Genomic DNA, 57,442 nt, shown 5'->3' on the forward strand with positions numbered 1-57,442 from the left:
GTGTCGGCCGCTTTGTTTTCCGCCCGAGGTATATGATGAAACTCACACCCTTCGAAGTGACCTCTAATCTTCTGAACATGAAAACGGTATAGCGCCATATTGGCATCCAATTCATTCCAAATGCCAGAAGCTTGCTGGACTACTAAGTCGGAATCGCCAAAGCATTGAATCCGGCGAACACCAATCTCTTTTGCCATCTTCAGTCCGTGCACAAGTGCCTCATACTCGGCGACATTGTTGGATGCTGCAAAATGAATTTGCAACACATATTTAAGTTGGTCGCGCTCAGGCGAAGTTAGAACTATGCCGGCACCAAGCCCACTTTTCATTTTGGAGCCGTCAAAATGCATCTTCCAGTAGCTAGTTCCAGGTGGCGGTGGTCCATATTCCAATCTCGGCCCAATCCACTAGGAAATCCGCCAGAGCCTGAGACTTTACGGCGTCTCGTCTGTCGTACTGCAGCGTGTAGGGTGCTAACTCAATAGCCCATTTTGCTATCTGGCCGCTTGCATCTTTATTGCTCATGATTTCCGAGATGGGCGCTTCGCATATAACCTGGATATGATGTGCGTCAAAATAATGCTTCAGCTTCTTTGCCGCCATATACACGCCGTATGCCATCTTCTGGTAGTGAGGATAACTCTGTTTAGACGACGATAACACCTCGCTCAGGTAATATACCGGCCTTTGTACCGACTTGCCATCTTCATCTCTTTCCACTACTATGACGGCCCTGACGACTCGAGTTGTTGCTGCTATGTATAACAACATCGGCACTTTCTCCATCGGCGAGGCTAAGATCGGCGCCGTAGCAATCATCTTCTTCAGCTCTTGAAAGGCCACTTCTGCCTGTTGCGTCCACACAAATTTGTCGGTTTTCTTCATCAGCTGGTATAAGGGTATTGCCTTTTCACCCAGCCGACTAACGAAACGACTTAACGATGCTAAGCATCCAGTGAATTTTTGCACATCTTTGAGATATTTCGGCAGTTTCATTCTCTCTATGGCGGCGATTTTTACATGGTTCGTTTCTATGCCTCGCCTCGATACAAGGAACCCGAGTAGCTTTCCTGCCGGCACGCCGAATGTGCATTTGACCGGGTTTAACTTCATTCGGAATCTCCTCAGATTTGCAAATGTTTCCCAGATATCATCCAGCAGTGTGGCGCTTTCTCTGGTTTTTATGACGACATCGTCGACATATACCTGCACATTTTTACCGAGTTGGTTGTGCAAGCATTTCTGCATGCATCTTTGATAAGTAGCGCCTGCATTTCTCAAACCAAACGGCATAGTGCGATAGCAATAAGCCTCGAACGGGGTGATAAATGATGTCTTTATTTGACCATTAGGGTTCAGCGGTATCTGGTGAAAACCAGAGTACGCGTCTACAAAAGACAGCAACTCACACCCGGCAGTGGAATCGATCACTTAATCAATCCGAGGTAATGGAAAAAGATCTTTGGGACATGCCTTGTTCAGGCTGGTGTAGTCAATACACATGCGCCACACCTTGGCAGCAGTCGGGTCGTCTTTCTTCTTCTCGACCATGACCGGGTTTGCCAGCCAGTTAGGATGCAACACTTCCATGATAAAGCCGGCAGCTAAAAGCCGGGATATCTCTTCCGATATGATTTTCCTTCTGTCATCGGCAAAGCGTCGAACAGGCTGCTTCATAGGTCTTGCGTCTGGCCTGACATGTAATGAGTGATCAGCCAACTCCCTCGGCACACCCGGCAGGTCTTGATTTGACCATGCAAAGATGTCCCGATTCTCACGGAGAAAGCTGGTGAGCTCTCCTTCCTATTTCGCATTCAGGCCGACACCAATGATGACGGTGCGGTCCGGGAACTCACTGTCAACCTGGATCTTCTTCGTCTCCTTGGCTGCCTGAAATGCCACACTTCCATGGGGATTGGTCATAGCCGGCAAGTCAATCTGTGCCGACTGAGCCAACACAACAGCTTCTTGCAACTTCTTCTTTCACCAGCGATAACTAGTGACTCGGCCAAAGCAGACCATGCCGCCGCGCACTCCATCGAAAGCTTGTAGTTGCCGGTAATGGTTATGGTACCGTTCGGTCAAGGCATCTTCATCTTCAGATAGCCAATGTGGGTTGTCGCCATTAATTTGGCCAATGCCGGTCTGCCAAGCAGCGCATGGTACGAACTGCTGAGGTCCACCACTTCGAACACCAAGTTCTCGGTTCAACAGTTCTCCCTGGTGCCGAATAAGACGTCAACTCGGATCTTTCCTACCGGGGCACAAGACACTCCCGGCACAATACCATGAAAGGTAGTTCGGCTAGGCTCAAGCATGTTATCAGTGATGCCGAGCTTGAGCATCGTGTCCCGGTACATGATGTTTATGCTGCTCCCATTGTCAATAAGAACCCGAGTGAATTTGACGTTAATGTCAGGCCCGATGAGTGTCGGGTCAACCACCAGAGCATATCCACCAGGATTTGGCATGACCTTGGGATGATCTGCCCGGTTCCAGTTGAGCTCCTGTTCCAACCAGTACATAAATTTCGGAACTGCCGGCATCACAGCATTGACTTCCATCTCTCGCCTGCGCTGACTCTGCTTGTCAGTCGACTACTTGATGAAGATCATGTAGCTCTGGTGATGCTCCTTCTACTCATTTCTTTGAGCATATTCCGGGATATCTTGGTCTTCCACCTGGTTGACAACATTGTTTGCCGGAGGGGGTCCCTGGATCTGGGCGTTAGTGTCTGTGAGCGGTGGAGGAGCGGGCAGCCGACTTGCCTCACCCTTCTCGGCCCGCTGCATCCAGCTGCATTGCCGGGTTGTGTGATTTGCCGGTTTGCTGGGATTAGAAAACGACAAGGCTGATCCAGCATCATCTCGAATGTGTACTTTTGCTTATCTTGCCAGGGCTTCTTTTGCTCCCCCTTCTTGGCCCACTGCTGATTTCCAGTCTTCTGATGCTGGCTAAAGCCGACGTCAGGTTGATCCTGAATAGCGGCGACATGGGCTGGCCCATACCGGTAATCCGGCCTGTCGTCCCTTCTCTTGTTGCGGTGATCTTGATGATCGTTCCTCCGGAATGCCCCGGCAGGAATGTATGTCGGTTGGTCCCTTTACGGTTATGCCGGCATCAGCGATGGCTGAGTCGGATCACCGAGCGCATACATGTCCGCGATCTTGATCATCTGAGACAGGGTGGCTGACATTTCTCTTTGCAGCTTTTGCCACAACATGCTGCCATGCCGGCATCCTTGTGCAAACCACGCTATGGCTTGCGACTCCACTATTCCTTCACAGGAATTGCGGAGGTTGTTCCATCTTGTGAGGTAATCCCGGTCAGTCTCGTTGTCCCTTTGCTTGCACATGGACAGCCGCTGAGGGCAATTAGGCCTCTTGTAAGTGCGGGTGAAATTGCTGACAAAAGCTTCTTCAAAGTCTATCCAGCAATTGATGATGCCTTCCAGCAAATTGTTCAACCATATCCGTGCTGGCCCTACCAGAATCTGGGGTACATAACGTACCGCCCATCTGCAATTGCCGTCTGCCACATGCACCGCAGTGACATAGTCTTCCAGCCAATCTTCCAGCTTAGTTATATGTTCTCGTACCACTGGGCAGCTGGAAACCCTGGGCTAGTGTCTCCCTCATGATCCAGTGTGCGAAACAACGCAGTCCCGGAGGGCCTTGTTCTCCTAGAAGTTCCGACAGATAAATTATGTCGAGCCGATGTCGGGCATCCAGCGGCGATACTTGCCTGTTCCCAACTCAGGCTCCGAGCGGGCCGAGATTATCACGTTCTCGCCTGAGATAGCCCTCATCACCCATGGCCAAGTACCAGTCATCGTAACGGTCTTGCCGGCGATCTTCACCTCGATACAGGGGGTTGCGCCCGACACCATGCTGACCTGCAGCAGTATTGGGTGCTGGACCCCGAGGTTGGTGTCCATGACTGACCGAGTGACGCTCTTGCTGGTCTCGGTGATTGTTGCCGAGACGCATACCACTTTGGCTGTCATCGACTCTCCTGACCATTTGCTTCTCGGCCAGAGCCGGATCAAAACGCTCTAGTCGCTTATCTCTGCCTGAGTTGACACTCTTGTCTCGTTTGCCACCAGGCGAAGACGCTTGCTTGTCAACCCGGCCATCAGCGCCCCGCGGCCGAGTGAATGACTTGAGATGCACCGGGCTTGCCGTGCAACCTCATGTATGCCTCATTCTGCTCGTTAGCTGTGCGGAGCAACTCCTTCACGCGCAACTGCTGCAGCCGGAGCGCCTCTCCCGTGAGATTCGGCACCTCTTCGGCCGCAGCCTCGGCGGCCCTGAGGTTCTTAACAGGGGTGTTGTACTTCGACTTCAGTGGCGAGGCAAATCTTGCCGACACTGCGGGTATCGCCCTGCCATCTCTAGGTATCTCGGCGTTCAGGTTCCTGCCACGATTACGCACTTCCCCAACTCGGCTAGGGTTAGTCAATGCGGCAGAATTGAGACCATGAGCTTTGTTATACTCACGGAGCGAAATATCAAGTTCTTGCCGAGCACGAGCCACATCAATAGCTTCTTGCAGCAGTTTCCGGCGCTCCAACTCCAACTCAGCCTACAGCTAGGCCGGGTTAGCGTTTGACGCCACCGGTGCGGTCAGCCGTTCGATGGCAGCCTGGAGCTGAGGGGGCTTTGGCGTCAGAGCTGACGTGCCGGCTTGAGCAGCGATATTCTCCGGCTTCTCCATGGGGAACTTCGCCATTCTGCTGGATTTGCTTGGGACCGCGCCACTCTCTGCAGCGCCCTTGCCAGCATCGATGCCGTGAGCCGTCACCATGACCTCCGCATGGTCAGCGGGGCAGTCGACATGCCGGCCGCGAACCGTGCAGATGGTGGGGGGATCTTCGGCCACCACCACCTGCTCGGGGTACCTGCAAGGACTATCAGTGGCGACATAAACCTCATGCATGCCGAAGTTGATGAAGCGGCCGACGCAGGGAAACGGTGCGTTGTTGAAGCAGCCTTGTTGATGAAGCCCAGAGAGCTGAATCTCTGGACCAAACCGGAGACCACGCGCTCTCCGGTGACGAGGAAACTTCCTGTCCGGATGAAAACTCCAGCCAGCGCCGCTGCTGGCCCCATGGTGGGCGCCAACTGTCGTGGCGGTGTTATGGTAGATGCCATAGGATGGCTTATGTTGGAGCCGATGGATGAAGGAGGAATCGGAGAAGGGAGGGCGTGATGAGAAACACGCACAAACACAAGAACACACACAGATTTACCCAGGTTCGGAGCCTTCTTGTCGAGGTAAGACTCCTACTCCTGCTTTGTAGTATAAGCCGATATACCAAGATCTACAATGGTGCTCTTCGAGCAGTTTTCTTGAGTAAGAAGAAGAAGAAGGGGAAATCCTAGATGTCTAAGTGAAGTCTTTCTGTCTAGGGAAAGATAGTGCTCCTATTTATGAACCGCCCATGTCACACTGACATGTGGACCAAAGGCTAACGTTATCTTCTACGGGTCCTGCCGGGCACGCGCCTCGGTTCCCTCCGGGGCATACGGCAGGAGACAAGACAGCTTTACTTTTCCTGGCGTCTCGCAACACGTACTGTAGCCACGCGCCGGCATCCGTCATCGATGCTCTTTCGGTGCTTCTTTGCGCAGTCGCTTGGCACCGGGACGTAAGCAAAGACTGCTTTCCCGTGATAAAGAGGACGTTGTTTTACTTTGCGCCATGTGATAAGAATATGACCGTTGGCACATCTCGGCGCTGGCCGAGATCGGAGTACTTGTGCTTATCCTGCAATCACATAAGACAAGATAGACATGCCGACATACACGTGATATGTCGGCCTTATATTAGTTTGGCTTAAAGATGCCGGCGCACATGCCTGTGCCGGTTTTGCCTTCGTCATCTCGGCTAATGTGTGTCGTCTTGACCCTACCCGAAGTCATCCCCCGACACTACTTGAGCCTTGCATAGATTCTAATGTACCCCTTTCTATTAATCAATAAACTACTTGGCAGCTAAAGTCAAAATTTTACCATTGTACATCTCACGTTTAACGCTAACAAATTATTTGCATCTAATTTAAAGACACAAATCATTGTATGCATTATTTTATCCTTGACTCTACCATTGTTGCTACTCTTGCAAAGTCTTGTATGTGGGCCAGTTCGGTGATTTATTACTTTGTTCACAAATATATTTTTTATGCATCATCGATTAAAGAGTTAGCAAGTAGGCCAATTACAACGCCGCATAATGGATACAACGCCACGAAGTGGCTAGCAACTCCTTGTAAGCCACCATTTAAAAATCCACTGACCGGAATTCTGAATCGCTTTTTGAGAGGTTCTTTTCATTCTTTTTGTGCAAAAGAAAAACTTACCTATTCATGCGCAAAGAAAATTGGGGACCGGATATTGATTTAGGGGCGAACAGTAATTCTGCGAAGGCCTCCTCCCGTCGCATATAATCGCCAGGTGGGGCAACCCGCGGGCCGCGGCTCCCGACGACCCGACCGTTCGCGCTGCTCCGTGCCCAGTCCCTTCCCCGCTTCGTCGCCACGCCGAGATGGGGTTCGTCTCCTTCGCCGGGAGGGTCCTGTTTGCCGCCGCATTCCTCCTCTCTGCCTACCAAGAGTACGTCGTGCTTGGCTCCCCCACCTCATTCCCTCTCCCTCCTCACGCCCCAGTGTCGCTAGATCTGGTGCGCAGGTGCGGGGCTAATGTCCCTCCTGGCCATTCAAGGGCTGGGGGTCCTTGGGGAGGTCAGAGGCGTTTGAATCTCACATTCTGCGCCTGAGTCGTATAAGGCGTTTGGATCTGAGAACATGGTTATGCGCGCAATCAGGAGGGGAAAATTGATTCCTTCCCGAGAATTGCTAAACTATGGCCGCCGGTGAATGAAATTTCTATTTGTTCGATGATTTAGTGTTTTGAGATACTGTTCGATGCCTTTTATTCTCTTAGTTAAAAAAAGGAAACTCAAGTAGTTTTGGTTCAATTTGGGCGTGCAAGTACTCCCTCCGATCCTAAATTGTCGTCGGAATATTACATGTATTAGACGCATTTTAAGAATATATACATCCATACTTGGGCAAATTGGAGTCAATAATTTAGGATCAGAGGGAGTATTTGGAATTGGATACATGTATATTGCAAAAGTTCTCATGCATTACTCCTGATTTGTTGCCACATGAAATAAGTAAATAATTTAGGATCAGAGGGAGTATTTGGAATTGGATACATGTATATTGCAAAAGTTCTCATGTATTACTCCTGATTTGTTGCCACATGAAATAAGTACTCCATCCGTCCCATATTAAGTGACTCAAATTTGCTCCAATATGGATGTATCTATGCCTAAAGAGCGTCTAGATACATGTAATAGAAAGTCACTTAATATGGGACGGGGCGAGTACTAAAATTTTAGGTGTAATGACCATTTTACCCTCAATTATCCTCACACCATGCAATTTTTCTCGTTCATGATAACTCCACATCATACATCAAATATTATCACTTCATTAGTGAGTTTGTAGGGTTGGTAGAGTGGCATTGCTTTTCATGCGTAGAGTCGATATCTGAGGTGAGAACTGGGTGGAGCATAAAGGGTCAAGGATGGGCTGTCAGGTTTTATGACTTAATTCGAATTAGGTGGGAGTAGAACATAGGCCGGTCAGGTTGTATGACTTAATTCGAGTTAGGTGGGAGTAGAATTGAGTACTGGATCTTATTTCCGTATGTTTTATTAAACCATGAATTTAGCAATAGAAAAAAAATTAAGTCTCTTGATTTTTTTATGGGAGCACTGCAAAAAAAATATCCTATTGACTGAAAGAGTTAACTAATGGTAAACATAAACAAAACAGCATATTTCTCGAATGACATGGAGTACATATTTTCTAGGATACCAGTCCACGCCATATCGGTTCTAGCCACTTCACCATAGAACACTGCCTCTTTGCATCTCCACCAAGTGGTAAATCAGCTGCCAAGGGAGCCATTCTGCCGTCGCGTCTGGGCCCGCTAAGACCACCTAGCCCTGGTTATGACCAGATTAGTTGGCCTGCTGACTAGCCATTAGATTATGCTGCAACCATGGAGTCCATGGCCTGGTGGTCGACTTCTTGGCTAGTTTAATCGGCTAGTTGGCTGATTTTGCAATACGCTATAACTGAGCAAATGCAGTGCCCAAGCATCCACTCCATAACTACTCCCTTGTTGTCCTACTTTTCTTGAATGTTCAGGAGGATTTCTAGTTTATAAAATTTTCTAGGTTTTTATTTTAGAATTCACTGATTCATTACCATTTGTTTGGTCCTTAAAATGTTTAAATAGATATTCCGTGCATGAACTCACTGCTGCCTAACTCAGTAACTCTAATTATGTCATATGACTTGACCGTCTGTGGGTCATTTTACGCTACATCCTACTCTCATACTCCCATGGCTACCAATTCTAGTACTCCTGCGAACTTAGCCTGGGGAATATCACTACTCGGTGGATGTTTTGTATCATCGACAAGAATACTGTTCTGGAAATAATTGAGGGTAAAGTAGTCACTTGATCTATAGTATTAATCATGCCAAGGCCTTATGTCTTTCATATGGAATAAGAGGAAGAGTTCTCTAGGGGCAGGACAACTGGATGGTTTACTTGGAGGGGTTGGTTGCGACTTCTGTGTACAACCGTCAATTACTTTGATGTCACAGGTTCACAAACTAAAGAGTAACAAAATGGTTCCACTTCTCCTGATTGATTTAAGTGTAACTATCTTGTTACCTATAGGATACAGTTTTTCACAGCTCTTGATTCTTTTGAGCTTACTAGTTCAACCCATTATTAATAGTCCTGATATGTCAACACATGGCCATAGGTAAATATGCTGAAAGTGTTCTTTCTAAACACATCAATCACAAGGAACAACTACCTTTTTTGTACATTCACAATTGTAATAGATTGTTAGCTTTCTATAGACGGCATTTTAAGTACATATTGGATATATTATGGTGCATAATAAATGTAATGTCAAGATATAAGAAAATATTTACACTATTTTCTCCGTTCATAACTCCCATTTTTCTGGGCTACAGGTTTAGTGAATTTGGATCTGATGGTGGGACCGCTGCAAAAGCCCTGAGCCCAAAGATCAACATCTTCGTTGAAAATGTTTCTTCCCGTACTGGAATAGTGGTGCCTCACATTGAAGTATTAACTTTCCTGTTTGTAGTTTATATGATTCTTCTATTAAGTGATTTTGATGCTCTTCTGAAAGCAGCTAGGTTTTTATGACTTTTTTTTTCCTTCCGGTTTCAGTTGAAGCATGTTATAGCGGTGGCCATTGCTTTGAAGGGTATTGGAGGTCTCCTTTTCATCCTTAGCAGCTCATTTGGTGCTTCTCTCTTGGTAAATTCCCAGCTTTGTGTAGGATATTTAATTATTCATTCTACTTTGAGCTTTACTGCTTCAGTTCAGGGAAAACAATTTTGCCAAAATGTAGGCAAAAGCTACAATTCCCAGTTGTCATTGGGGTTATAAAGCCATATAGGTAAAATGTTTTGCCCAATTTGAAAAGTTCTGGCCCAGATAGATAGTTGTCCAACTTAAGTCCTTAACAAAGACAACATGCAAGTAACTGTCCTTGCTGTTAGAGTGTGAACCTTCTATGCAACTGTGCAAGAGGAACCCCATGGATGCTATAACATTCAGAATGCTAGAATATCAATTTTGGATTTCAGAAATTCTTTTGGAACAAAGCTTCCATTTTCCTGCCCTGAAATTTTATGGAAGATCCGGTCTTCCATTGCACAGTGTTTTTTTAACAAAATTCCCTGCTTCAGACACCCCTGTTATATATTCCACTGGTAATTAGTAAAAATGCATGGAAGTTTTATCATCCTGAAAATTCTGGGCGTGATTATACAAAGAATGAAAAAAACTGTAATTGAAAACAAGACGTGCCTGTTTTGCTCATCTAAATGATGATATTGTTATTACTTCTAGAGAATAATTTATATGCATTTGGGATTTTATATGCGAGCTGTTTTGCCACATGGAAGAGTAGCTCTTGCTTGTTTGAAGAGCCTTGCATGCGGCAACCAACCGGCGGAAGAGTAGGCTTGCTTATTGAAGAGCCTTGCAAGCAAGCGGTGGATGGCAGCCAATGAGAAATGCCTTGCATGCTGCATGCAGGGTGCGCTGTGCGCGGATGCGGGATGGCGAGGCGCTGCATGCTGGCTCTTTATTACTGACCACATGAACGAACGCAAGGGATAGATATGAGTGGATCTCGTTCTCCTTTCTGTTCTGGATGCAAGGCCGTTTCTCCAGGGATAAATCCGTCTAAAGGGCCATGCAGGAGACTGCCTTGGTATGCGGGAATCAACTTGTGCACCCTATATGTAGGAACGGAGGGAGTATTTAAGAGATACAAAGGTTTATCACTTTAGGAACTCAGTAAGTGCAGTTCACTTGTTAATCTGTTCTAATAAATCTAATTAATCATGCTACAAATCCATTGATCAGGCTACCGAGCTGATCCGATTCATGAATCGTTGTCGGATTCGCGAACCAGAGATGTACAGCCCCATTGAACTCGCGGACATGACAATCACGAATTAGAGTCGCGAACAGATTGAACTGCGAATCTAGTAACTATGGTCCTTTGTATGGTTGTATCTTGTATGTATATGTCCACCATATGTAAATGCTGACACAAACCGCACATGAATGGAGTACCTGCCATGCAATTTTGTTTTGTACTACTATATAATATAGCACCCGAGTAATGGGTGCAACACAATGCATATAGATACACCTGAAATGAATTAGTTTGAATGGGAAGAAATGTAAATATTGACTACTTCTTTCTGATGTTTGTGAGAACATACAGCTCCATGTTAAGAGTAGGGAGGAAAGACTGAATGTTGTTTATAGGAAACACACATAAGGGCTTGTGGCTTAATCAGATGGTTTAAACAAGAATACAGGACTGATTGTATATACTTGGCTTGTGGTTATACTAGGTGAGTCTGTATTACTCAATACGGGCCATTTGTCTAAAATTTTATGGATTAGAGGTCTCTACAATTTTACGGATTAGAGGCGATTTGTCTCCACTATTATGAGGTTCATTTGTCCTGAAAATGTTTCTGACTTGCAAATGAAAGGAACTCATACTTCCTATATAGCATAATACTCTGGTTTAGCCAAGTGAACTGACATGCGCGTCCCCCCCGACTAGTTTTAAGTCCATCCCTGTACAGTGGCCCTTGGCCTTTTCTTCTTCTTCTTCCTTCTTTCTTTGAGCCCTGTTAGGTCTCGCCTTTGCTTCTTTGCTTTTATTTGCGCTTCTTGACACGCCGCTCGGTGTGTTCGAGAAAAAAAAAGTCAAGTGAACTGTATACTGCTGGTACTACATTAATTTGGTACTGTTCTGTCCATTGGTCTAACTGAACAGCTGTTCCAGCTTTTATGGTTACTTGCATCTGGTGGTCTGTTATTTGTTGTAACATCTATTGGTAATCTTGACTAATCTGGTACCTTTCCTGATTCTTACCTAATGAAGCAATCCTCTCCCTGCAGTTAGTTCACCTCGCTTTTGTTACACCAATTGTCTATGATTTCTATAACTACGACACTGAGAGTGCTGAGTTTGTTCAGCTCTTCATCGAGTTCACACAGGTAATGCAGCAACCTTTGCTCACATGTTTCAAGTCAAGCTTGTCCGTCAAGTGCAAATGTTCAAAGGTGTTGAATGACAAGTCATATATGCTGTGCCTGTAGAGTTTGGCACTCGTGGGGGCGCTCCTCTTCTTCTTGGGCATGAAGAACTCCATTGCCACGAGGCAGTCGACCAGGAAGAACCCCAAATCGAAGACAAACTAACGTTCTGAATGTCTGATGCCCCCTGAGATGCCACAGTTTTTGGTCTGGTTGGTGGTGTCAGGGGATCCCTCATCGATTGTTCCTGGGGAAATTTCAGTTCCCAATCCTTTGCTGCCCCTGGTGTGACTTGCAGCTTTTCGAAGATGGTATTGACACGCCTTACCTCTGAAGCATCCAGATATGCATGGCAATTCTGACCCATGCACCGGAATTTTAATTGCCGTAGCGCTGATTACGTGCTAAATTGCTAATGGCTGATTAAGTTAGGTTATTGGGTGGTAAATTTTATTTATTTGGAGGAGCGTGTGCTCCCGTTTGGTTCATGTGCATATAAATTATTGGGAAGTATAACCTCAAGGCAGGAAGCAAATTTCATTATTTGTACGCATTTCTTTCATTCTACTGTTATCAATTGAAAAATAGCCGGTGACTGGGCTTTATTTGCTGCTACAACCCTCTTGTGTCTGGACTATGGAGCCAAGAATTGTGCGTGTTTAACTGGCAGGAACTGAAATGTCCAGTATCTGGCACTGGCAGGAATTGTACATATATTCAAAGTAACAGTAGTATACAGAGTATGCTATGCGCGGATCTGATCAGCTTACTTCAGAAAACAATAAGCATTTGACAGCTAAAGCATTCCATTGCAACTATCAAGTTCCTATGACTGGAGTACAAACCAAAGGAAAATTGCATTCTCTTATTCATGTAACTACAGTGAAGATATGGGGGCAAATTTACCAATCGAAAACAAAGCATGTGCAAAAACCCTCTACAAAACACTCATCAGTCCCACTCATCGCCGACGATGATGTCTTCCTCGTCCTTGGGTGGCCGGACGACGGTCACCACCTCCGCGGCGGCCGTGATGATGCCTTCCTCCAACAGTTTGTTCCCCCTCTCGACCACCAGCTTCCCTCCCTTCTCCAGCACGTATATCCCTTCATCCACCACCTCTTTCCTTTTCCGGTCGGCCACGACCAGCACCCTCTCGTTCTCCGCCGACCGCCACGGGAGCACCCGCCCGTCCGCTAGCTGGATCACCACCGCCTCGTCGGCCACCGCCATGACGGGGGCCCAGCCCGGCAGCACCGCCCACCGCGCCCACCCCTTGTCAACCTCGACGATGCCGAGGTCCGCGTCCGTCTTCTTCCTCCTCGGCGCGAGGTCCACCGCCTCGACGCCGTCCGTCTCTCTCACCACCGGCAGGAGCAGCACGATCGACGCCTCGGAGATCTCGCCGTATATGAGACGCACCACCGGCACCGCGGGCCGCGCGTTGACGTCGGCCTCGGGCTCCTCCACTTCCTCGCCGGCGGCCTTCCTGATGGCCCTCTCCATCTCCAGCTCCACCCGCGCCCTGGCCGTCTCGGTCTCGACAACGTCGAGCGAGCGCTCGAGCTCCGGCATGCGGTCCTCGTTGGCGATGGCCTCCCGCGACAGCCTGAAGCGCGCGTACGCGAGGCAGTCGCCGGCCGAGTGCCGGTCGAAGGCGTCCCACCCGTCGTCCCCGCGGCGCTGCGGGAAGTCCTTCATGGAGCGCGCGAGCTCGCGCACTCCCTTGGCCTCGAGGCGGCGATCGATGGCGTGCTTGGCGGCCTCGACGCGCTGGCGGGCGTTGAGGAAGCGGAGCTCGTAGAGGAGGTCGGGCCCGCCGTACGAGTCGAAGTAGTGGATGAGGTCGGCGGGGAATTCGTCGGAGATGAGGGAGTCGCGGACCTGGGAGGCGACGACGAGCCGGTTCTGCTCGACGCCGGACATGCCGGTGGCCTCCTCGATGGAGGCCGGGGTGAAGCCCTCGCGGGAGAGGGAGGAGATGAGGGGCGCGTACTCGTACCAGCGGCCCATGCGGTCGCGGAGCACGGCCAGGCGCTCGGTGAGGTCGAGGTTGCGGAAGGTGTCGGGGAGGGGTGACGGCGGCGGGTGGTAGGGCTGGTAGAGCTGGCCCGGGGACGACGGGGGCGGGGTGCGGGGGAGCATTCCACTGCTGCCTCCGCCTCCGACTCCCCCGCCGCCGCCGCCGGGGAGGATGAGCTTGCCGCCGTTGGGGGGGCTGCCACGGCCCCCGCCGCCGCCGGGGAGAATGAGTGCGGCGATGTTGTAGGAGAAGCGGCGGCGGCGTTGCGGGGCGGTGGAGAGGGGCTTGCGGTGGCGCGGGCCGGTGGAGGCCGGGTGGGGGTGGGAGAGGGAGAGCATGGTGGTGGTGATAAGGGAAGGGAGGAGCGGAGAGGAAGCAGGGGAGCTTATCTCATCTCGTCTCGGAAGGGATGGAAGCCTTGGAAGGGGAGCCGGGACTCCGTTAAGTCTTGCCAGTCAGACCTGAGCCATCTCCCTTGTTTCCGCCCCGCCAAATTCTACTGCGGCGCGAAGTGACGGAATGACGGAAACGCCACGGCGATGTTGTACAAGTACAAGTAAACCACCGGAACGCCACGGCGCGGTACCTGGTATACTGGCAAACCCGGGCCGGGCTTCATAAAAGCCCGACGAACAAACCTGAAGCCCGGATCGAAACTCTAAAAATAGGTCATTTAAGAGCATTTTCAGCCGTGACCGTTAAAACATGGTCCCTGCTTATTGTTTAGGGGCTTCTTCCTAAATTTTTCAGCTTCTATTTCAGATCCATCTTCAGCGGAGCCTCTATATTTCAGCTCCTATTTATTATTTCCTTTACACTGACATATGGGCCCCATTTGTAAGTGAGACATTTTCTTTTTTCATTTTCTTGTCTTCTCCAAAGCACACTCGCGCAGCCGAAGCTCGACCAAACAACCCATGGAGCGGATCCTCTTCGACGAGCTGGCCGGCGACGCAGTGAGGGAGCTGCTGCGAGCCGTGTGGGGGCAGCTTCCTCTGCCACTCCACCGCCGAGCGCCTCTGCCGCACCGTCGAACCCCCCCCCCCCCCCCCCCCCACGACCATGGCGACCAGTACTTACTCCGCGGCAACGCCGATATGCTTTTGGGAAGAGGAATTCCGGTGGCCGGTGGTGGGCAGGAGGCTGCGATGCTAGAGGTGGAGGTAGGCAGCGGCGGCCGTGCCATGGGAGGAGGGCCGGAGTCCGCTGGCTCGGATCTACAGGCCGCCGGCTCTAGAGGAGGCGGGGAAGCAGCGACGAGGACAAGGGCGCAGGCGGGGGCGGCAGAGGTTGCACGGCCGTTGGCGGTGGCCGGCAGCAAGACGCGGGACAGCAAAAGGCGCGGGCGGGCGCGCGCTGCACTGCATAGGCGAGGGGCAGCGACGGCGAGGCGCAAGGCGGTGTGGCATGGACAGAGAGAGGAGAGATATTTTAACGTGGCAGGGAGACGAGGGAATAGGGACCTCCCCGGGAATGAGGGCGTGAGGGATAGATCTAGTGGCCTTCCTCTGTTAGAGGCCCTGCTAAACACGTTTTTTTGGGTTCGGCCCCTAAAAAGGGAGTAGGGTCCTGTTTAGGGGCCCTGCTGAAGATGCTCTTAGCACTAAAATAATTATTTTTAAATAAATAAACGTACTTTTATTAAAAAATTTCTAAAAAATACTCAATTTAAGCTATTTCGGGTTTTTTTTGGCTTTCAGGCCGGGCTTTGGGCAGAAAATTGAAGCCCGGGCGCCAAGCTATTCGAAAACACCACCCCTTCTTTAGCTGCCTGGAGGATCTGCCTCAGAACTGAGCTTGTGCTGCTAGCTCATCGCTCCACTAAGGAGAAATTCGCTACTAAACTTACCAATCTTCTCCAGGAGCTAGCATTGTGATTTAGGGGATCTAAGGGGGCTTGTCCCTTGGATCTTTTGTTTTCTTTTCTTGCTAATGTAACTTGTACAATTCTAACCTCTAATACAACGCAGTAGGAGCCTCTCCTGCTGTCTTCCCCGGTCAAAAAAAATTGAAGCCCGGGCCCAGCCTGGTACACCGGGCTTCAGGCCGGGCAGGTCGGGCCGGGCCACCCATGCCCAAGTATATGCCTGGGCATGTCTGGCAGTGGCGACCGGCTAAGCTAGCGCCCACACGAAAATCATACTCTCTCCGTCTCATATTCTCTCCGTGTCATATTTTTTATTCAAACGGTATATCCTCGCGATTCGATTAGAAAAAAGAATTTGCCCCGTTTATTTTTTTATTCAAACGGTCTATCCTCCCTGGCCAGGCCCCCCACCGCAAGCATACTCTGCCGCCAAACAAGGGCTCTCCAAAGGCAACGCCTCCAAGGAGGGCACGACGTCCGAGGACGCCGTCGTTACCCGACCCGGACACCGAATCAGAGGTTTCGCTCGGAGACACCTCATTTGCAAAGGGTGGGAAGTGACGGAGCTGCACAACGACGCCTTCAAGAAGGAAATGACGTCTAAGGACGCCGCTATCGCCGGCACCGACAACGTCGATGCAAGGTTTTCACCCGTAGCCACCCAACCCACCACGGACAGGAACGGACAACATCTCAAGCCGAGGTCTCGACCAGAGGCCACAGCACCATCGCGAGCGCCGGCTCAGCCCACCGAATGCCACACACCAAACCATCAACGCACCAGCCAGGGCACCACAACCGCTCACTACAAGAGAACTCATATACTGTGACGAAAATCCTCATGACAATGGCTGGAAGCGTCACAGAAACATGTAATTGGTGACGTTTTACACCTAACGTCATGGTTACTATAAATCAGTGACGCTCGTAGAATCACCGTCACACATTGCCATATTCTGTGACGGTGGCGATAACTTCCATGACGAATGTGGTAGTGTTATAGATGATTTGAATCAGTGACGCTCGTAATTTCGTCATGTAACATCTATCGAAGGATCCATGGTTAAGGGTCCAGCGCTGCAAATAATAAAGTTTGCTTCAGTAGCTAATCAGTACTTTGGTATTGGATTATTGGCTGGCACATGAAGCTACCCTATGCCCCATCGTGTGTTCGAGTCACAGCGGCTATGTTTTACCAGTTTTACCAATTTTATTGGCTGCTGCTGTAAAAATATGAAAGTTTCGAACACACGACCCTCTCTATCAATTCCTAGATGTAAAGCCACTCAGCTAGCTGGTCTGATTTCGCAGAATTAGTGCAACAATTCCTTTATATCATAGCATGCAAAAATAAAGTTAAAAAATTGAAAGGCGAGCTGCGAGTCGAAATTGCGACCTCGGAGGATCCAACATGCAAAGTTACCGCTCTGCTAGACAAGTTGTTTTCGGTAATACATTTGGTGCAATTTTTTTTTGTTATTATAGACAACGAGACAAGGTGCGACTTGATGAAATTTAGCATGTTTTCAGATGTTTCTATCTTTCCTTTTTCCTTTTTCTACGCGTTCTTGTTTCGTTTCAATTGATTCCAGATTCACAACTCTATTTGGTAACTTGTAAGGATTTCTAAGATAAGACTCAGATTCCTATGTTTTGTGTCATGCTTGTGATAGTTTGTGAGAAGTGAACTCGGAGTAATCCATTTTTTGATAGATACTCAGAAAATCATGGATGTAAACTTAGAATCCTATTTTATGAATTTAAAATCAGCATCCTTTATATCATTGTGTCTACTGTTTTTTATGATATGAAGTGTATATGTGTTGAAGTGCATATATGCTGTGAAAATCAAGCATGGAGTGCACATATGGTGTCAAAATCAATCATGCAATGCATACATGCTGTCGGAAACCAACCATGAAGTGCATAACATCTGTGAGCATATATAACAAGCAGCAAGTGGATATATCCAGGGGCACAAAATTGTATCACTTGCATTTGCATATATTTCATAACTGTAACTTGCATACATACACTCATTGCTACTATTGTAACTTGAATTTTCAGGAACAAAATGAGATACACCACTCATTGCTACTATTACAACTCATACAAGCATTTGGTTGGGTCATCTCTGCCATCTCAGAACATTTCCTGCTAATTATCTCCTATTTTTGCTACTGTCATCTCTGCATTTCCTACTAACTGTTACAAGAACGTTAACTCATACAAGCTGACACACATGTCATCTCCATCTATGGTCCCAGTAGGCCGGCAATGCAGCTCTTTGGAGTAGAAGCTGGAGGAATACAGCGCCGATGATTCAGCACACAGTGGTCAACATGACTCTCTGCACATTACTCCAGCTCTTTGGAGTAGAAGCTGGAGTACATTACAAATCAACACTTAGCTATGAGAGTCTTAGTTGTGTATCCAGAGTTGCAATGAAATTTTAAAAATGAAATCATAAAGAAACACGCTTCGGATCATGCTATAACATGTACAGCTATATAAAGAAAACCTATTTGCCTAGAACAGGAGCGGAGTAAACTACATTGCGGATAAATAGGTGAATTGCTGAGAAATTACTTAACGAGCTATATACCAGTACCACGCCATCATTTGTTCCATCCAAAAAATATCAGGGCCTCATGTTTTGTCAAGAAATTGGTGCCAACACAAAAACCTACTTAGTACTTTATGCCCTGAAATTCAATTGACTGGAGTTCCTGTCGTGCATAAGAGAATGAGTGCATATCTTAATTCCATTTAGCTTTAAATTCCATCACCATTAAATGTAATAGTCTCAATGTACAAAAAACAAAAACTATCAGAAACATAATAATCCATCCAACCTGGTATCGCAGGATGGAAGTACCAGCAACAACGGCGGCCAATGCCCAGACTTCTCTTCAAATCTATTAGATTTGTGATTGGATGAACAGCCTGCAAAACATGAAGGAAATCATCTACTAAAACCACGAGAGTGCATAGTGTGTTGATAACAAACTTCATAAGGCACAATCTTCTCCAGCAATGAGGCAGGATTCAGCAGTCATAATACCACAGAACTTGGCAAATCTGAATATGTACTAGAAACCCGAGGCCGGGCTGCGACGGCGGTGATGATGCAGGGCAGGCTGCGAGGAGACGACGGTGGTGATGCTGGTCTTCAACGGCGGGGCGACCCGGGGCAGGGCTGCGACGGCGGCTGGGCGGTGATGGGACGGTCCATGGACGGGGGGAACGTCGGCGGGCCGGGAATTCAACGGCGGCGCCGCGGGGGGCGTCTGCTTTAACTATAACCCCAGAATTGGTTTGAACAAGATACGTCTTATTTGAATTGACTAAATAAGTCAGAAAATAAAAAAAATTCTTTTGTATTCCGGGTATTCTACGACTCTTTTCCACACTAATTACGAATTCTTTTCTTGGTCATTGAGATTCGTGGATAATTTATAGTACTATTTAGGGATAGATCGTATCTATATTTTTATCCCCTCGAACAAATCAAAATGATTGAAGTTTTTCTATTTGGAATCATCTTAGGCCTAATTCCTATTACTTTAGCGGGATTATTCGTGACTGCGTATTTGCAATACAGGCGTGGGGATCAGTTGGATCTTTGATTGAGTAATATTTTTTTTGATTGACCTCCTCCTTGGTCTGGATGACCGGATCAGTGGCGGCCTTGGCGGGCGGAGGCCGCGGCGGGTGGACGAGATCGGGACCAGACGTAGATCGGGAGAGAGAGGATGCGGTCGGGACAAAAGTGTTTCGGGACTGCCCGGCGCGGCCCTGCTTCGTTAGCGCTGCGCGGCCTGCTCTGTCATCGGCGACGCCGCTCGCTGCCCCGCCCACCGCAGAGGGGATGTGGCAGAGAGAGGGAGAGAGATCGCAGGGGAGAGAGAGGGGTGGGGTGGGTGGGGATTATCGGGAGGAAGATGCAGTCGGGCTGGAGATTGGAGATGCACACGTTCAGATTTTCTCTTTGTATGAACTAAGGCCAAAAGAGCCAAATTATATCTAAACATAAGACCAAATAATCATCAATGTAAAACATTTTCATTTTCTGTGGAACTTTTTTGTTTTCTACTTTTGAATGGCAAAAAAGAAGTTTTTTTTAAAACAAGTATCAAAAATTTGATGTTGCGCCTTCGATGGCTTTGGTTCCAATGGACGAACCCTGCCCGCTCTTGTCTTGGGGCTGCCCTCACCTGCTCAGATTCAGATATGGATCTCTTCAGGACATCAACTGCCATCGTTGTGGGCAACAGGATGAAGACAAGCTTGTGGCATGATCATTGTGTGCAGGGACGAAGGGTGTGCCACTCAAAGATATGTTTCCAAACCTTTATGCCATTGTCTCGGGGAAGAGAAAGACCCTCCATAAAGAGTTTCAGGATGGAAACCGGTTTCTCGCTCTCGGATCCATGTCCACCACCATTCAGATATACGAGTTCGTTGCCTTGTGGGTCCTGATCCGAGACTTTTCACTCTCCCGGAGATCGACGATGCTATTACGAGTCGAGGCAAGTTTGGATTGAAATCATTAAGGGAAACGAGTTTAACAAGCCTGGTAAGGAGTTACTCGTCGTAGAGTTGTTTAAGATGATACCTATGAACTCAATGATGTTCATTCTTAATCATGCTATCTCATGTGTCCGTATTGATGTGATATAAGACAATCACAATTATAGACCATATATGTACAATTTTTACCGTGTTTAGCGAGTTTGGTTTTGAACTGAGACTGTCAAATTTATAAATCATACATGTCAATTTTATTACCGAGATTAACAAATTTGCTTTTGAACTCGTTATGTTATCATATCTGATTATTTATGTAACAACTATACAATAGATACAATATCCTACTAACTAAAAAAACTACTCCAAGGGTATATAATATTAGGAAGTAATTTCCTATTTGTTGAAATTAAATTTACTCGCTCCATCCCATATTAAGTGACTCAAATTTGTCCAAATATAGATGTATATACCAAAAAAGGGTCCAGATAAATGTAGTATTTCGGTACTTAATATGGGACGGAGTGAGTATTTGTTTGAAAAAAAAAGGAATTTTCTCTCCATCCAAAACTTGTTCCCTCCACTTTTCTCAAAAAATCACCCGAAATATCACTTTCCCTCCGCCCAAAAAATAGATTTCCTTTCATTATTCCAATTTTTTTTCCGTGTCTACCTATGTCCCTACGTGTTGGTGAGCAAGATTTTTATCCCCATGCCATCTTCTAATTAAACCAGCGCGCCAGCACCTCCTAATTAAACTGCCACGAGCCACCACCTCCTCCCCAATTTTCTCTCCTCGTCTCCACGATTTTCTCCAGTGACCAGATCCACCAACCACCCCAGTCTGCTACATCCCGCCTCCACTGCCAGATCGGAGCCGCCCCGCCACATCCCCCCGAACGGCGCCGCCCCCGCGCACTCGCCTGAACATCGCCGCCTCACCCGCGAGAACGCCACCAGCCGCCTCCCCTGCAACGACAGCGCGGCTCGGCAGAGGCAATCGGTTTGTTCCTTTTCTTCACTTCTCCTCCCCTCTGTTTTCTGCTTGTCTCGTTTTTCTTCCGAAGACTGCTGCTTGTCTCCCTATACCATATGCAACCGCAGTGAGATGTTACATGATCTATGTGGATTTGGGATATAGATTGGGGTTTTATCTTTCTCTGTGCTGTGTGATTCATGTATGCATATGCCTTTCAATGAAGGAAAGATCCGGAGTTGTAACTGACCTGATCCATGAACTCCAGAATTTTCTCTTTTTTGAGCAAAACTCTAGAATTCCCTATGTAACCTTGCTCCGATTCTGTCCTATGTAACCCTGCTCCGGCTCTCAATAGCATCAAGTATCTTAATATTCATTCTGGTATACTCGCAATTACACTTGCTTATGTACTCAAGAAGACCATGACGTTCTGCTGGAGATTCGGAAAGAACCCAGACCACAACCAAAAATGGCCTTAAAAGGGTTGACCTGTTTGGTTGACATATTAATAGGAATGCGTTCACTGTCCTCGTACTTGAGACTTGCTCAAATCATGAATTGAAGTGTGCTATCCTCGTGTGTTTTTTCTGGCCAGATTCTACTCATGTAATGGGCTCGCTGTGTAATTGGGATGGAGCATGTTTTATTCTCCGCGTACATATAAAGTGCTCAAATCACTGCATCACCATGTGATTATTCTCCGTGTACATATATAGCACATGTGCGTTAATGCTGATCTTAATTTGCATGTGGGGCTGCTAATAGTGTTGTTCTTCTCCAATAAATATATATCCTTCTCTCTGTGTTATGTTTTGTTTCCATGAGCTATGGAGATGATACAACCCCATTAGTAGCCTGAAGATAACTTAGGTACTTAGTATCAGCTTATATTTTTTCTAGATTATTTTGTGTACTTTTGTTCCAATTTACATATTCTTATTCTCCGCATGTATGTAGGTAGAGGAAAAGCTGGAAGCAGGGTAAAGGCAATTTGTACTCGAGATGCAACATCTAAAGGTTATGTACTCTTATTTCCTATTTTGTCAATTGAGTTTAGGTTGTTTTCATTTTGTCATGGGCTTGAAAATCTGCGGGAGTAAAAAGCCTTTGCCCGCTGAATCTCGTTATTACATTATTAGTATTCTGGAGCTGTTAGTTGTAGGTTGTTTTGATCAAGCATATTTTCCAAATGTATCTTTTTAATATATGATTAGCATTCTGGACCTTCTCTATGCTGATTCGCCTCAAAGTTAGTGTAATTCAGAATTTGTTTTTGTGTGGTTAATTCTTGTGCCCACTCGGATTGTGCCTTGGTGTTACAGACAACAACACATCATAATTAATCTGAGTAGTGTTTCTTTTTATTTTTGTTTCTGATACTACAAAGAAAAGAAAGTTTTCGGATGACTACATAATCTGATGTGATAATATCATTTCCACGTCATATATAATTAATGCTTTTGTTACTTCCTCCGACCGGTATTACCTGTCTCAAATTTGCCCAAATACGGATGTATCTATGTGTAAAAAGTGTCAAGATACATGTAATATTTTGAAAAGTAATTCCGGCCGGAGGGGGTATTGTTTTCTGTTTACATGTGCCTTGTTGCATGATTGTCTTCACTAAAGAGATCAAAAAATTACTAGCCGCATAATTTACATTACTCAGTGAACATGTTTCCTGTTTTTATGAATATTCTCGCATAATGAAAACACTAAAATCGACAAAACGACACACATATCAACAAAAAAGATTGGCCACATGAGCGAGGAAGCACAAATTGCTTATGTGAGATTTGTTTCCCCTCTATTCTTGCTGACATTAATTACTTTTGGTATTACTTGTTATTTCTTGATATCCATGAACCCCGATTCAATATATTGGAATCTTGTTATATTATTGTGGGATTTAGATACTTTGTGCAATGATGTTGTGTTGTTGTTGCCGCTGTTGCGGGCCGTTGCTGCCCGCTACTGCAGGCTGCTGCTGCTGTCACCGCTGCCCCTGCTGCATGTTGTTGTTGTTGTTGCTGCTGCTGCTTCTTGTTGTTACTGATACTCTCGTTGTTGCTGTCGTTGCAGGCTGTTTTTGTTGCCATCGTTGTGCTATTTTTTTGTTGTATGTATTGCTGTTGTTCCTGGCTCCTTTAATCTATTGCTCTCATATATGCTTCTGTAAGTTTATTTCACATGTTAACTCTCTCTTACTTGACCATGGATGTTTTCTTCTACAGACTGCTATGGAAAATAAGCGTGAGGAAGCACGGTCAGAAGGTGGGCACATAGTATTTGTTACACAGATTGTGACTGAAGTTCTAAGTAGCATACCGCCTCAAGCACCTTACTCAAGCATGGGGTTGCAATCAAGATCGGGGAGTTCTAAGCCCTCCGCTTCTGCACTACGCATCCAAGAGTTAGAAGAAATAGTTTAGCAACAAGATAGAGAGGCAAATGAGATGTACTAGCAGGAGTTAAACAAGAAAGTTGAAGCACAATAGTCTGCACTTCAAGAGATGAAAAGGAAGCATCAAGAAATTGAAGCTGTGAAGAAGAGCCAGCAAGAAAGAGAAGGCTTGGGCAAAGAAGCTGGCGGAAACAGATGGCCTTCTTAGTTTTTCTCTTACGAAAACAAGGTGGATGAAGGCCATCATTGTGTGGTTGTGGCTTGTTCTTTATACCTCACTTTGGAATCATTGAGACATAATTTCGTGGTCTTTTGTTATGTCAATTTTTACATTCCATCTTAACTGTCAATTGGCATACTTATCAATGTACAATGTAACAGCGTTGTTAGTTAACTATACGGTTATTTTTATGTCAGTTCAATTTAGCAATTTTTATGTATTACAACTAAATTTAAATCCTCAGCTTCTTGTAATGTAATTTCAGATCAATATTATTGGAAAAAACAGAAATAAAATTGAATAATATATTTGGCAAAAATAAACAAATCGGATTAAATATTCCCCATAAATTTCGGTCAAAAAAATATTCCCCATAAATTAATTTGGAAAATAAAATATCATATTAAAAAAATCACCTTCCATCCGTGACGTTAATAGTGACGTTTGTAAAATGCTCGGAGCTGACATGGCAGAAAGTCGGTGACGTTCTAGCGTCACCGAAAATCGTGTATTGTGACATACTGCTAGGTAATGTGTGACGTACATAGGCGTCACTGTATTAGCTCATCAATGACAATCTCAGGAACGTCACAGAAAATCAAGTTTTCGGTGACGGTGCCTGCACTTAGCGTCCCTAGGATGAATCTGTGACAGTGAATCAATGACGATGGTTGTGACGCTCAATGAACGTCACGGTGGGGTTTTCCGTGACGTTTTCTGCTAGTCAATGACGTTTACATATCATCACATGAGGTCTGATCTCTTGTAGTGGCTCCACCCACCGGATCAGGCCACGCCATCCGGATCACACAATCAGGAGAACACGGCAGCATGGCCATGGCCCACCAGGCCCGGATCGGGCCCGCAACACCGCGGATGGAGGGCCTCTGCGGATCCAGGCCACCTCCACGAATCCCACAGTAGATCGGCTGTGAGATCAACCGAATCCGGCGCCACTAGCCCCGGATCCGGAGCTCCCACCACCAGATCGAGCCACATCGGCCACGGCAACAACGCCCCCCTTGAAGCACCGCGCCCACCGGCAACGCACGCCCCTGCAGCCACACCCGCTCCGAAGCCGCCGCCTTGCAGATCCTGCCGGCAGCCCCAGCCGGGCCCAGATTGGGCCCGCATCACCGCCGGCGCGCCCCCCACCGGCTCCACGCACCTCCTCGCGCTGTCCTGCGCAGCCCCAACCAGCCCTGCGCCACGACGCCCCCGAAGCAGCCGCCCCCACGCCCGAACGGGGAAAAACCGCCCCGTCGCCACCTTCCCAGGGCGTGCCCGGCTTCGCTGGCATCCCTCCGGCGGCGGCGACGCGGGGGAGGGAGTGGGGTGGGGGGCTAGGGCTACAGCGCCTAGGGTTCCCCCGTGTCGCTAGAGGAGGGCGACGCCGGGGCTGTTTTGGCCTCCTAGGGGTAGCGTTAGCAACCTTTTCTCTTCTCCATCTCATAGTAAGTAACGGACTCATATTCTCTCCATCTCATATTAAGTAACGGATGTATCTATGCCTAAAAAGTGTCTAGATACATGTAACAGAAAGTCACTTAATATGGGATGGAGGGAGTATCTACTAACCTACGGCGCGCTCCTTGGGCATGTCGAACGCATAACATATTAAATGCTCATGAGTGGATGAAATGACATGACACTTACAACAACTTGGCACAAATGTTCAGTTTCATACAACAACTCAGAGAAGCTTAATTTTGCATAGTAAACTTGGCATCGATGTTAACTTTGGTCCAAATAGTGGATTTAAGTAGTTATATCCCGCATACATGGCGTGCCAACGTGGTTAAGTCCAGATGGCTCCCCATCCGTTGCATTTCTTTTTTGGAAAACCCATCCACTTTTATCCATACTTACCTTTTACAGACTATTTTCCTCAAATTGAGCATCTACCCCAATTTTCCGTCACTCTCTGTCCAATCCCTAGTTCTGTACCCCCTTCCTCACCCCTCTCTCAAGTCCCTAGCTCTGTACCTCTGCCTCCCCACCCCTCTTCCTCAAATCCCTGCATCGCTTTCAATACTCTTCCTCAGATCCCCATCAATCGTCGCTTGTGATCTTTTTCCTGACGAAAATGCCCGAGACTGCATCCTCGAGTGGTGTCAGCGGCGAACGTCGAATGGCAAAGTCACACTTGCAACCGGTGAACTACCACTGTTATTACACGGTGGTGAAAGTGAGGACCTCCCTAACGTACGAGAACTAGGATCACGGTCTGTCACCTATTCTTCCTTTTTGTCTTGGGTTAATAGATCCGTCCACACAAAAAAAAACTGTGTAGCAAATACAGCCTAAAGAACCATTAGCATACAAAATCACACACAAAATGACTCAAATCATTCAGATCTCTCCACACAAATCCCCACCAAAAGTGCAAAAAAGAGGGAGATATAAGAGAAGGAACTCACAATATTCTGATGCCGAATCCCTAGGTTGTCGATAGCGCGGTTCCATCGTTGTTGTTCCAACTATCGCTGCATTCACAAACACACCACCGTCATAAGTGCTTCGTCACCGTGTTAGTTGTCACGGTCGAGGAGGTGGATGAAAGCAGATGTGTATGCTGCTGTTTGAGTGAGAACGGTAAGAAGGTTTCCTGCAAAATGAGAAGGGTGGAATGGGAGTCAAGACGCTTATTCACTTTTTGGACATTGTCACACCACATATGCAAGATTAGTGCTTATTCACTTTTTGGTCCAAAGTGAACACCGGTGCCAAATTTGTTAAAAAGCTTTTCTGAGTTCTTATATGAAAAAATGAACATGCGTGCCAAGTAGTTGTATGTATGATGCCATTTCCTATGATATATATGGTGGTGCATTTTCTATAAACTTGGTCAAATTTCGAAAGTGTTTACTCAGAACAAAGTTAGAACATACTCCTTTTTAGAACAAAGGAATTATATAGTACAAATATAGATATAGAAAGAATAAAATACAATCACGGTCATTGGAATTGTCTGGAATTCTCAATTTAGGTATTGTATTTGTTTGGAAATTGAAACTCATGGTCCCTAAACTTGATGAAATGTTCCATGTACGGTCACCGGTACCGTATGGGTATTGTATTTGTGCATCATGTCTAAAAGCTCAACGTGGCACTTTTGCATTTCAGCCCCTAATAATTCTCGAAATGCCCCTCGGCAGCGAGCCCAAGCTTTTTTCATGATCAAGGAAAATGTGCCAGAATTTGTGACCACAAACCACATATGATCTCACTAGACTGCACTCCTCATCTGATTTCATCTCCACTAGACCCAGACCTCCCGTCCATCAACATACCCCATGTTGATATCAGAACCAACAAAAAATCCTCCATGATGGAGAGGCATGTACTAAAGCAGTAGTGGGTGTCATAACTATCTACAGAGACAAAAACCCTCATTTCTTCATCCTCCATGATGGAGAGGCACGTACTAAAGCAGTAGTGAGTGTCATAACTATCTACAGAGACAAAAACCCTCATTTCTTCACATGAACAAATCGAATCTAAAACTCCAACCATGAGTTCTAATAGCAAGAGATCTCCACATACAGAATTCTGGTAGTAATAAACCAACCAAACCCATCTATTTGATGTGCATTCGTGGATTATGAGAACTTACCATACTCCAACGGTGGGGCACCATCGTGACGGCGAACTAGCAATATAGTGCGCCGCTCACAATCGAAAGGATGTGCGCCCAGTGTTCTTGACCGCATCAACTGTCAAGGATGTTCGCCCAGAATCGAAAGCATAGGCCTTGCCGGTTACCGTCGCCGTCGTCGCTTCCTTTTCTCCACCGCCATCTCCCACTCTGTTCGAGCAAATGGAATGCGAATGGTTGCGGGGGCTAATTGCAAAATCCCATGGGCAAAGGAGATTTGGTGGGGCCCACGTGCCTCGGTCCCTCGTGGTTTTTTTCAGGGGCCAAAACGCAAAAAGCACGCGGAGCTATCACATGCGACACACGAATACGGTAAAAATTTATAGTACCGATGTCATATCTGTGAGGCGTTTCGTCAAGTTTAGGGACCGTAAGTCTTGATTTCCAATATACAACACTAATTTGAGTTTTTAAAACAATTTACTTCCTCCGGCCCATATTTAAAAACATGTATATACATGTAATATTTTGACAAATACTCCTTTCGTTCCTAAATACTTGTCGCTAATGGATCGGAGGGAGTAACATATTTTACTCATATCGTTTATAGTCGCAACGGAACGGCCTCTGAAAAAGAGAAAGTACACGGGTGGTCTAGAAAGGAAAAGTACGCGCTAGCTGTCGAAAAAAAGAAAAAAGCACGCACAACTAGCGCACTATCTACCGTCTCGTGGAGCACTGACATGTGGGGCCGACGGTATCTCTGCCTCTAATCCCCTTCACACCAGTACTAATCCACATGTTTAAGCGTCAAAGACATCCGCCTAGGAAACCATTAAACCGTATATAATACGGCGACCAGACTCAGCAGCTTTTCTCTTTATTATTTCCCAATAGAAGGAGAGAAAAGAAATAAGACTCGGAGAGAAACGAGCGAACACCTCAGTGTCTCTCTCTCTCCCCTCTTCCTCCCGTCCTCCGATCCCCGCAGTCGCTGGTGCGGTGCGAGGGTTTATAGCTCAGCTTGTAGGGTTCACGGGTTGCAGCGCAGCGTGGTGCGGTAGTAGGTCGTGTGGACTTGTGTGGTCTGGTCGCGTGCCGTCCACCGTCCCATGGCGGCGGCGCGGTGGGCGGCGGCGCTGGTGACGCTGGCCGTCGCGGGTTTGGCGGCGGGACCCCGCGGTTGTGGCGCGCAGCCGGTGGTTCTTGCAAGCTACGGCCAGGACAGGCTCTGGCTCCAGCCCTACGACTGGAGCTACCTGCGAGGTGAGGGATTCTCGGTGGAGCTGTTGCTGCTTCAGTTCAAGTAGATGTTACTGTGTTGTTCGAGGGGCGCTCTGGTGCGACAGATTTTGACGCAGAATTCCTCCTTTTTTTTTCTCTCTTTTTGCGTCGGAGTCGGCTGGAGTGATCGCTCAGTACGGGATTGTGTGGTTTAGCATTTCCTAACGAGGATGGTCCGGGCTAAAGAATTTCCGAACGGTCTTTGCCACCAGCTTTTGTGGATTCAGCCTAAACTTGCCCATGCTTGTGTTTCGGACTTTGGGTTACTGCAATTCCCAGTTTGATGCCTATACCTTTGGTTCTACTTTGTCTGCTCGACTGAGTTTTGCTTGCTGGGTGGTTTTCCCCCTGTAGAAAAGAATTGACGCATTCATACTTGTTATGACTCCTGTAGTTACCAGTTAACAAATACGCATGATTTTATCACCCGTGGTTTGAGTTTTCTTAATGTGCATTTATACTATGTTTACCTTACTGGCAGTTGAGCTACCACAGTCATTTTCTTCCATCACCATGGATTTCATAACCGACAGAGACACTGTAAGTTAAAGACTCTGGCCTTCTGCAAGTTTTATTTTCTTATTGATGAAAATTATCCTCCTCTCAGCAATTGCTAGATTCGTTGACGTGTGGATAAGTTGACTTGTCTTCTCATAGTCAAGTGGCAATGTGTGTAACTGGAAAAATGATTCGTAGTTAGCAGATAACAACGAATACCGTTAGCTGCACAATTAAGTTGCGTCTCGTCCTGTTGCACATTATAAGTATTTGTGTCAAGATGCAGAAACGGATTATGTAGAAAGGGCCTCTCCATGGGAATTTGAAAACTGACAAGGCCCATGCAAGACGCAATTTTTTTTTCATAGTCTATGCTCATGTTGAATAAGAAATTCCTATAACATTCCTATCCTACAAAATTGCTACTCCCTCTGTCTCATATTAAGTGACTCAAATTTGCCCAATACGGATGTATCTGTACCCAAAAAGCATCTAGATACATGTAATAGAAAGTCACTTAATATGGGACGGAGGGAGTAAAGCCAAAGACGGCCAAATTTTGCTACACGTAGGATGGATTATCTGGTATTTCTTTTCTTTGGGAGTAGTATATCATGCTGTAAAGTGTAAACACATGCAAGGGTGGTCAATATGGTTTGTACAGTCCCACCTTCTCTCTCCTACATTTTTTCCTTAAAAAATAGTTTTTTTTATTTCTTTTAGTTTTTACATTTGGTGGTCGGTATAGTTTATAATGAAAAAAAATGTAGGTTGGTGTCTTGTATGTGTGGTGGCGATCAAAATGAAAAAAAGGCACTGGTTGCCTCAAATTAAGCTAAGTACTGATGCATGCCAGTGTGATCTGAAACTTTCTGTTGTCTTTCCTTTTAATAGTATTATTGGCTAGTCACTAAAGATTTGCTGCATCCTCCACCTGGTTTATCTCCTATCATGTCATATCATAGTTGCAAAATCAACTTATGCACAGCTTGTGCACTATTTCTGTAAATAATGCAGCCGAGGGAGCACTTAAAAGATCTTCCGAGAGGCGATCTTGCTATCATCTGTTTGATGATTGCCAACCCTCCTATTCCTGATACATCGGATTATTATCTGGACAAGTTATGTAAGTGACATATGCACTTTCTTACGTGATAATGTACTCGACTACTTCAATGTCTTCATTCTCTATTTTGATAATCTTGTAACTTGTTAATGATCTGATATATGTGGTTTATGATCATTGCCTTCAAACTGGAAGAGAAAACTTATACCTAATTGGTGTTATAATGTTCCTTGAAATTCCATCACAAGTTCATTGCAGTACGTGAGGAAAGTAAGAGAGTCATGACAGATAGAATAAAATTTCTTTAATTTCAAAATACCGCAGTCCTGAAAGTATGAACTTGTGATGGACTTTGTGCATCAGTAGGAACTGTTATGCCATCAAGCCTGTTTTACAAAAGAACAAATGGTGCCATTCCACTTATTCAGTCTAGATGAGGAGTATATTTTCTTGAAAAATAAGATAGTGGTTCGAGGGCATTCTTTCAGTAGGTTATGTTTTATATGTTCTTTTGATTGCATCCTAATATTCTGTGTTGTTTACATAACTTTCTGATTAAACTAATTTTGACAGGAAGGTTCTTTTATGCAGTATCAAACTTTCTTGACGTTGGATCTTTTGGCAATACAAATAATCAGTCAATGGCGCAATGCATACCATTTCAGAAAAACACGACAATTGTGTTAACAAATGAACAGGTTAATTATCCTAACCCTGTGGCTACAAAAGCAATATTTGGTAGCTGCTCATGTATGTTAGTCATCCTTGTTTGTAGAAGCACAACACTATGGCACTGATGCCAAAGATGTTGGGTCAGTAGTTTGTGTTGGGTTAATTATATCGTTGTATGCATCACATTGGATGACATTTGAATGATCACCTTGTGACAAACCTCTCATAATAGTTCAAAAACAGAAAATATGTTAAATAATGAGGAATGATAATTGTCAGGAGGATTGCACACCACTTAATCCAATTCAGGTCTAAGCACCAAGAAAAGCCTGCTCCTATTATGCATGTTGAATCTACCTGTGCTACTTCTGTACTAGTAGCACTGTAATTTTGCAAGTCAATTTTTTATAATTCCTATGTACGCTATATTCAATATTTACTTGTGTTATGCATTAGCATTGTATACAGATTTCTCAAATTAGAACTAGACTTGCTTTATTTTTCTAGAACATATTCACCTCCTAGGCATACTGGTAGTCCATTAGGAAACTAAACTGGGTGGCTGATTGCTCAATATTGACATGATCATAAATACACACGACGCAGCTAGAGAAAACCAGTTGCAAAGAAGTCAAGTTAACCTGGTTGTTTCTTGTGGGCTCCCATTTGTTATAGTATATTGCCTGTCAACTGACAAAAGCTTTTGGTTGCTTGGGGCACCATGAGGTCCTGAGTTCAAGACCTAGTTTGTGCAATTTCATGGAAAAATAATAATTGCAGCCCACCTCAAGTCCACATCATATGCATGTGGAGAGCCTTAATGTGAGGAGGAATGTTGAAGTATAATGGCCACCTTTCCTCAACAGCTTAATCATTTGGCTGAATTAATTGGTGTGTGAAACTTAATTAATACCATTGACCAGTAATTTGTAATCCTGTGTAACACCACTTGGTCCAAAACCATATTAACCTTTGCTTCCCATCCTTGCTTCACCCAAAAGGTTTAACCTTAGCATGGGTTGCTCCTTTGGCATTGTATGCAATTATTTTTCTTGCACTTCCCATGGCTCGCTAATGCAGCTGAGCATCCTGATCTTTACTCCGTCCAACTTTAGAGGGCATGCACCCATTTGGAGGTTCAACTTTCACCATTAACGAGACCAACAATACGTAGGTTCTGTCATGTCACAAAAAAATATGTCGTTGAATTCATATTAGAAAAAAGTGAATGTTATAGTTTTTATGCCATATACCCTACATATTATTGGCCTAATTGATGGTCAAAGTTGAACCTCATAATGTGTGCACAATCTCTAAAATTGGACAGACAGAGTAACAGCTATTCACGATATAGTATTCAGTTATACTGCAGCATCTTAAAAATTTGTGGAGTTCTGATGTGCTCACCTTTCGTTTGTGCAGATATCGCCAGGAGTTTGGTACATTGGTTACTTCAATGGCCTTGGACCTGCGCGCACACAGTCAAAGATGGTACGCTTACTTCAGATTAGGGCATGTCTACAATAAACTTGGTCTGCTGAATCCTGGCAGTTACACTTTTGCAGATTAGCCGAGGGAGAGCACGTTCAGTGAGCACTAGCATTACAGTAGAAGGATGTCCCACTTCAGCTTTATGGGGACCCTACTGCAACCAAACAATTGAAATGATCGGTTGCTCTCGTTTTTCAAGATATAACAACTCAAGAAATCTTTTAGACCTGAATATTGACTTGCGGAGAACTTTGAATACTAGCGAAAACAATAGACGTACCAACTTCGTATCAAGGTCGAACCATCTAACCAGACAGCAACTTGACTCCAATACTACTGCCTTACTGAGGGCAGAGAATCTGATCACTTGTTCCATTTCGAACGATTCATTATGCTTCAGGCAAGGGGATATGAAGTTTTACTTCTTGGACATAGTCAGCCTAGAATTGCAATTTGAGATTACAGCTGCAAATTTTGGACTACTTCAAAGTTCATCATTAATTTGTTACATGCGCTACAACGCCTTCCCTCAGAGGGATTTGCATGATTATTCAGGTGATATTAGCAGGGCTCCCTTGGTTATAAAGTTGCCAAATATTGGACGATGGTATATCGCAATGGAGACTGTGAACAGAACACAGATGAACAATACATCATCAACACCTATGCTGGAGATAACTTGTTTCTCATTTGATTGGCAAGTAACTGGATGTCTGAATGGAAAAGCCGGAATCAATTGCTCATGGCAGTCATATGTGCTCCAGGTAGGTTGAGTAGTTGACAGAGATGTATTCTGCAGTAATTGTAAGTACTTAGGCTCTCTTGTTATAACCTTTTAAGAGAAGGGAAATTATATCTGCAGCAAAGCTCCATGGGTTGTGGGGAAATTATATCTACCCACACTGGGATGATCCCTTGGCCAGTTAACATGATGTGGCAGCTCAATGGAACTGACTATTTTGGAAAGTGTTGTGGGGTTTACCTCTTTCTCTCCTTTTATTCCCCTTTCGAAAGAAATGATGTTTAGTTTGACTAGAACCTGTTTAATTGGGTGAAATCTAGCCTGGTAGCTTTGTGGTAGTATTTTCTGGTAATGAAAATGCTATTAGAACAAATGAGTCAGATTAATTTGAGAAAATAGGAATTTGGAGACGAAATTGTGTCTCTTGAGCAGATAGAGCACACACCTTTATTGCCACAGGTTTTGCACATAGGTCCCTAAACAAGCCACTACTACAAAGATACTCAAAGATACTCCAACACCCCCCCCCCCCACCCCCCTCAAGATGGGATAAAGATATGAACTAGCTCATCTTGCTACATATTGTTATGCATTCACTAGGACCTAATCCTTTAGTAATACATTCACCCAATTGTAAGTAGGTGTTGGTAATTATGACACTGTAATTACTGACGTTTCTATTGAATGGGTCAGCACATTGCCACCCAGAAAGTGCCACTAGATTGTTCCCTTAGTTTGTCCAGCATGAATTTTGGACGACATACGTTCATTTGAGAGTGGTATCCAGCAATGCTTTATTTCTGTGAACTTCATCTCTGAGTAGATTTCTTTATTAATCAAATATTCTTCTTTGTGTGTAGAGGGTTCCTAAAAGAAATCCTTCTGTCCCTTTCGAGTCATATTATGTTCCTACTGGTGGGAGGGCATCGCTGGAATATAGCCACTTCTCACTCGAACAGTTTTTAAGCAATTCATCCTCTGAGCAATTTGCATGGACTTATTTCTTTTTCGATGTTCCCCAAGGTTCAGCGGGTGCACTTATTCATGTCCAGCTAAAGTCAGATAAAGAATTGGATTATGAGCTGTACTCAAAATATGGTGGTTTACCATCAAATGATAGTTGGGATTATTATGCAAGCAGGACGAGTAGCAGTAATGGTTCAATATTTTTTTCATTACGCAATTCCACGAATTCAGATATGGATCTATCTATTTTTTATGCCAAGGAGGGAACTTGGTGCTTCGGAGTTAAACATCCGAATGATACATCAAATTTTCAAACGCTCATGTCTGTGTCTCTTCAAGGATGCCATAGAAACTGTAATCAGAAAGGTGTGTGCCATTCTTCAGTTGATGAAAGTGGGTTAACTTTCTACAGGTAGTTAATTCTCATGTATTTGTTTTGTGCCCTGGACTATGATGTTTCACACAATATTTGACAAAAATAACAATTCATTGTAGCTATCATGATAGTTCCTAAGGTTTGTTCTTCTCATTTTCCAGCTTCTGCATCTGTGATCGTGATCATGGTGGGTTCGATTGCAGCGATGAATTAGTTTCACCTAATGGTAAGGCCTCTTATATTTTTTGCTGCATATTTTATATGTGCCAATGTTTACTGTAGAAGTTCATTTCCTGTATATACGATGAACAAGAACTTCAGCAAGCTTCTGATGTTGCTACAGAAATGTTAAAAGTGTGCGCTAGCTTTTTTCATCAGTCAAACATTAGTACCTGCTACATTAAGGCGTTTCATTGTCATTTATTCTTAGGAAGGTTGCATTAGTTAAACTAACATCTACAGGTAGGCAAGTAGCTATATAGTAGTCTAATATTAGCTACTGGAATGCTTTGATATATGGCATTCTAAAAAGAATGCTTAGGTATAATAAGTAGATTGTTTGGTGCCTCATTTGGAGTTCTCTAGTTCCAAATGCTGTCCACAAATTACTCATAAGTTGATGACAAACTAATGAAAAAATTAATGCCCAAAGTTGCTTCAGACAAATGTAAATTTGAAATTTTGAATATTCGGATTGTGTTATTATCTATTAGCAAGTTTGTTCCATTTTAACTGGTTCCACAATGGATCAGGGCGATGAGATAAGCTGTTCTAAGTAGACTTCTTTGGAGGATCAAAATGCAAGAAATAATGAATCAACATTTGTGGAGTTTGACATATCAATATCATGACACCAATTTAGTAACATATCAACGCAGGCTGCAGCTTATTTTCAGGAGAATGCATTTCCTATTTTATGGAATGAATATTGCTTGGACGATCAGTTGTGATTCATAATTTTGCATTCATGTAAATTTGCTAAATTACTGTATAATATGGTTATATCTAAATGTAGGGCACATGTGGCAGTCTGTCTTTCTAATTGCATCAAATGCTGCAGCTATTTTACCTGCTTTCTGGGCCCTCCGACAAAAGGTACATTTCTTTCTAGTGGCATGGTGAACTGGAAACTTAAATAACTCGATATTTTGCCTACTTGTCGGCAGTTTTAGATGAACTGCACTGAGATGGTGTTACCTCTCCCCCTCTCTAGTGCCAAATGGAAGCTGTGTGGAATTACGCAACTTGATCTATTGCCAAGGCTTTAGGACAAATATATACAATTAGAAGGAGGTAAACTAGAAATCCTAAATACAATAGGAAATAAAAGATAGTCCTAGTAGAATACGGCTATATCTCTGTAACGTGGAGAAGATGTTTCCCCATTGGTTCCTCTATCGATCTCCTCTCGATGGATTTCTTTTTCTGATCTTGATCCTCTCCTTGCTTGCTGAAACACATGCTCTGCTCTCATCAATCGCTGCTCGCTGCTGCTGGCTCTGCCACTACCAAGACTACTGCAATACTGCTAAAGCACATTGCCGCTGGACTTTACGAAGTTACACTGCTTTCCAGGCCACTCTCCGTTGTCCTCAGGACCCACGTGGACCCTGCAGACTGGTGTGGGACTTGCCGGAACACTGCCGGGGTTACTGGGCACCTGTCCTGGCAAGCCCCATCCTGCATCAGCTTGAGCTAGTCCACGATCTGGTGTAGGCACCCGTCTGACTATTGCCGAACTCGCCGCAGGTCCCCGGTACTCCACCCTGGATTTTCCTCTGTTCACCACTGCCCATGTGCTCGCACAGGTTTCTCCCCAAAAAACAAAAGGGATGGTACTCTTCAAGCATGCTCAAATCAGCTATCTTTCAGCTCATTTTCAAAACAAGCATTTTATGAACCAATGACAAAAATATGCACATATGAAGTTTTATGTTGAACTACTCCCTCCGTTCCAAAATATAAGGCGTATACATTTTGTTGACCGTCAAACTTTCTAAACATCTAGGTGCCAAATTAAGATCACTAGATCCATCATGAAATATGTTTTCATAGTGTACTGATTTTGGTAAGTAGATGTTTCCATATCTCTGCCACAAGTTTAGTCAAACTTTAGAAAGTTCGACAATTAGCTAAAGTTATACGCCTTATATTTTGGAGTGGAGGGAGTATGAAGCAAAACATTCTGCGATATATGGAGTTTGTGAGAATATCATAAATGTGAACTTAAATCAATATTGTCACCATGGCAAAGGTGATGAGTTTGGAGGGACGGAACATTGGATCCCAAATGGCTGATAGCTTGATAAATCTCTTGGGGTAGGGTAAACTACCATGCTTCCACCATCTGTATTTTTACATCTTGATGTTCAAATATCCTCCAAATTTAAGAATCTAAATTTAAGTTTCTTTGTTTGATATAAATCATAGTAAATTTGTCCAATAACATGGTATTTTCCCCTTGCCACCTAGGCGTTTGCGGAATGGATTCTCTACACATCTAGTGGAATTTCCAGTGCTTTATACCATTCATGTGATGTTGGCACCTGGTGCATACTATCTTTTCATGTATTACAGGTAAGGTACTCACCAACATGTGTTACATGTCTATACTGCTAGTTTAAATTGTATTGACATATTGCTGGGCTAGATATTATGGTCATGCATAGGTAGACTTCAATTTAGGAAAGCTGAAGAGAAACACAAGCATAGTTCACAACTCCACATGCAGTTGCATCCGGTGTTCTGTTTTCCTACAAACTTGGTCAAAGTTGACATAGTTTGACTTAGGACAACCTCAAATGTATAGACATGAAGAAACAGAGGGAGTAGTATACTCTTGGGTGTATGTGCTCCCGCACCTTGTATACCTCTTCTACGCATGTATTATACTTATTTTCGTTTTAATGTACTGTAATATTAAATACAAGATATTACGAAACAAGTTCCATTAATTTTTTTACCCTTTTTTGCAATATACCCTTTTTTTACACATAACAGTGGTATAAAAAGAGTATATTACAATGATTCTTTTTTGTGCAATTCACTTTAGAGTATGTTACAATAAGAGTAAAATGCACCGCAAGTCCTATAACTATTGGAGGTGTGTCAAGTGAGTTCTAATTCTTTGACAGTGCATATCTGGACCCTAATTCTTTTTAAGTTGTTCACCCACAGTCCTAAATAGGCCGAGCCGTTGTTGACCGGCCAGGTGGCAAGTTGACCACTGCCACGTCGGACAAAGGTCGTTGGGCGGGAGTTTTCCCGCCGTTTCGGTGGACTGGAAATTTGTTGCTTGTGTCGCCGCCCCCAGCCTCTCCTGCCGGCCCGCCGCCATGTCTGGGTCGATGTCAACCGCAAGTTCCTCTGTTGCGGCGTGGAAGAGAGGCAAGAAGAAGGGCTCCCCTCCACCACTGCAACCCCCACAGCTGACCACACATGCTTGCCTGCCGCCGCGTCGTTGCCATTGGTGAAGTGCCCCTGCTGCCAAATCAGGACTGTAATTCATCTCGTGTGCCAATCAGAGATGAACCTAGACAGAGTGTTCTACAAGTGCCCGAATCACCGGGTAATTTTGCATACTTCTGATCTATTTGCAATTTCCAGTGACCCGGCAGTTAGCCAGCGTGGCAGTCAACTTGCCACCTGGCTGGTCAGCAGCGGCTCGGTCTAATTTAGGACCGCGGGTGAACAACTTAAAAAGAATTAGGGTCCTGATATGCACTATTAAAGAATTAGGACTCACTTGACACACCTCCAATAGTTATAGGACCTTCGGTGCATTTTACTCTTACAATAATTGATAGAGTATATCCAAAAGCGATGAGTATAACAGTGTTGTTTTAGCTCATAGTTATTTGATAGCAGTTTAAAATTTGAAAGCTGATGGAACCAAACTGGAAGTTTTGGTTTTGGAAGGAACATGCTGGCAGTTTTCATGACAAATAGAAGCAAATGCAGCATCTTCTTTCCTCTTTCAAGCTAGTCAACACCCTGTCAGTATTATTAATCGATTCAGCATGAAGGACATGCATAGTGATTAGGGGTGTTCACAGTTTGGGGCGGACCTGCTCAACCTGCGGAACCAACGTGGACGAAACTGTCCATGTTGGTTTGGGCCTGGCTGGGTTATGAACCGTTCAGCCTGCTCAACCCAGCATACGGCACCTCGGCGGCGGGATGACAGCGGTGCCTCCACAAAATGTCTCTGTGTCTATGATTCCTCCACCCCTCAATAATGTTTGCTTCTGTTCTTGCACACGGCTGGGAGGTCGTCACTAGGGGTCGGCAACGGCGGCATGAGATGGAGATGGGTTCGCCGGAGTCAGATGGGAAGGCGATGTGCAAGCTGAACTAGCAGCCAATGTCGAAGATGTAGTAGGTGAGGAGGAGTGCGGAGGTGGTGACCGGTGAGGACTCCCTGAGCAGGATCGGGAGGCTCATGGTGGTCATCGACGCTAGAGAAAAGGGTAAGGTATCAAGGCAGCGGTGGCGGCGCAACAGCAGCATCGTCGGTGGTCATGCCGTGGCGGTGAGAAGACGGGGTGCTGGTCATGTTGGTGGTCATGCCCTGCCTGCTTCTTCTGCATCCATCGAATCTAAAATTGTCGCCGAGCACAGCTTGTTACGAAAAGAGGTGCTGGAGATGACTGAAGGCGAGGACGCCAGAAAGTTGCTGCCGAACCCAGCTGGTGCTTATAATACACGGACCCATGTTGCTTCTCTTGGATCCACAAAAACAGCCTGACAAAAACCAGTAGAAACCATTTCTTACATTCTAGGGTGTGTGTGCACCGGAAGGCAGTAAAACCCGCCCATGAACAGGCGTAATAGTGATATCCAATGCAAACTTACTTTAGGAGAGCTTCAGGGTCATACTCATCAGAGAACAATAAACAATTATATACTTCATCAAACATAACTTATTCCAGTCCTCTAACAGGCTGCATACTATATTACAGATGGGTTGATTTGATTTTGATAGTAGTAAAATGCATCCGCAGTCCTGCTATTATTGATGACGGTGTCAAGTTAGTCCCAAAATTTCAAAACTGCATATCTGGGTCCTACTTTTATTGAAGCTGTTCTCTGCAAAGACTCAGAGGCGCAAGTTCGTCAGCTGGGAGATCTGATCTGTGAATTGCAAGCATATGATGTGCCCTGGTTCTACCTTTTGCCCCCTTTGATGGGTCTGTAAGTTGAATCTTGCACTCTGGGCGTTTGTTCACCGTACTGATACTTATATCTGTTAGGTTAGTGAGGTGTGGCAGAAGGTTTTTGCCCCATAGTGTTATAGCCGAGACGGCTATGACACAGTGGGATTTCTGCTGGTGCCCGAACCCCCTTCCCCCTCCCCTTCGTCTTTCTGCTTTACTCTTTGTAAGCATGAGACTGTTATTTCTATTTCTATGAAATGGAAAATGGGGGTCTCCTGATTCGCGAAACATATATGCAGTTTTGTAGTTTTAAGACTAACTTGACACCTCCTTAATAATAGTAGGACTGCGGATGTATCTTACTCTTTTGATTGAAAAAATCAGTTTCTTGGTTGGATGATATCGATATCCAGTTCAGGACATTTGTTCTTCACTGTGCAATCATGTTGATTTCACACATGTGATCACTGGTCAGCCTATCTCTTATTTTCATTTGAATCCTCCCTCCCTCCCCCCACCCCCACCCCAAATATATTTGTTACTTTGTCAGCTCCGTCAACAGAATCACGTTTTGATAGTGTTTCAGTGCTAACGGAGTGTGTCCTATAACAGATTTTGCATATTTAAGATACTTCTTCTGATGCTCTTATCTTGATTCAGTTTTTGGATTTTTGGCTTTCATTCATGGCTGTTATTGGTACATTCATATATATGGCTACAATTAAAGAAGATTCAAAACGAGCAATGCATACTGCTGTGTTTATTCTCACAGCTATTTTAGCTGCAACTGGTGCCACCAGGTATGTAAATCACTGCTTACATTTATTTGATCAAGTATCAACTGAATACTGTGTGTCAATGTATGATTGGGATGCCATCTCAGATCTGCAAATATCAGTATTGTCGTTGCTATTGGTTCTCTCGGCCTGCTTGTTGGATGGCTATTGGAATTCTCTACGGCACGGAGATTTACATGCTGCTCATGGCGAATTGACCTTAATGTGCCTCCAAGGTGTGTTTCTATTCATGCTTGTATGAATCAGTAGCTCATATCTGTATGTTCTGTATCTTAATTTCACTTGCACACACTATGGTTTTTGACATGCTAGCACTTCTGTGTGTAAGTTTATAGCAATTACAATTCATAATGTCCAGCGTTTCCTTTGGTTATCTGACACATTTCTGATATTGCTGTGCTTTGTTCCAGATGGCCAAACTTTGGGGCTTTGTTCTGGAATACTCTGGACAAGTTGAACAAACGATTTCATTGGTTATATCTACTTTTTGGTTTCATCACATTATCTTTTGCAGCTATAAGCTGGAAGCTAGAATCAAATAGTACCTATTGGATTTGGCACAGGTGTGCAGTCATCTTTCCTTGTTAATATTAACTTCAGTTTTGAAACTCTAGCTTGTGTGGAATTCCCGTGATATCTGGGGTATGTGCCTAGCCTTACCTAACGAAGTTTTTTTTGAGTGAAATACACCACTAGTCCATAAACTTGCAGCAAATGAACACTTAAGTACACAAACTCACAGAATGCACACTTACTACTTAAACTTGTCTTAGTGCTACACTTTAGTCCAAAAAATGGTTCCAGAACACTATTAGGGCTTGTGTGGTTGGTGCCCAAACTTGCCCTGCCAAAATTTTGGCAACCGATGCAAATTTGGTGTTCATTTGGTTTGTTGCCAAAAAATTGGTAGCCCATGAAATCTTGCCCACCTATCTCACAACTCCCTTCACAACTTTTGCCAAAATTTTGGCCAACTTGGGGCCAAGGAATCTCTAACCATTTTTTTTGGCAAGAATTGGCAAGGCATGAATTGGCATGAACCAAACATACCCTTAAAACAGTCACATAGCCGCCCCGTTGGACAAAAGATAGACCACCAGTCGAAGGGGAAACTACAGGTTGTTTTTTGCAAAGTTCGCATCTGACATCCTGTTGTTCCTCTTCCTCGTTGCCATCCTCACCCACCTCTGCCTTGTTGTGCCATCACCGTTGTGTTGCCGTTAGTGTCGGGCGTTGCCGGCACAAGTGTTCTGCGGCCAGCGTGGCATCTGATGGCCATGAGAATGAGGGAGGAGCAGCTGTCATGCTGGTGCTCACGGCAAACCTCCTGCCCGTGGTTGCCAGCATCTCACCGTTGGCATCGGACACTGGCATCGACCAGTGCCTGATGCCATCTCGCTGCTGACAACACAGCCGGTACAACGGAGACGATGATGATGAGTTTTTTTTTTTTACCAAGTAAAACACCTCTTTATTAATTCTCAATAATTGTTACATCCTTCAAGAGAAGAGGTGTAATACTATCAGGGGGATTATCCAACCAAACTAGGGGAGGGGAGAATTTAGCTAACTGAGCTAACTCATGAGCCACACCATTTGCTTCTCTGGGACAATGAACAAAAGTGATCTTAGAACAATCTGCAGCAAGGTAGAAGCAATCATCAAGTACTGCCGCACCGAGAGCTGCTGATTTCCCCCCCTGATTCATAGCATCCACGACATCCATGCTATCTGAGTTAACTAGCAACCGATTACATCCTGCAGTATGAGCAAGCTCCAAACCAAGGCGGAGGGCCATCGCTTCAGCAACAGGGACAGACAGACACCCGGTAATTTTTTGGTTTGCTGCTGCGACAAATTCACCCTTATGGTCTCGCAGGACAGCTCCAATTGCCCCATCAAGTGTATCCTGATCTAGCGCTGCATCCACATTGAGCTTAATGATGCCATGTGGTGGTTTCTCCCAACCATGCCTCCTGATAAGTGCATTCTTGCCATGAGCATGTGCAAAGTTCTCTGCTGCTACTCGTATCGACATTGCCGAGTGTTCTAGGATTTGCACAGCCTCACCACGGACGCCTTGGCGACGCTCCCACCACAAATACCAGGAGGCAGTAGCAATAAGGGCAGCCAAGTCCGATGATGCAATTCTTCCAGCAAAAATTCAAGAACATTCTGACCAGAACAGTCAAACTCACAAGCCTGACGCACAGCCTCATTAAGCCCGAGATGGGACCAAATTTCTTTCGCACGGGGACAGAGGAACAACAAGTGCTTAATATCTTCAGCTCCTCCCTGGCAAATAGGACATTGAGCACTTACTTTAACATGGCGATTAGCAAGAATACACCGAAGGGGGAGAACACCATGCAAAGCTCGCCAATTGAAGATCTTAACTTTGTTCGGTACATTTAATTTCCATAGTCTATCCCAGGTTCGATTAACCTCCATCATGCCTGGAGCATTAGCACGAACAGTGGTTGGCAACCCCAAATATTTCTCAGTCAGAGCTTCAGTAGTAATATTCAAGCGGGCACAAACATCTTGCTTCACCTGATCATTAGTATTTGGGCTAAAGAAAATACTAGATTTTGCTTGGCTGATAGCTTGTCCGGAAGCAGCACAGTACTCGTTTAGAACCTGCTGTAGCACAAGAGCATTCTGGGAGTTTGCTTGCATGAGAATTAACGAATCATCCGCAAATAGAAGATTTGTAATTGAAGGCGCATCCCGACAAACCTGCAGGCCTGCCAGCATCCCCGTTGCTTCAGCTTGCGAGAGCAGCGCAGTCAAACCTTCGGAACAAAGCAAGAACAAATAGGGCGAGAGGGGGTTGCCCTGCCTCAGTCCACTGCTCGGCACAAATTGTATCGTTCCAACCCTCAGGGATTTACAGGAATTAATAGCAGCAAGCACTTCTGCAACAAGATCCTCGCCGAGCATCGGCCAGAACCTTTTATAAAAAACAGCATGCAACCTATCCGGACCCGGTGCTTTTAAATCACCAATATCAAATAAGGCCTTTCGAACTTCATCGGCCGTAAACGGAGCAATAAGAGCAGTATTCATGTCATCCGAAACACATCTCTTAACAGCATTCAAAGTACCAGGATCTGGATCGGGAACTTCAGAAGTAAAGAGGTTAGCAAAATAACCGGAAATAATAGGACTCAGTTGCTCGGTTCCTTCCTTCCAGACCCCGTATAATCAAGCCGGCGCTTGATTTGATTATGTTTCTTCCTATCAGTAGCCGCGTTATGAAAATAAGAGGTATTACGATCACCATGTAACAACCAATTTGCCCTACCACGTTGGACCCAAATCAATTACTCCTGCTCTAGGAGGTTATCAATAATGACCTGCAACTCTTTCTGGCGAGTTGGGGTTAGGGATTTCGAGTAGGGGTGAGGAAACAAAAGGGGAACCGGGGCTGTTTTCCTTCTTCAACCTGTGATCCAGACTTTGTCCGATGTGCAGCCACGTTGCCATTTTACCCCTCCTGAACCGTTTTTGACTAAAGTGTAGCACTATGACGAGTTTAAGGACTCAAGTGTGTGTTTTATGAGTTTGTAGACTTGAGCATTCATTTACTCCGAGTTTAAACCAAATCAATCTTACTCATTGTTTTTTACTGGAGTTCAAGTAGAAGGTTCTGTTTTAATAGAGTTCAAGTAACTTTGTTTTTGCCAAGCCAGCAATGTTATTTTGCAAACTTACATGTTTTCTTTAAATCAAAGCTTATGAGCGTCTTTGATATCTCTTCTAGATTATACGTACTATCTGTACTAACTAGAGATTGATTTGGTTTCCATGCAGTCTGTGGCACATAAGTATCTATACATCTTCGTTCTTCTTCTTGTGTTCAATGCGTCTAAATACGGCGAACCATAGTCCGGTGACGAACTATGAGTTGACGAGACAAGACTCCTTACAAAGAACAGAGTCAGGAGAGACGTAAGGAATTATCATTTTTGACAGGGAGACCTAAGGAATCTTGGGACAACTGTATATGCTCCATTCCTTTATATCTTGCTTCTAGTAACCGACTAATAATTAGAATGGACAAAGGTCGTTCCTTCTGGCAGTATGCATGCGCAAGCTTCGGTAATCGGTATATTGGCTTCCGTGCAATTTGGTTGCAACTCACAAATATTGGAGGGATCTTGGGATTACATGTAATATTCGCTGTCAGCTGCATCATATGGGAATTGTAGATATCGTGGTGTAGAGAAAACGTTGTTAGTGCCTTGGTGTTATGTCCCTTTTTCCGGGACAACAGTAGTAAAATGCCAGGGAGAGTATCGTGTAATTATATGCAACTTTAAGTTGTTCAGCTTTCATATTTGATAACGTATCGTGAGACATCACCCTAGTGTGCATGGTATGGACAAGTAAATGAATTCCGTACCAAAATCATGGTGATAAAAATCCATGACAAATAAAAATTTGGCAAAGTCAATGTCGATTCATTGTTCACGATCTCAATAGAGTGTAGTACTCCCTTCTTTTCACAAAGAATAGCGCCCATGCTTTTTGAGATCAAATTTTGACCAATGATTAGACTAATAGTATGTAAATTATATGTTACAAATTTTATATCGTTGAAAATGTTTTTGAAATACGAATCCAATGATATAATTTTTGTAGCACATCATCCTCAAATCATTAGTCTAATTGTTGGTTAAAGTAAAATCTTGAAATGCGTGCGTGTCATTTTTTTTGAAAAGAAGAGAGTATGTAGTAAGAGATTGTTGCTCTCAGAATCCTTTGACAATCCTACAGGAGGCTCAAGATGGAGATGGCTAAAGAAGATTGGAAATGTTAAGGATCTTATTATGAATTTAATTTGACGCTCAATGATTTTTTACACTCCATGTTCATAGTACCTGAAGTATGTATCTTACAGTTAATTAAGGTGGTGTGTGGATTAGCAAACGTATTAGGTTCATGTATTAGGCTCACGAGCCTTATGAATGGCAACATGCTTGGTTAAATCCAACAGACCAGATCTCCCTGCGCCCCTCTGTCTGACTCTATCTCTTATCTCCCTCTGTAGGCGAGGCCTCTCGGCCGTGGACTCGTGGCCGTCTTCCACGGTTCCACCTAATCCGGACTGTCTCCAGCGCCACAAAGCCCTTCGGGACCACCTCGTCGCTGATGTTCATGACTCACGACCCACGCGGGATGGCGCTCTGGTCCAGCGCCGCCGCGACATTCCGGTTCACCTGGCTCTCTTCCTCCCTCCTATTTCTCTCTTCTCCCTTGTTGTGAAATGAAATGCATGTATTGATGTCTCTTTCCCTTTATATATATGAACTTAATAAATGAAAAACACACACGTTCATTTCATTTCACAACACGTTATCAGCCACGTTAGTTCTACCGTCACAGAGAAGAGAAACAGAGAAGAGAAGAAGGTGAGAAACAATGGCGATCTATGATTTGCCCCTGGTTCTTGTCGCTCTCCTCGAGTTCTTTGGCCAAGGATCAGCAAGTCACCGGGGCTCTTACGTCACCGCTGGGCTCGCCGCCGGTGGTCCCCGCGCCGCCCAATGGACCCGCACGGGTGGCCGCCGCCGTGTCCGCTGAGGCCGCCGGTCTGCCGCCGCAGAGCCCCGCGCCAGCCCAAGTACGGCAGCTGCCACCGCTGCGCCGCCGGCCTCGTTGGACTACTCACCGTCGATGGATTGGATTTTGTCGGGCCTGGCGCCGCCCATGCTCGGTCAAGACGACGAATTCGAGGCCGCCCTTGCCCCGCCGCCCCCGCCGTTGTACTGCCCCGTCCATGGGTTCGGGCCGTGCCTGGCGAGGGACAGCACGACGCCGCCACTTCTGTCGCCGACTCCGCCCGTACCGGCCGCCGAAGCCGTGCCTCAGGCCGCTGATCCCGCACCAACAAACGACGATGAAGACCCGGAGGCCCGGCGCCTTCTCAGAAAATTCGCGGGCCCCGCCGCCAGCGGATGGTCCCCGGCAACCTTGGGATTCTCCTCCATCAACGAGGGGGAGCCCTCCTCCCTCTAAACGCCGGCGAGTGGCGGGCGTGCGCGCGATAGAAGACGGGCAGGCGGGCGACCGCAGGCGGCGGCGGCGACGGTTGGGGTTGGGTGAATCCCTAACCCTAACTGCCCCCCCCCCCACCCCCACCCCCACCCCCTTATACTCCACGCGCACGCCCCCCCGCCCTCCTGCCCGACCTAGGCCGGCCGAAAGGCCGTCGAGGCCCAGGCCCACGCCCCGGTTTCCCACTGTGCACGCGCCCTCCCCACTGGCAATAGGCCATTTTGCAGAAAAACCCAAAGTTTTTGGCTATTTGCGATTTGGTCCAAATATCTATTTAACAGTAGTAGTTTTCATACTTATAGGTCCATACACTTATATTTATTTAGATTCCGGTGGCTTTATGTTGGATTCCTATTAAAAGACATATTTCTATGTAAATGTCAATGTAAATATTGTCGTGTTCAATGTGTTTGTATGATATACATCCCTTATTACATGTGATATTTACGCATTTGCAATTGAGATCTTTATTTCTTGCATATTTGAGAGTTCTGCTTCAACGATTAAGTCCCAAATGGCATCAAGAATGTCCAAATTAGACTTGATTCAAGAAAAATCTCCATTTGATAAGCAAAAATTATCACTATGTGACTACTTCAATTTAATATATGCAAAACACAAGGTACTATATACTTTCAATAACGGTAAAATGCTAAATGTTCCGTGCGAACATACACCTTATTGAAAGCGGTGAATTATTTCGCGTAGTGCTGAGAGATCTACATTGTGTCGAATGTACACAATGACTACCTTCAACGTGCTCTTCCAATATTAAATTAAAAAATAACACAAGGTGCTACAGCCTTTCAATAGCGGTAAAATGCTAAATGGCGTTGAATGTTTCGTGGGAACATACACCTTATTGAAAGCAACGAATTTTTCGCATAGAGCTGAGAGATCTACACCAATAATTGGTGATTATCTTCAAAGTGTTATTTGAGGTCTACACTATATGAATTTAACATCGATTAAATCTCATGCATTTCTTTGCAATTTAATTACAACAATGACCACAATATTTTGGCTTTACCTACTAGTAATTGACAAAATCTATGGTTTTTCAACCCCATGTAGGACAAAATGACCGGGAAAGAGTTTGATGAACTCGCCCTCGACGGTCGAAACTATCCAACTTGGGCAATTGACGTAAAAGTGAGCCTTGCGTCACGTGGTCTTTCAGCGGCCATACAACCTCCTCAAGAGGGACAACCGCCCATCGCAGATTTATACAAATATAATGCCTTATACATTATAAGGAACCACATCCATGTTGATCTCAAATTAGATTATCTCATGGAAGAAGATCAATACACACTATGGCTTGCCCTTCAAACTAGATATGAACGGCAGAATGCCGTGATTTTGCCTGAAGCCACACATGAATGGACTCAACTACGCCTACAAGATTTTAAACCCATTGGAGAGTTCAATCATGCCGTTCATAAAAATTGTTCAAAGTTGCAATTTTACGAGAAGGAACCTTCTGAAGCGGAAAAGATTGAAAAGACCTTATCCACTATGCTTCCGGCCGATAGGATCCTCCAGCAACAGTATCACGCACACCAATTCAATAGATATTCTGATCTTATCCATGTTTTACTTCAAGCCGAAAAGCATGATGAACTTGTAATGAGGAGTCATCATTAGCATCCTGTAGGTGCTGCACCTTTGCCTGAAGTACATGCTAATTTTCAGAAAAACAACAGGTTCAATGGATCATCTAATCGACCAAACAACTTCAAAGGCAAGCACAAGGCGACAAGAAAAACGAGCCACGTGTACAGGAAAAGGGGAAATGTACTTTCAAGCCACACTATGACAAATCTAATGTTTGTCAGAAATGTGGGTGCTACAAGCATATTACAAAGAAATGTCGTACCCCTCGTCATTTGGTAGATCTGTACCTCCAATCCGTAGGACGCAAGCGACCTGCTCATCAAGGACCAAGATTTGAATCACACTTCAATCTCCAATCCGACAATTCTAAGGAAGCCGGTTGTTCGCATGATATCAAGGAGGACCCAAGCAACAACCCGACAATCCAAGCGTCTGAGGACCTAATGAGCACGGAGAACATGATCATTGAATTCACTTCAAATGATATGTTTTGAGACCTAAACTAGTTCACCTACCTCCAAAATAGACATTATCTATATTTACGTCCTAAGTATTGTTGTAAATAAATTGTAAGTGACCATTGTCATCTATATTGTAATATTACATTATTGTACCTACATATTTGACATATGTATTGTAAATTACGATATTGTATTATCAATTTAATACATAAATAAATTTGTATATATCTATATATCTATTAAGAATTATATTAAAATTCTTCCTTTTTCCATATATAGTTTTCTACGGGAGTCAATCCAAAATGGACGAAGAAATTTGCCTTGTGAAAAGCGCCACCACAAACACTATACTTAGGGAAACAAAATATTTTCAAACCTTTACTAAAACGCAAGGGAATATTTTGACAATCGCTGGACGCGATACATTAATTCTTGCTCTGGACGTGCCATCATCACACTTTGTATGGGTACACAAGTAATAATCGAGGACGCTTTATTATACCCCGATTCAACTCATACTCTAATAAGTTATAGGGATATCCGTCAAAATGAGATTCATATAGAAACCCATGATGACAACAATGAGAAATTTATCTTTTTTACAAAAAGTAACGGATATGGCAAACAAATTCTAGGAAAAATTCCTTCTTTATCGTTCGGATTGTACTATACATACATAAAACTTGTAGCCCATGTTGCGTATAAAATAATTTTTCAGAATGTCAATACATTCCAGACTTGGCATGATCGCTTTGGTCACCCCGGTATCGGGATGATACAGAAAATTATTAACAATTCTGTTGGTCATAATCTCAATAAAGCAAAGTTCCTAAAATCTCAGGATTTTGTGTGCACAGCATATGCACAAGGCAAGCTTATTTTAAGACCTTCTTATCTTAAAATACAAGCAGAACCACTCCAATTCCTTGAACGAATTCAAGTAGATATTTGTGGTCCTATCCAACCATTGTCTGGACCATTTAGGTATTTCATGGTCTTAATCGACGCATCTAAAAGATGGTCTAATGTGTGTCTCCTTTCCACACGTAACCATGCATTCGCAATGATAATGAGCCAAGTAAATTAACTAAAAGCTCATTAGCCAGAACATCGAATTAAAACAATTCGAATGGACAATGCCGCTGAATTCTCCTCACGCGCCTTCAATGATTATTGCATGGCATTAGGAATCGAAGTTCAACACTCAGTCCCATATGTCCACACACAAAATGGTTTGGCCGAATCTTTCATTTACAGAATTAAATTTATTGCAAGACCTTTACTACAGATTTGTAATTTACCAACAACTTGTTGGGGTCATGCAGTTATACATGCCGCTGATTTAATTCAATTTTGACCATGGGCGGAGCCAGCCTAATGCCTGGGTATGCAATGCATACCCATGCATTTTGGCAAAGTTTTAGTACATGGAAAAAAAATACTCCCTCTGATTCTAAATTCTTGACTCAAATTTTCCCAAATATGGATGTATCTATTCTTAAAAAGCGTCTGGATACATGTAATATTTCGACAACAATTTAGGATCGGAGGGAGTAGTACTTACAACGCAAGACTGTAGAATTTCTTGCATTGTTCAATTAGCTAGCTAGCCACGTAGAGTTTGTGCCTCGTTTAATTTGCTAGCCTTGTAGAGTTTGTATTATTTACATGCCACTGGGATTAACATCACTGTAAGTCCCCGGGACCGGAATTATACAATTTAGCCCCAAATTGCTAACCTTTGCATAATTCAAGCCTTAGGTTCTTAACCTACGATAAACACCTCAATACATACACGCATTAAAGTGCCCATCGCAGGATTTTGCAACATGAATATCATTACCAAAACTCTACAGAAGAGAGTAGCTACAAAGCTCGTACAAGGAGCAGAATAACAAATGTTAGAAACAGAAGACACATGTCCCAACATTACATCATTACATCAGCGAAAGTCGAATTATGCCCGAGTACGGACAAGAATACAGCATGGCCTGAAGAGGCTGGAAGCTGAAAGGAAACCCGCCACGAGTCTTAGAACCCTGATCTGGATCTCCTGGCTAAACATCGAATCCAACGTCGTGCTCCACGAAAAAGCTAGCGGCTCACCTGCTCTACTGGAACCTCTGAAGAAAACAACGTTGCAAAGCAACTGAATACAAAGTACTCGCAAGACTTACGGGAAGATCTATGCTAGTATGCAACATGTCTCAAAGGAGGGTAAAGTGGGGTTATGCGGTAGCAGATATCTGGAGAGACACTCTAATAACAACGTCTAATGAGAGGATGAGAAGCGGCTACCAGGTGTAAGGTGATTACCTATTTACTAAACACCAAACAACACAATCCTCATATCACCCCCTCAACACCCTGTGAGGAAGCAATCCATGATTAAGCAGTTTAAGCATATCCATGATTAAGGCTAATTACTACTCAAGTTTAAGAGATTAAGTTAATTAACTGGTATGAGTTCTCTATGATCAAGTAATGACCAACCAAGTCGTCCATAACCGCGGACACGGCTTTCCGAAAGATTTATCCCTACAGGGTGTGCCAATTTACCCGTACACGTTCGTCCAACCCTTATTGCCACTCGAGTAGGAACACACAAAAAGGTGTGTCGGCAGGATTGGGCGACACAACGTTTCCAAACCCCACAACTAATCCAAGGAACCACCCAACTGAGTCTAATCCGAAACGAGAGCCCGGCCGAAGGGTCGTACGGACTTAAGAGTTGCGGGAACAGCTGGTAGTGGTTCAATGTCCGCAGAATGACCACTCCAGACGTGTGCCGCAGTCCTATATGAATGCAAAGTCACCAACAAATCTCCACGAATCTCTGTGTGCATGCAATGCAAATGCTAAATGGAACGCCCGAACTATGTGGCCCCTAGAAGAGCTATGAAACGAGTACTAAGCCGAGGGGGAACCCATATACTCCCACGAGCGGTTAGCGCGAAGTTTCTTGGGTCGGCGAAAACGAGAACTCAGTACTTAGGTCGGCGCCAATGGAACAAAACACCAATGCGTTAGAGCGTTGCCTTGTTACAGTTTAATGTCATATCACAGTTTAATAATTGCAATTTAAAATACAGGAAGTAGCATGTGGATGTAGCAATTGTGGAACCCCAGATATAAGGACACTAGACTTGCAACTAAGCATGACATCTAATGACCAAGAACTAGGGCAACAAGCAAACATGTGACATGGTAATAGGACAAGTAACAAGACATAGGGCAATAAGTAGAGCTGACTAATAAGCTATGCAACCTAGAGGCATCGTGACAAGACTGAGATCGTAACTTAATGCAAGATTGAGGGAGAAGCAATAGGTAGAATCAACATGGTCAAGGAAGGCTGCTTGCCTGGAGTACTCAATTGCCCGGAATTGAGCAAGAAATCTGGAAGAAGAACACAAGCGTAGTCGTTGTCGTAGGAATCGAAGACTAGCGAGGAAGAAGCAAATCCACCACATAAAAGGAAAGTATAACCATACAATATACACATGGTAATGTTAAATGCGCAATCAAAGGATCATGCATGACATATAGGGATGATGCGTGACATATTAAGGATCCCGAAAGTAAATCCGATATACGATCACCAAGTTAAATGGAGTCCGAATCATATACACATAACCTCTAAACAACTCCATATCCAAGGAATGGAGTTTAATTGGTTAATTACACACAATAATATTATAGTTGTATTATCATGTATGAGAATGACATGAACAGGTGCGATGCATGCTTTAAAACAAGAACAACACACCAAACAAACAACTCGGTCGGGGTTGCACACGCCAACGAGATACCTGTAACTATCGATACTATCGGTACATACACGGCATCTCATACAACACATGAATATCATCGGTCGCAACCTACGGATCTACGCCGAAGAACGGTCGGTTCACGGGACGGTCATTCGTTATACCTTGGACTCGTTGCGACGTCGCGATGTAGAGGAAGTAGTCGACGTAGTCGAGGTAGTCGTACACATAGTCGTCATAGGCGAACTAGCTGTTCACGTAGGCGATGTAGTCGTCGCGGCGAAGTAGTCGTTCACGGGACCGGCTCGGAGGTTCGAGGCGATGTTGGTCTCCACGGTGCCGATGAGGTGTGGCAGCAACACGTGCACGCGGAGCAATGACAACACAACAGGAGGCGCTGACCAGCAGGGCCCACACGTCAAGATTTTAATAATTTCAGGAAAAGAAGAAAAAAGAAAAGAGGGCACGGGCCTGGGCTTGGATCTGGCTTGGGCTTGGGCGAGCCGGGCTTGCTCGGGCCTTCGGGCTGGAGGCAGAGGAGGCTGGTGGGGAGCGCTGCAGGCGGGCGGCGTGCGTGGAGGCGGTTGCCGGCGGCTCACAGCAGGCGAGGGAGGCCGTCGGCGCGAGGCCACGGCAGGCGGGCGTCGCGGCCAGGAACAGAGGCCGGGAGGAGGTGGTCGCGGGCACGCGCGGCGGAGGGCGGAGCAGGAAGAGAGGGCGTGCGCGCGGGCAGCCAAGCGGAGGCGGAGGCGGAGGCGTGCGGGGAGCGAGGGACGCCCGGGGAGAGGAGGGCGCGCAGGGCGGACGCGGGAGGAGGCGGCTCCGGCGCAGAGGGAGAAGGGCGCATGGGCGAGCGCGGGGCAGAGAGGCGGAGCAGGGGAGGTGCGAGTGCGGGGAGGCAGCAAGCACGCGAGGCCGGGGAGAGGAAGAGCGGCGCGGCGACGGGTGGCGCAGAGCGTGAGGCCACAGCAGGCGAGGGGGCGACGCCGGTGAGGTGAAGCAGCAGGGGAGGAGAGGAGGGCGCCAGGAGAGGAGCTCGTGAGGGAGGGCGCTAGGAGGAGGGAGGCGCCTAGGGAGCTCAAGGGAGGAGGGAGCAGCAAGGGGATCGGCCAGGGAAACTAGCTACAGGAGGAAGAAAGAAGTAGAAGGGGAGGAGTGCTGGCGGCGGCCAGGGAATTAGGGGGAGGGAGAAAAAAAACAAGGAGATGATTAGCTTCTTATATGCAAAAAATAAAAGTTAGGGTTTGACTTAATGGACTCGTTTTAGGCCCAACAAACAATCGCACACAAATTAAATTAAACTTTGAGTTTGAAATAAAAATAAAAAGAGAGATGGTGTATGTTTAATTATACCCGGAAATAATTTTGTCAAACTCAAATTAAGATTTGTACAAAAATAATTTTAGGCTTTAGCAAACACAACAAATGACAAACACACGACAACACAAAAGAAGTGACATTTCATGCAACGAATAATTATTTCATGCAACATGATACTAATGACAGGGCAAACTAATTATGATGACATGAGCATGACAGATGATGAAGATAATTAAATTACAAAGCAGTCCAAAAAGGCTTAAAAGGAAAAGGGTTGGTCTCGGCCTGTTACAATCACTCGGTTCAATTAGCTAACTAGCTTTGTAGAGTTTGTGTCTTGTTTGATCACTCAATACATGACCACTGTTACATGTTTTCGTGTTTGTTTGGCGTCGGCCGTGTCAAGGTGTGTTCTTTGTACCATGGTGTACATTAAGAAATGGTATATGCAAAAGATAAATTCACAAAACACATGTGTTGTATGCTTGCTCAAATATGCTAGACCATTAAACTGAAGGCCCAGACAAAATGAGCACCTAAGAAAAAAAGACCATATGCAGATAATGAAGAACCATAAGACTGAATTACTTGCGATGCCTGTGCCCACAAGAAATCTCGAAGCCACCCATTAATCGTAATGGAACTCTGTGCAAAGTTTCCCCCTGTGATATGAGTTAACACCCCTTGATCAAATAGCTAAAGGAATTCTACGGTTTGAAACATTTGATGTGTTTTAATTAATTCTCAATCTTGTTTCCCCTTGCGCTCCGAGGGAAATAAAGGGGAAATCAGTGATTCATTTGGAGCAGTTTTATAACTGACTCATTGACATGAGAGATTGGATGCGATGCGCCAGTCACTTGTACTACAGCGGACAAAGGTCACCGGCAAACGACCGTTCCACAATGGAATGGAACCTGGCACTACTGTTTGCCCTAAGGGCCAACCCACCTTTTCAGAGAAACAGTAAAGAAGAGTACGCGCGCTACGGCTTACGCAGTGGATCTTCGGGCAACCAACCCGGCACATCCAATTCCGATCAACGACTTGGAGGTATGGCTGAGTGGCTTAAGGCATTGGTTTGCTAAATCGACATACAAGAAGATTGCATCATGGGTTCGAATCCCATTTCCTCCGGCACGGAAGTAGAACGGGCGGGCGAAATTACGTGAGAGAAAGAACCTCAGATTGATGGAGTCCGGCGTTATAGGCTGCCGACGTGTTAGATGATATATGTACCTACTGTTCTTTAGATGTCTCTCGTAAAAAAAATTGTGCATACCCACGCTTGAAATCCTGGCTCCGCCACTGATTGCGACCAACTGCATATCCTACTACTTGTCCCCTTTAGCTAGTAAATGGAAATCCACCAAGTATTTCCCATCAGCGAAAATTCGGTTGCGCTACATACGTACCGATCTCATCACCACAACGTACATCAATGGGACCACATAGAAAATTGGGGATCTATGTGGGGTACAAATCATCGTCAATTATCAAGTACCTAGAACCTCTCACAGGGGATGTATTCACTGCCCGGTACGCTGATTGTATTTTTAATGAGGATCATTTCCCGGCATTAGGTGGAGAATTAAAGTACCAAAAACAAGAATGCCAGTAAATCAACTAGAATGTCCAGGGCATTTCCGCCTCAGATCCACGTACTCAAGAAACTGAACAAAAGGTTCAGAAAATTATAAATTTGCAACATATTGCAAACAATTTACCAAACGCATTTGTTGATTACAAAGGTGTAACTAAATCCTATAATCCTGCAAAGAACGTACTCGAAAGAGTAGAGGTACCCATAAAAACTACTCAACCACTTGTACCTACCATTCAAAGGAAGAGGGGGAGAGGTACGACAACTAAAAAGGACCTACCTTCCCGCAAGCAACAAAAGGAACAAGCGAAGGAGCCGCGGCAAAGAAAACAGAAGAATAAACCTTCTGAACCTCCTTCTACAACAACAAATGTGAGTCAACATTTGATTGATTGAGATCAATTGGGTAATATACACCCAGTGGATAACCAACATCCACAACCCAGCTCAATAGTGCACTCAATTGCTGATGCTGGGACATCGGAAAACCTGGACTTAACCGCAACAGGAAATCGCGAATAGTCACCAAGGGTAAACGAAATTTCCACAAATTACTTAGACACTTGAGAAATATATAATAGAAAGATTACGTTTGTCGACACTTATTTCTCTACTAAGATTGCAAACAACCTTAAAAATGATCATGATCCAAAGACCATAGCCGAGTGTGAAAAACGCTTCAAGTGGCCTAAATGGAAGGATGCAATTCATGCAGAAATAGCCTCGCTCAACAAAAGGAATGTTTTTACAGAAGTAATACCTACACCTCCAAAAGTTTTCCCAGTAGGATTCAAATGGGTTTTTGTCCAGAAAAGGAACGAAAACAGTGGCGCGGTGAGATACAAAGCGAGACTAGTAGCACAAGGGTTCACGCAGAGACCCGGCGTTGATTTCAATGAAACATATTCTCTGGTTATGAGTGAAATTACTTTCCGATATTTAATCTCATTGTCTGTTCAAAATCGTCTATCTATGCAGTTGATGGATGTCGTGACTGCATATCTTTATGGGTTATTAGATTCGGACATTTACATAAAAGTTCCTGATGGAATCCAAATTCCGAATACTAACGAAGACGCAACATGTACTGTGTAAAGTTGAATAAATCTTTATACGGTTTAAAACAATCGGGTAGAATGTGGTACAACCGACTAAGTGAGTTTCTCATTAAAAAGGGTTACTCTAACAATGATGACTGCCCATGTGTATTCATCAAGAAATCCAAAACATGATTTCGCATTATCTCTGTATATGTTGATGATTTAAACATCATTGGCAACAAACAGGATATAGATGAAGCTCGTAATCATCTAATGACGGAATTTGAAATGAAAGATTTCGGTAAAACCAAGTTCTTCTTAGGTTTACAACTTGAGCACTTTCCCTCAGGAATATTGGTTCACCAAGCTACATATATCCAGAAAATCTTGGAGAAATTTAACATGGTCAAATCCTATCCATGCAAAACACTTGTGGTAGTCCGATCTCTAGACGTAGAGAAAGATCCATTCAGACCAAAAGGTGATGGAGAGGAAATTTTGGGATCTGAGTTCCCATATCTTAGTGCTATTGGGGCATTAATGTACCTAGCAAATTGCACCCGGCCGGATATTGCATTTGCGGTAAATTTACTAGCTAGACAAAGCGCAGCTCCAACAAAACGCCATTTGTGGGAGTCAAGCAAATATTTTGCTACCTCAAAAGGCACTAAAGATCTAGGTCTATATTTCTAAAAGAAAAACCAAGATTCTGAATTAATCGGATACACTGATGCTGGCTATTTATCTGATCCCCACAATGCTAGATCACAGACCGGTTTCGTGTTCCTACATGGTGGGACAACCATATCGTGGAAGTCTTCTAAGTAGACACTAGTGGCTACATTCATAAATCATTCTGAACTAATAGCTTGATACGAAGCATCTCGTGAAAGTGTATGGCTACGCAAAATCATGTGGTATTGGTTCGATTGAATCACCAACAATTATCTATGGGGATAATTCTGCTTGTGTTGCTCAGATGCAAACAGGTTATATAAAAAGCAATATAACTAAACATATTGCACCTAAGTTATCCTATCACCATGAATTATAACAAAATGAGGAGATAAATATCTTGCAAACCAAATCATGTGATAACCTCGCAGATTTGTTCACTAAGTCCTTACCCAACTCCACATTTCAAAAATGTGTCTATGGGATTGGTATGCGACGATTTAAAATTTTGCAAGCATCAGGTGG

At 44.8% G+C, this 57,442-nt stretch overlaps 3 protein-coding genes and 1 long non-coding RNA gene across 9 annotated transcripts; 3 read left to right on the forward strand and 1 right to left on the reverse strand.

The window, feature by feature from the left end:
* Positions 1-6,457: 6,457 nt before the first annotated feature.
* LOC100844091 lies at positions 6,458-12,310 on the forward strand. 2 transcript variants are annotated; one of them, XM_003573938.4, is made up of 5 exons: positions 6,458-6,614; positions 9,071-9,185; positions 9,294-9,383; positions 11,562-11,660; positions 11,763-12,310. In XM_003573938.4, exons 1-5 carry the CDS (start codon positions 6,547-6,549, stop codon positions 11,862-11,864), a joined length of 474 nt encoding a protein of 157 aa, XP_003573986.1. In that variant the 5' UTR covers positions 6,458-6,546; the 3' UTR covers positions 11,865-12,310. The 2 variants fall into 2 exon arrangements, with proteins under 2 accessions (XP_003573986.1, XP_024317361.1); XM_024461593.1 differs by lacking the exon at positions 6,458-6,614 and adding an exon at positions 6,657-6,873.
* A 163-nt stretch (positions 12,311-12,473) lies between these two features.
* Positions 12,474-14,251, reverse strand: LOC100844485 (rubisco accumulation factor 1, chloroplastic). The gene has a single exon (XM_003573939.4). It carries the CDS (start codon positions 14,058-14,060, stop codon positions 12,651-12,653), a length of 1,410 nt encoding a protein of 469 aa, XP_003573987.1. The 5' UTR covers positions 14,061-14,251; the 3' UTR covers positions 12,474-12,650.
* Positions 14,252-21,896: 7,645 nt separating this feature from the next.
* On the forward strand, positions 21,897-23,431 carry LOC104583658. The gene is made up of 3 exons (XR_731542.2): positions 21,897-21,968; positions 22,056-22,115; positions 23,333-23,431. It is a non-coding gene; the product is annotated as an uncharacterized LOC104583658 (long non-coding RNA).
* Positions 23,432-28,213: 4,782 nt separating this feature from the next.
* Positions 28,214-44,837, forward strand: LOC100844795. 5 transcript variants are annotated; one of them, XR_002964759.1, is made up of 15 exons: positions 28,214-28,586; positions 29,086-29,144; positions 30,120-30,228; positions 30,760-30,866; positions 32,263-32,331; positions 32,406-33,095; positions 33,194-33,307; positions 33,934-34,451; positions 34,577-34,641; positions 35,431-35,510; positions 36,888-36,992; positions 40,232-40,371; positions 40,455-40,583; positions 40,779-41,010; positions 44,185-44,321. XR_002964759.1 is itself a non-coding variant. In XM_024461027.1 (15 exons), exons 1-15 carry the CDS (start codon positions 28,433-28,435, stop codon positions 44,324-44,326), a joined length of 2,634 nt encoding a protein of 877 aa, XP_024316795.1. In that variant the 5' UTR covers positions 28,214-28,432; the 3' UTR covers positions 44,327-44,837. The 5 variants fall into 5 exon arrangements, 4 of the variants coding, with proteins under 4 accessions (XP_024316795.1, XP_024316797.1, XP_003573988.1 ...); XM_024461027.1 differs by having other exon boundaries at positions 40,779-40,931; positions 44,185-44,837; XM_003573940.4 differs by lacking the exon at positions 33,194-33,307 and having other exon boundaries at positions 28,433-28,586; positions 40,779-40,931; positions 44,185-44,837.
* The last annotated feature ends 12,605 nt before the right edge of the window (positions 44,838-57,442 follow it).

This window comes from Brachypodium distachyon, chromosome 3 (assembly GCF_000005505.3).
Source record: "Brachypodium distachyon strain Bd21 chromosome 3, Brachypodium_distachyon_v3.0, whole genome shotgun sequence".
NCBI classification, from domain to species: Eukaryota; Viridiplantae; Streptophyta; class Magnoliopsida; order Poales; family Poaceae; genus Brachypodium; species Brachypodium distachyon.

Coding starts and splice junctions, on each gene's coding strand:
- LOC100844091 (XM_003573938.4), top strand. CDS start 6,547: ATGGGGTTCGTCTCCTTCGCCGGGAGGGTCCTGTTTGCCGCCGCATTC. Junction 9,384..11,561: donor CATTTGGTGCTTCTCTCTTG/GTAAATTCCCAG, acceptor CTCTCCCTGCAG/TTAGTTCACCTCGCTTTTGT. Junction 11,661..11,762: donor TCTTCATCGAGTTCACACAG/GTAATGCAGCAA, acceptor CTGTGCCTGTAG/AGTTTGGCACTCGTGGGGGC.
- LOC100844485 (XM_003573939.4), bottom strand. CDS start 14,060: ATGCTCTCCCTCTCCCACCCCCACCCGGCCTCCACCGGCCCGCGCCAC.
- LOC100844795 (XM_024461027.1), top strand. CDS start 28,433: ATGGCGGCGGCGCGGTGGGCGGCGGCGCTGGTGACGCTGGCCGTCGCG. Junction 34,642..35,430: donor TGAATTAGTTTCACCTAATG/GTAAGGCCTCTT, acceptor ATCTAAATGTAG/GGCACATGTGGCAGTCTGTC. Junction 40,932..44,184: donor ACCTATTGGATTTGGCACAG/GTGTGCAGTCAT, acceptor GTTTCCATGCAG/TCTGTGGCACATAAGTATCT.